Genomic DNA, 72,089 nt, shown 5'->3' on the forward strand with positions numbered 1-72,089 from the left:
ATTGAGGTTGGTTTGGCTATTCAATATTTTTGGGTTACACAGACATTTTAGGGTTGTTTATTTCTGTAAAAAATATTATGGGTATTTTCATATGAACTGCATTAAATCTGTAGATTTCTTTGACCATTGTAACAATATTAATTCTTCCAATCCATGAACAAGTTATATAAGTCAATTAAATATCTCCACATGTCAGCAAATATTCAGCTACAAGTGTGTTCCCTGTAAAGTATCTGGGGAAACCCCAGAAAAATATAAGCATAATGAAGGGACTAAGCTTAAGAAATTATAGCTCATTTATAATATAGAATATAAACTGAAACAAAATTAGAAAATATTGAATAATTTGGAAATATATTATGAAAGACCAATTATAGTGAAATTATCCCATAGTGAAACAATACATATTACATTTTGAAGGTGCTATTTATTTATGTACATGTTTCATGTGGTTCAAAGTTTTTCTTTGTGTCAAGTGGTAGAATTAGGAATGATTTTTACTTTTTCTTATCAATTAAACAAGGCTTCTATTATGTTTTATTTTTTGACTTAGCCAACGATTATTGAGAATCTTTTATGCACTAGGTTCATGAAAAGTTCTGGGAATGCAAGACATGGACACTGTTAAAATCTGTCTGCTTGTTAATCTCTCAGAAAGCAGAGATTTAGTGAGAATCAAATATTAAAATATGATTATTCTCATATATAAATTATTTATAATATAGTATATTTGGGCTTAAACCTCAACCAGTGCATTCATTGAATACCCAATGAGAGAGAGAATTTAAACTGAAGTCACAAAGTTTGCTCCCAGATGACCCAAGTGAATTCTGTTATCAACTTAGAATTATTAATAATTTTGTATTCTCTTTTAAATTTTATTTTTAATTGGAAGATAATTCTTTACAATATTGTGTTAGTTTCTGCTGTACAACAACATGAATCAGTCATAAGTATACATATACCCCCTCCCTCTAGAGCCTTCCTCCCACTCCTCATCCCACCCCTCTATGTTGTCACACAGTACCAAGCTGAGTTCCCTCTATTATACAGCAACTTCCCACATGTCTATTTTACACATGGTAGTGTATATGTCAGTACTACACTCCCAATTCATTGCACCCTCCCCTTACACTCCTGTGTCCACATATGTGTCCCTATTCCTGCCCTGCAAATAGGTTCACCAGTGGCCATTATCAAAAACTCTACAAATAAATGCTGGAGAGGATGTGGAGAAAAGGGAACTCTCTTGCGCTGCTGGTGGGAATGTAAATTGATATAACCACTATGGAGATTCCTTAAAAAAGTAAGAATAAAAATACCACATGAACCAGCAGTGCCACTAATGAGCCATCACTCTAAGAATACTATAATTCAAAAAAACACATGTTCTCTGATATTCATTGCAGCACTATTTATAGTATGCAGGACATGGAAGCAACCTAGATGTCCATCAATAGATGAATGGATAAAGAAGTTGTGGTACATATATACAATGGACTATTACTCAGCCATAAAAAGGAACGAATTTGAGTCCATTTTAGTGAGGTGTATGAAACTAGAGCCTGTTATACAGAGTTAAGTAAGTCAGAAAGAGGAAAACAAATACTGTATATTAACACATACATACAGAATCTAAAAAATGATGCTGTTATCTGTATAAAAATAAATGTTTAAAAAAAAAAAAACTACAGCTACCCTGATAAAATATTGGAAGAGTACAGAAATGATTGTAATAGCAAGTCCAGAAAATTGTCCAGATTTCCAGGCCCCCTCACAATGTTGTACTTGATGAGGGTAAAATGATAACTATATTTGTGAATAGCCACTTAATAATGACCCCCCAAAAAATATTTCAAAACTTGAACACTTCAATTCTTCTCTTGACAATGTTTGTTCAGGAAAAAAAATCTAAAATGTAACCAAGTTTTGTGCACTATGCTCTAAGCAACTTGGATTTGAATAAGAAAACAAAAAACAAAGAAGCCATCCAGATGTTCAGTGATGACGAACTAGTGAAAACAAATATGCCCATATCTATATCTACATATGGATACAGATGTATACACCTATCTGTTCCTTTATCTATCCCATTCCCTGGAATACTAAACAGCCATGGAAACTATTTTAGAAGAATATTTAATGACATGAAAAGAAGTTCAATAATATCTATCTATACATCTATATCTATCTATATATTTATTGTGAAAAAGCAGATAATGAAACAGTATATACATTACAATTCACATATATATCACAGGAAAAATACTGGGCAGGTGTAGATGAATGATTCAGGGAGGTATGGGTGATCATTAAGATTGATTACTTGTGACATTAATTTTCTTCTGTTGACTTGTCTGCTTTGTGATTTTTTCTTCATACAATGAAGCTGGATTATTTTTCTGAGAATGGGGAAAAGGGCAGGAAGTGGGCTCAGGGGAAGGAGGTGATAAACAGTATTTAAATTCAGCAAAACAACTAAGGACAGAAAAATACCATTTGCAGCCCATCAAGCTGGCCAAGACACACGCACACGCATGCAGCGTGCACGCGCACACACAGCCCCCCTCCCCCCCCACACACCAATTACAGTGACCAGGAGACTATGTAGGGGAAATGGGCATACTGTTTTTACTAGTTGAGGTGGCTGGCATGAATGTAAATTGGTACAATGCTTATGAAGGGGCCATTGGGCAACACAAAGGAACAGTCTTTAAAATGTCCACATGTGGATCCTGCAAGTCCACAATTAAGAACATCCTGTACGCTAGCAAAGATTTGGCTTGACAAGGAAGAATTCACTCATCAGAGTATACACAGTGCTGGGTTTAAACACAGGGAAAGAACTAGGCACCACCTGAATGTCCAACAATGTGGCAATGATTACAGAAATGTTAGGGTCCATAGATACACTCTGCAGGCACAGAAGATGACCTTTCTCAAGCCTGTTGAATATCATGGAAAGAAGTTCAATGGGTTGACGTTTGTTTGGTTTTAGTTTTTGAAAAAGCAGGTTAAGAAACACCACATACATGAACCATTCTATAACACTGTGTTAAAAGGGAAGGTGGGGTGGAGGAGAGGAAGGGTGAGCGAGAGAGAGAGAGAGAGAGAGAGAGAGAGAGAGAGAGAGAGAGAGAGAGAGAGAAAGGAAATGAGAGCCTTGAAAACAGCACACCAAAATGGTAAAAGTGGTTGTCTCCGGGTAGTAGGGTCATGGGGAGCAATTACTCTCTTGTTTTCCCTCATGTGATTTCCTTTTCCTTCCTGATGTTTCTACCATGATATTGCATCACCTGTGCAATAAACAAAGAGAGAAAGTGCTTTTTAAACCAAACCACAAGGAGAAGAGGCAGCCTTAACTATCAAGTGGCACAGATTAGCAAGATTATTCACAACACCCAACGTGGGTGTGGCAGGAGGGGAGGAAAGGGAAGGGGGAAGTAGAGAGAGAGAGAGAGGGAAGGGGTGAAAGAGAGACCTGCACTCCCAATACAATACACTGCTGGTGGGTTGGGGGGAATGGGATGGGTGGGGGGTTTGTAAACCGGGTGGGAGCCAAGGTTTGGCTCTGCTGGCTGGCTCGCTCCTGGGATGTTTTCATCGCAAGGTGGCCTCCTCATCGGTGTCTTCCTCAAAATCCTTGACGTCAGCACTGGTGGACTGCCTGGCCCAGGCTCCCCTTTCGGCCTCTCGTTCTTTATGCGACTTGAATCTCCCAACGAAAATTTTGCGGTAGTTCAGGAACATGCCATTCATCGCATCTATGGCCCGCTCGGCGGACTCCTGCTTCTGGAAGTGCACGAACCCATAGCCCTTGGGCCCCTTTTCGTCGCAGGCCACTTTGCAGGACAGGATGTTACCGAACGCAGAGAAGATGTTGTACAGAGCCTTGTTGTCGATGGTCTTGCCCAGGTTCTTGATGAAGACGTTGCCCACTCCGCTCTTGCGGAGCGAGGGGTCCCGCTGGGACCACATGATGCGCACCGGCCTGCCCTTGATGACATCAAAGTTCAGGGTCTCCAGGGCCCGCTTGGCGTCCACCGGTTGCTGGTAGTTGACATACGCATAGCCCAGCGAGCGGCGGGTGATCTTGTCCCTGCAAAGGCGGATGGAGAGGATGGGCCCGGCCGGGCTGAACTTCTCGTACAGCATTGCCTCCGTCACCTCAGGGTGCAGGTCGCCCACGTACAGCGAGGCCATAGGAAAGTCCGGGTTCCCCTCGGAGCCCCCGCCGCTTTCCGCATCTGCATCCGCGGCGGCAGCAGCCGCCGCCGCCGCGGCCGCTACCGCTGCCTCCACCTCCGCAGCGGCATCCGCATCCGCCTCCCCCAGGGCGGGCGCCGCAGCCTCCGCTACGGCGGCGGCGGCTTCGGCCTCGCTGGCCTCCACCACCGCCACGGCCGCCGCCGCCAGTGCAGCCTCCGCCTCCTCCTCCGCCAGGGCTGCCACCGCCTCCCCCAGGGTGGCCTCCGCCACTGCCTCCTCTACTGAGGCCTCGGCCTCCACCTCTGCTTCCGCCTCCGCCACGGAGGCCTCTGCCACCGCCTCTGCCACGGTCGCCGCCGCAGCCTCCGCCGCCGCCGCAGCCGCAGCCGCCGCCGCCACTGTCGCCGCTGTCGCCACGGTCGCCGGTGCCGCCGGGCCGCTGCCGCGACCTTCCTTCCCGCGAGCCTGGAGGGTGGAGGGGGAGGAAGGTGAGAGGGTGGAGAGGGCAAGAAGGCAGGTGGGCGCCGGAACCCGGGCTGGGGGCGCAAGCTGGGGCGGAGGACCCCGGGCCAGCCGATCCAGCGAGTCCCAGTCACCTGGGATGGCTAGCGCTGCCAGGAGCGCGCCGGTGCGAGTCACCGCAGCCCGCAGCCCGCAGCCCGCTGCTGCCGCCGCCGCTCGGTCGTGGGTTAGCGTGCGGGGCGCCGGCGGGCGGCGTGTGGTGGGGGGCGGGGGGTGTTGGCGTCTGTGGTCCGGGCAGCTGGGAAGGCTTCTGTCTCTTTGGTTCCCCCTGTGGCTGCTGCGGGGCTTCGGGGCAGCGGGCGGTGGGAGGGGGCGGGAGCTTGGTGTTGGCGGGAAGAAGTGTGGGTTCTCAGCCTCTCGATCAACTGGATGTGTAAGAAGAGGAAGATGGGGAAAGGGTTCCATGTGGACCAAGGAAATCTGACATAGATTTAGGGAGTTTTGTTTTATCCTTCCTCTCCCATAGAACATTTAAATGATTAAATCAAGCACCTTGCAAGAGAAGGTGGGCGGCATTGAGAAAACATTTGCCTGGCCTAAACAAAGCGAAGCAAAAATGGTTTTCTCGCGTTTAGGGGTTGGGTCTTCCCCACCTCAACGCACACACACTCCCAAACATTACCACCACCAAGGCAACAACTCCTACTCTGAATTGGAGCTGGGGCTAATGGGACACTCTCCCCCTCCAGCCCTGCAGCCCGCTGACCCATTTTTTTTATCAGAGATTCTTCCCCCTTTTCCAGCTCATTCCTTCCTCTACAACACTTGCGGAAGAAATAAAGAACACAAGAACACGTACTCATTTATTCATAATGCCATGCCACAAATATGTATGGAGCCTAGAGATATACAGGAGTCTGAAGCCAGAGGAGATGGACCGGTTTTGAGATCGACCTTGGGAGCAGACAGTGTGGGCTGGAAACCCTGTCCCTGCTCCAGATTATGGGAGACCTAAGGACCTGGGGGTTCCTCAGCCCCCAACTCCTCCCACCCACTCAGCCTCAATTCATGCAGCCTGGAAGCAGGGGAGAAATCAAGAGTAATCTGTTCTTAGTGCCATCCTCCATGATAAGTGAGGAAAGTCAAATCAAGAGCCGGAAACAGGACCTGGTCCAGAGCCAGGCAATTGTTCCTTCTTGTCTCTGCCCTTGACTTGCTGACATTCCCAGTGTGAACCACAAAGGGCACATCCATGTTCAAAATAAAAACAAAACCGGAAATCTCTCTAGGATGGGGTGTCTCTTTCCAGTTCACCAGTTAATATTTAGGGGAGCCTTACCCACCACTTGGCACTGGGGACTTAGAGACAGGCAGTGTGATACTTGAGTAGTGAATGTTGATGTGTTGGAGGTGTGGGGCAAGGTGAGGAAAGGTGAGCAGTGTGTATTGGAGCAGAGAGGAAACACAAGGCCAAATGCTGAGAGGATAGGCAAGCAAGCAACCATTAGAGTAGAGTGCAACAGAGGCTAGAGTCCTACTTCTTCCAGTAGGAGGACCCACCCAATAACCTTTTCTGGTGGGAATCAAGCAAAACTGCACAGAAGACTAAACCTCCAAGGTGACCTCTGAAAGATGAGTAGCAGTCCAGCATGTTGAGGCAGAATGGAAGGCATTCCATTCCCACAGACAGAGGGATTAGCCTGTGTCCAAGGCCCTGTAGCATGCTAGCACATGCATAGTCACTTCTCGTCATGCCTAATCATCTGATGTGGACAGAGCTCATGATCTCCAAGAGTATATGGTAGAAGATGGGGTTGGAAGGTGTGGGGGCCCTGAAAAGAAAGCTAAGATGCTTGAACTCTATACCCAAGCTCATGGGGCCCACTCAGCACATTCACAGAGGGACTTGGTATGATCAGATCTTTAATACAAACTAAATATCAACACAGAAAGTAGCTAAGAGTAGATGTTAAAAGTTCTCATTAAAAGGGGAAAACAAAGTGTAACTGAGGTGATGGATGTTTAGTAAACTTCTTGTGGTAATCATTTTAGTGATATGTACATGTTTCAAGTCATTTTGTTGTACACTTTACACATATAGTGTTATATGTCAATTATATCTCAATAAAACTTGGAGGGGATCGCGTCAATATACATATAAATGTACGTGCACACGAACACACTCACAGTCAGCACTGAGACAGAGCTGATAGAATTTTTAAAAAGATAGTCAGATGTGACCAGTTCCAAGAACAACTCTTCCCTCCTTTCCCCCTTCCCCTCCATAAATAGGGGTTTCACAGTTACCATGAGCCAGGCGTTGAACTGTGGACTTCGGGGTCAAATATGAAAACTGATCAAACCATAGAGCCTTTCCTCAGCATGTCTCACTCCACTAAAGCTTGGGCTGCCCGTACAAATAAGAGAAATGCCAGCAGAGGGCTAGATGCGCTATGTGATTGGACTGTGGTGGCCATGGAGTTTCATCTGCCCAGCATATATTCTCTCCTCCCCCTCACTCCAGTCCATCCACCTTCCATGGGTATATAAAGCTGTTTTCTGTGGTGGCAGCATAGCCTTGACCTGAACAACCCTGCACCTTCAGAACTGACTGGGTCACCATGGGATGTGAAGCAGTGAGAACTTTCTCATCGCTGCCTGGAAAGCATCCCAAGAAGACTGAGCAGACATGTACCTCGCCAGCATGCAAAGTCTAGCCCTCTACCCCTAGACAGGGCTAGTGCCAGCAAAGGGCAGGGACATAGAGTTAGGAAGAGCCTGCTGTGCAGCTGGTGCCTTGACCAAGGTGGTCACTGTCACCACTCTTAGGAGCCACCTCCTGAGAATCTTAGATTGCTTGTAGGCAGGAAGCAGATGAGCTGTGCCTCGCCATTCCAGGTGGCCGCCAAGAGGGACCCAAGGAGGCAGAGGCCAAGGAGGAAGCCACGATTGCTGGTGGGTAGGGGGTCAGGAGATGACAAGAACTTCTCAGCCCATTGTTTGGAGGCAGAAGAGACAAGGGGGACCAATTCAAGGACCAGAACTCAACAAGTTCTCTTTCTCTGACTTTGACTTCCAGCCCACAGAGCCAACAGAAATCGAAACAATAGGAGAAAGAGGTGAAGTAAAGTCACGCTTGGTCACTGAATCCACAAACTTGTCAGAAGACAATTGCTAGGCCCTTGACCCTCCAGCAGCAGGAACTGGGCTACTCCAGTGACGAGGAGAGCAGCTGGGGAATACTCTCCAAATCCTTTCTCACAGAGACTTCTATGACATCCCCTTCTCCTCCTTTTCAGTTCCTGGTCACATCTGCAATCAAAAGTGTTCTGACTACTGGCTGCTGTAACTGAGGCAAAAGTGAAGGGCCCTGTGGAGTGTCGGTAGAGGGAGGGAGAGGTCCCTTCAGTAAGTATTTATGGAGGGCTACTCTGTACCAGCAATTCTTCTAGACAGAGAGCCCCTGCATCCAAGGAACTTATTTTCTAGTGGGAAATATAAACATGGCAGAATATATAAAAGCACTTACGACCCAGATAATCATGATGATGTGATCACTCATCTAGAGCCAGACATCTGGAATGTGAAGTCAAGTGGGCCTTAGAAAGCATCACTACAAACAAAGCTAGTGGAGGTGATGGAATTCCAGTTGAGCTATTTCAAATCCTGAAAGATGATGCTGTGAAAGTGCTGCACTCAATATGCCAGCAGATTTGGAAAACTCAGCAGTGGCCACAGGACTTGAAAAGGTCAGTTTTCATTCCAATTCCAAAGAAAGGCAATGCCAAAGAATGCTCAAACTACTGCACAATTGCACTCATCTCACACGCTAGTAAAGTAACGCTCAAAATTCTCCAAGCCAGACTTTAGCAATACGTGAACCGTGAACTCCCTGATGTTCAAGCTAGTTTTAGAAAAGGCAGAGGAACCAGAGATCAAATTGGCAACATCTGCTGGATCATGGAAAAAGCAAGAGAGTTCCAGAAAAACATCTATTTCTGCTTTATTAACTATGCCAAAGCCTTTGACTGTGTGGATCACAATAAACTGTGGAAAATTCTGAAAGAGATGAAAATACCAGACCACCTAACCTGCCTCTTGAGAAATCTGTATGCAGGTCAGGAAGCAACAGTTAGAACTGGACATGGAACAACAGACTGGTTCCAAATAGGAAGAGGAGTACATCAAGGCTGTATATTGTCACCCTGCTTACTTAACTTCTATGCAGAGTACATCATGAGAAACGCTGGGCTGGAAGAAACACAAGCTGGAATCAAGATGCCAAGAGAAATATCAATCACCTCAGATATGCAGATGACACCACCCTTATGGCAGAAAGTGAAGAGGAACTCAAAAGCCTCTTGATGAAAGTGAAAGAGGAGAGTGAAAAAGTTGGCTTAAAGCTCAACATTCAGAAAACGAAGATCATGGCATCGGGTCCCATCTCTTCATGGGAAATAGATGGGGAAACAGTGGAAACAGTGTCAGACTTTATTTTGGGGGGCTCCAAAATCACTGCAGATGGTGACTGCAGCCATGAAATTAAAAGACACTTACTCCTTGGAAGAAAAGTTATGACCAACCTAGATAGTATATTCAAAAACAGAGACATTACTTTGCCGACTAAGGTCCATCTAGTCAAGGCTATGGTTTTTCCTGTGGTCATGTATGGATGTGAGAGTTGGACTGTGAAGAAGGCTGAGCACCGAAGAATCGATGCTTTTGAACTGTGGTGTTGGAGAAGACTCTTGAGAGTCCCTTGGACTGCAAGGAGATCCAACCAGTCCATTCTGAAGGAGATCAACGCTGGGATTTCCTTGGAAGGAATGATGCTAAAGCTGAAGCTCCAGTACCTCGGACACCTCATGCGAAGAGTTGACTCATTGGAAAAGACTCTGATGCTGGGAGGGATTGGGGGCAGGAGGAGAAGGGGACGACCGAGGATGAGATGGCTGGCTGGCATCACGGACTCGATGGACGTGAGTCTGAGTGAACTCCGGGAGATGGTGATGGGCAGGGAGGCCTGGCGTGCTGCGATTCATGGGGTCGCAAAGAGTCGGACACGACTTAGCGACTGAACTGAACTAAAATGAAAGGTTGCTACAAACGCCCTCAGGGAAATAATGAAATGATTTGGTACATATCACCTAAAACCCAAGAGAAGTGGCAGAGGTCAGGGATGGCCTTTCTGAGGACAGTGACATGTGGTCAGTTCTGCTGGGAAACAGGGGGAAAGCCTGCCCAGCAAGGGGAACTGCAATTCCTCTGGCCTTGTAGCAGAAAAGAGGGGCACTGGAGGGGCAGAAAGGATGCCAGTGTGGCTGGAGCCCAGTGAGAGAGGGGATGGGGGGACCAGAGGACACTGCAGTGGTGGGAAGGAGCCATGATGGAGTTTCGTTTTCACTCAAAGAGCCCTGGGGAGCCTGAGCAAGAACTGAATCAAGGGAGTGCCATGATCTAATTCAGTAATTTCTCTCTGACTGCTCTCTGTGGAAAATACCATAAGTGGGCAGGGCACAAAGCAAAGCAGGGAGACTGATTTGAACCTTCTTGCAGTAGCCCACTTGGGAGATGGCGGTGGCTTGGCCCAGAAAGGCAGCATGAATTTAGAGAATAGTGCATGGGTTCTCATGATACTTTGGAAGGAGAACAGACATCACTTGCTGGTGGATTGAAGGCAGTTGGTGAACAAACTTAAGACATGAATGATTACTATGAGAGTATTTTCTTGCAAGTCTTGGTAATGAAGGTGTTATGTATAGTCGCAGAGAATACAGGGAGTGGATGTGATATGTTTGGAGAAGGAAGAAAGGCAGCTGGGCATGTGTGTCAAGAGTTCCTATTTGCACTTGTTAAGTGTCTGAGGTTTGGAAAAGTACACTCTCCATGTAGACTGCAAAAGCAGAATTATCAAGACAACAGGACATAAATAGTGTTTAAAGCCACAAGACTGGGAAGAATCACCTCGAGAGGGTACTGTTAGGAGAGGAATGTGCATGGCTATTCACTGAGACACGCCAATATGTGGAAGTTGGGTTGAGGATGACAAGCCCTCAGAATAGACTGAGAAGAACTGGACAGTAAATGGGCTGGGCCTAAACCTGATTTCTCTCCAAGGCCGTGCATGATCCAGCCTCAATGTCCTTAGTCAGGTCCTGCTTTCAGTGTTCCAGGCTGTATATGAATGGGAGTTGGTTTAAAGCGGGACAATAAGAACTTTGGTTGCTAAGGTTTGGACTTCTCTTCCTGTTCACTGCAAGTTGGGGCAAACTAGGATACAGAGTAAGCACTCATCAATTGGGGAATGACTGAAAACATTGCAGTATAGCCATTCTATGGATTCTTATGCAATCATTAACAAGCATGAGCTATGTCTATAGGATCTAATTTAGGGGCACCTTCAAAATATGGAAGAAAGCAAACTGCAGAGAGGGGACAGTATATGGTCTCATTTGTGTGTTGGGGGTAGGGGCATGGGAGGGAAGATAAGAGGTAGTGATCTCACACTTATTTGTATGCTCATTTGAATCTCCACCTGGATATTCCGTAGGCATTTCATCCTTCAGTTCAGTTCAGTTGCTCAGTCGTGTCTGAATCTTTGCAACCCCGTGAATCGCAGCACGCCAGGCCTCCCTGTCCATCACCAACTCCCGGAGTTCACCCCAACTCATGTCCATCGTGTCGGTGATGCCATCCAGCCATCTCATCCTCTGTCGTCCCCTTCTTGTCCTGCCCCCAATCCCTCCCAGCATCAGAGTCTTTTCCAATGAGTCAACTCTTCACATGAGGTGGCCAAAGTATTGGAGTTTCAGCTTTAGCATAAGTCCTTCCAAAGAACACCCAGGACTGATCTCCTTTAGAATGGACTGGTTGGATATCCTTGCAGTCCAAGGGACTCTCAAGAGTATTCTCCAACACCACAGTTCAAAAGCATCAGCTCTTCGGCACTCAGCTTTTTTCACAGTCCAACTCTCACATCCATACATGACCACTGGAAAAACCATAGCCTTGACTAGACGGACAAAGTAATGTCTCTGCTTTTGAATATGCTATCTAGGTTGGTCATAACTTTCCTTCCAAGAGTAAGCATCTTTTAATTTCATGGCTGCAATCACCATCTGCAGTGATTTTGGAGCCCCCCCAAATAAAGTCTGACACTGTTTCCACTGTTTCCCCATCATTTTCCCATGAAGTGATGGGACCAGATGCCATGATCTTAGTTCTGAATGTTGAGCTTTAAGGCAACTTTTTCACTCTCCTCTTTCATTTTCATCAAGAGGCTTTTTAGTTCTTCTTCACTTTCTGCCACAAGGGTAGTTTCATCTGCATAGAAGTGAAGTCGCTCAGTCATGTCTGACTCTTTGCAACCCTGTGGACTGTAGCCCACCAGCTCCTCTGTCCATGAGATTCTCCAGGAAAGAATACTGGAGTGGGTTGCCATTTCCTTCTCCAGGGGATCTTCCGGACCCAGGGATCAAACCGGGTCTCCTGCATTGGAGTCAGACACTTTAACCTCTGAGCCACCAGGGAAGCCATTCTGCATATCTGAGGCTATTGATATTTCTCCCAGAAATCTTGATTCCAGCTTGAGTTTCTTCCAGCACAACGTTTCTCATGGTGTACTCTGCATATAAGTTAAATAAGCAGGGTGACAATATGCAGCCTTGACGTACTCCTTTTCCTATTTGGAACCAGTCTCTTGTTCCATGTCCAGTTCTAACTGTTGCTTCCTGGCCTGCATATAGGTTTCTCAAGAGGGAGCCTTAAATGGAAAAAATGGAACACCTGAGTTTCTTTTATCTCCTGTCCCCAACTCTCCCTAACTTGGCTTCTCCCACAGAAGCCTTCCCCTTCTTGATGAATAACACCACCATCCACTCAGGTATTGAAGTGAAATAAAAATGGAGAGCACCCTTATTTCTTCTCTCTCCCACACCCACATCTTCCTCTGGTCATTATCTCATCCTTCAGCCATTCTTAACACCTCTCCCACCCAAACACCACTTGAACCTCTCCAACTTCACTGGGAGTCCACAATTGTGCCTCTCATGGGGTCCTGCCAAGCCTCCTAACTGGTCCCCCACTTCCACCAAACTTCCTTCTCCATCCAGTAGCCAGACTGATCTTTCTGAAAAAGAAATGGTGCTTTTCCCCTCCCCTATCAAAACCCCAGGGCTGCGCGGCACTGGAGCAGTGAAGAGATACCTGATGTCCCAGGTCAGTGGCAGTGGCTGTGAGGACATACCCCACGTTCAAGGTAAGGAGCAGTGGCTGCCCTTTGCTGGAGCAGCTGTGAAGAGATACTCCACGTCCAAGGTAAGAGAAACCCCAGTAAGATGGTAGGCGTGGAGAGAGGACATCAGAAGGCAGACAGACTGAAACCACAATCACAGAAAACTAACCAATCTAATCACATGGACCACAGCCTTGTCTAACTCAGTGAAACTAAGCCATGCTGTGTAGGGCAGCCCCAGAGGGACAGGTATGGTGGAGAGTTCTGACAAAATGTGGTCCACTGGAGAAGGGAATGGCAAACCACTTCATTGTTCTTGCCTTGAGAACCCCATGAACAGTATGAAAAGGCAAAAAGATAGAACACTGAAAGATGAACTCCCCAGGTTGGTAGGTGCCCAATATGCTACTGGAGATCAGTGGAGAAACAACTCCAGAAAGAATGCAGAGATGGAGCCAAAGCAAAAGCAACACCCAGTTGTGGATGGGACTGGTGATAGAAGCACGATCCAATGCTGTGAAGAGCAATATTGCATAGGAACCTGGAATGTTAGGTCCATGAATCAAGGCAAACTGGAAGTGGTCAAAGAGGAGATGGCAAGAGGGAATGTCAGCATTTTAGGAATCAGCGAACTAAAATGGACTGGAATGGGTGAATTTAACTCAGACGACCGTTATATCTACTACTGTGGGCAAGAATCCCTTAGAAGGAATGGAGTAGCCATCATAGTCAACAAAGGAGTCCGAAATGCAGTACTTGGATGCAATCTCAAAAATGACAGAATGATCTCTGTTCATTTCCAAGGCAAGCCATTCAATGTCACGGTAACCCAAGTCTATCCCCTGGCCAGTAAAGCTGAAGAAGCTGAAGTTGAAAGGGTCTATGAAGACCTACAAGAGCTTTTAGAACTAACAACCCAAAAGGATGTCCTTTACATTGTAGGGGACTGGAATGCAAAAGTAGGAAGTCAAGAAACACCTGGAGTAACATGCAAATTTGGCCTTGAAGTACAGAATGAAGCAGGGCAAAGGCTAATAGAATTTGCCAAGAGAATGTACCAGTCATAGCAAACAGTCTCTTCCAACAACACAAGAGAAGACTCTACACATGGACATCACCAGATGGCCAACACCACAATCAAATTGATTCTATTCTTTGCAGCCAAAGATGGAGAAGCTCTATACAGTCAGCAAAAACAAGAACGGGAGCTGACTGTGGCACAGGTCATGAACTCCTTATTGCCAAATTCAGAGTTAAAGAAAGTAGGGAAAACCACTAGACCATTCAGGTATGACCTAAATCAAATCCCTTACAATTATACAGTGGAAGGGAGAGATAGATTTAAGGGACTAAATCTGATAGACAGAGTGCCTGATGGACTACGGACAGAGGTTCGTGACATCGTGCAGGAGACAGGGATCAAGACCATCCCTAAGAAAAAGAAATGCAAAAAAAAAAAAAAAAACCCAAAATGCCTGTCTGAGGAGGCCTTACAAATAGCTGTGAAAAGAAGAGAAGCAAAAAGCAAAGGAGAAAAGGAAAGATATAAGCATCAGGATGCAGAGTTCCAAAGAATAGCAAGGAGAGATAAGAAAGCCTTCCTCAGTGATCAGTGCAAAGAAATAGAGGAAATAATAGATTGGGAAAAACTAGAAATATTTTCAAGAAAATTAGAGATACCAAGGGAACATTTCATGCAAAGATGGGCTCAATAAAGGACAGAAATGGTATGGACCTAACAGAAACAGAAGAAGAGGTGGCAAGAATCCACAGAGTTCAGTTCAGTTCAGTCACGCAGTCGTGTCTGACTCTTTGCAACCCCATGAACCACAGCACACCAGGCCTCCCTGTCCATCACCAACTCCTGGAGTTTACCCAAACTCATGCCCATTGAGTTGGTGATGCCATCCAACCTTCTCATCCTCTGTCGTCCCCTTCTCCTCCCACCTTCAATCTTTCCCAACATCAGGGTCTTTTCCAATGAGTCAGCTCCTTGCATCAGGTGGCCAAAATATTGGAGTTTCAGCTTCAACATCAGTCCTTCCAATGAACACTGATTTCCTTTAGTATGGACGGGTTGGATCTCCTTGCAGTTCAAGGGACTCTCAAGAGTCTTCTCAAACACCACAATTCAAAAGCATCAATTCTTCGGCTTTCAACTTCCTTTATAGTCCAACTCTCACATCCATACATGACTACTGGAAAAATCATACCCTGAACTAAACAGACCTTTGTTGACAAAGTAATGTCTCTGCTTTTTAATATGCTGTCTAAGTTGGTCATAACTTTCCTTTCAAGGAGTAAGCATCTTTTAATTTCATGACTGCAATCACCATCTGCAGTGATTTTGGAGACCCCCAAAATAAAGTCAGCCACTGTTTCCACAGTTTCCCCATCTATTTGCCATGAAGTGATGGGACGGGATGCCATGATCTTCGTTTTCTGAATGTTGAGCTTTAAGCCAACTTTTTCACTCTCCTCTTTCACTTTAATCAAGAGGTTCTTTAGTTCTTCTTCACTTTCTGCACACTGAAAAACTGTACAAAAAAGATCTTCATGACCCAGATAATCATGATTGTGTGATCACTCTCCTAGAGCCAGACATCCTCAAATGTGAATTCAAGTGGGCCTTAGGAAGCATCACTATGAACAAAGCTAGTGGAGGTGATGGAATTCCAGTTGAGCTATAACAAATGCTAAAAGATGATGCTGTGAAAGTGCTGCATTCGATTTGCCAGCAGATTTGGAAAACTCAGCAGTGGCCACAGGACTGGAAAAGGTCAGTTTTCATTCCAATCCCAAAGAAAGGCAATGCCAAACAATGCTCAAACTACTGCACAATTGCACTCATCTCACAAGCTAGTAAGGTAATGCTCAAAACGCTCCAAGCCAGACTTCAGCAATATGTGACCTGTGACCTTTCAGATGTTCAAGCTGGTTTTAAAAAAGGCATAGGAACCAGAAATGAAATTGCCAACATCCACTGGATCATGGAAAAAGCAAGAGAGTTCCAGAAAAACATCTATTTCTGCTTTATTGACTATGCCAAAGCCTTTGACTGTGTGGATCACAATAAACTGTGGAAAATTCTGGAAGATATAGGTATATCAGACCACCTGACCTGCCTCTTGAGAAATCTATATGCAGGTCAGGAAGCAACAGTTAGAACTGGACATGGAACAACAGACTGGTTCCAAATAGGAAAAGATAGTATGTCAAGCCTGTATATTGTCGCCATGCTTATTTACCTTATATGCAAAGTACATCAGGAGAAATGCTGGGTTGGAAGAAGCACAAGCTGGGCTTGAGATTTCCGGGAGAAATATCGGTAACCTCAGATATGCAGATGACACCACGCTTATGCCAGAAAATGAAGAAGAGCTAAAAGGCCTAAAGATGAAAGTGAAAGAGGAGAGTGAAAAAGTTGGCTTAAAGCTCAACATTCAGAAAATGAAGATCATGGCATCTGGTGCCATCATTTCATGGCAAATAGATGGGGAAACAGGGGAAACAGTGGCTGACTTTATGTTTTTGGGCTCCAACATCAGTGCAGATGGTGACTGCAGCCATGAAATTAAAAGATGCTTTCTCCTTGGAAGAAAAGTTCTGACCAACCTAGACAGCATATTAAAAAGCAGAGACATTACTTTGTCAACAGAGTTCCATCTAGTCAAGGCTATGGCTTTTCCAGCAGTCATGTATGGATGTCAGAGTTCGACTATAAAGAAAGCTGAGTGCAGAAGAATTGATGCTTTTGAACTGTGGTGTTGGAGAAGACCCTTGAGAGTCTTCGACTGCAAGGAGATACAACCTGTCCATCCTAAAGGTGATCAGTCCTGAGTGTTCATTGGAAGGACTGATGTTGAAGCTGAAACTCCAATACTTTGGCCACCTGATGGGGAGAGCTGACTCATTGGAAAAGACCCTGGTGCTGGGAAAGATTGACTGCAGGAGGAGAAGTTGATGACTGATGATGAGATGGTTGGATGGCATCACCGACTCAATGCACATGAGTTTGAGTAGACTCTGGAAGTTGGTGATGGACAGGGAGGCCCGGCATGCTGTGCTCCATGGGATTGCAAAGAGTCAGACACGACTGAGTGACTGAACTGAACTGAACTGAACAAAACCCCAGAAGTGTTTCCTGTGTCACTGGGACTAAAATCAAACTCCTCAACATGACTCAAACATAACGAGCTGCATGACCTGGTCCTTGCCAACCTCCCCATTCTCACTCACCTTTCTCTATCCTGGTCATTGTGGGCCTTCTTAGAATACTGACTACTCCACTATTCTAAGCCCCCATCCTTCATGAGGGCTTCCACCTACCCCAAGCTGTCTTTCTCCAGCCTTTTAAAATCACTAACAGGTTTTCAAGCAAATACAAAAGAGAAGACATTTGTCCTATTTTTTCTTTTGGATGTTTAGATTTTAAGGGTAATCAAAATACAAAATATGACTTTGGAGCCCCTCTTCCCCCACCAAACCCCATTCTCCTTGCCACCCCTCATAGGGCACATACCTATGTCACTTCTGGGTGTGAATGAAGGCAGGAAATAGGCAAATCCTCAGTTTCTCCTCTAACTTCTTTTTCTCTCTCTGTCTCTTTCCCCTTATTCCTTTCATGAGGTTGAGAATTTCTCTGACCCTTTGTGATTTGTGTCTCAGAAACAGACAGGGTCCACAAAAGGGAACATGATTGGTGATATTTGGGCTCAGGATGGTCATGAGAAATGAAGAATCCTATACTCCTAGCAGTCCTTGTATGTTCCTGAATTCCTGGTCCTAAATTCTTCAAAGAACGTGGTCCTTGGAGTCAAATGGACTCTCTTGTAGACAGAGTTCCAGAGCAAAACACATGACCACTCTCAGCCTCAGTGTGTGCTTTGAGTTTGAATTTCAGAAACCCTAATTAAGGTTCTTGGGAATGTTTTTTAATAACAAGCTGTTTTGCCCAAGTTTACTTAGGAACGAACAATGAAGAGCTGACTGATGGTTTTTACATAGAATTTCAGATACTTTTCTCTCTGGGAACCAATTCTCCTTCCAGTGTATGCTTAAAACTTTCATGCCCTTCTTTGTCATGATCTTAGGCAGTTTGCAGGCATGATCCTATAAACAGTATACCTGTAGGTACACTCCCAGTCCATGCCTTACGAGCTGTGCTTACCTTGGCCAACTTGCTTTCCCTTTTTTGTTTGTTTCTTTAGCTTTGGAGTCCTCATCTGTACAAAAGGATGGATATTTGTAAGGGAGAAAAGACATGATAATGTTTGGAAAATGTTTTTCAGGGTGCTTGGCATGCATTCAATGCCCAACACAAGGGACTCCTTATTAATGTCAGTTCCCTGTGTCCTGAGGAGATCCTTGTTCGGCTGGTTTTTGAAGGCCCAGTGTCTCTCCTTTCTGGTGCCCAAAGAAGCTTGGCACTTTCTCCCTAGCCAGGAACCTGATCCTCTGGGTTACATCCCAGGTTGTGGCTGGACTTTACTCCAGGCAATTGCCTGATTCTCTGGCCTGAACTCACCTAACTTACACTCTCATTCAGGTTTTCCTTCATTCCCTGAACTTAGGACCTTTTTATGATCCATGTATTTATTTTCCTTGAGGTCCAAGGACTTTGCAAGTCAACACATGAAAGAATGCCATTTTCTGTACTCAAGAAAACCACCCAGTAGATTTGATAATGCTATCTCATAGAATGGGGTGTTGAGTCAGGAGCTGAATTTTCTTTCAACTGCTACTGAGCCCTTTGAGCACCCTTTTGGGGACCATTTCATAGATAAATTACTATAAGGCAATATGTTCCTTCAGCTTCCTTCCTGTAGGGTGCTGAATGCATTTTGATGTCTTCAGGATGTGTCTCTTGAACCTTACTACCAACATTGTGCTAAGACACAGTCATGGGTTATTGGCATGTGAATGGCCGATCTTCATTACCATGAGTTGCTGAGCAAGTTAAGTTTTCACTGTGCATAATATATGCAAGATAAAGTCTCCTTTCGTATGGTAAAGCCTTGATAAAGTCATGCCAATTAGCTTTGGAATCTCCTCCCAGACACATCGTCTTTTAGAAACCATGCTTAAGAATAAAAATTGCTCTTACTGAAAGGAAGTCATGCACATGGGTAAATAAAGTACCCATGTGATGATCAGAAAGTACAAAGGAGCTTGTGATAAAAAGCAAAGGTCTGCAACTCCATCACTTCCCACTCCCCAGTTGTGCTTCTCCCGGTAGCTCACTTTAACAGTCCCTGCTTGCACTGCTTTGGCAGTTGCTGTGTTATATGCAAATAAAGTGCTCAGTCTGCGATTTCAATAATTCATCAGCTACAGACATCACCAAGTGACCACGTTCTTCTTACAGAAGAGAATTTAACTCGTTCACAAGTGTCTTCAATGTGCCCTCGCTTTCTTTCTTTCGGATTTTATACTTTCTTTAGATTTTTAGTTCCTCGACTGGAGACTCTAGTAGCTTCAAATAATGTACTTAACCCTCAGTTTCTTCTCAGCCACTTTGGCTTTTCTTTTTCTTATTACCACGTCTATCCTTCCCTTCCTTCAACCTCTCTTCCTCATTTCTACATCCCACTCTAGCCAGATTTATAATTATTTACATCAACTTTTGGAAACCTAAAAAAACATGTTCTGCTTTGAAAAGCAATACAAGTCTTTTACCTTTTAATGAATCTCTAATAATTTTGATCATAGGTCCACAGTTCTTCACTGAGCGTAGGCTAGACCAGAGAAGGAGATTAATCCTGGTGTCAAGTCCAAATGCTCTTTTTGTCTTTATATCACTAATTTCTGAAAGTTCTGTCACATTTGAATTTGACTTGTGTTTGATCTATGCATCAAACTCTCTCTCTCTCTCTCTCTCTGTCTCTCTCTGTCTCTCTCTGTCTCTCTCTCTGTCTCTCTCTGTCTCTCTCTCTCTCTCTCTCTCACACACACACACACACACACACACACACACTGAAATGGTTGCCGGGCAATTGATCATTAAGCCATTTAATCTTGTGATAGTTTATAAAATGGCTGTTTTTATAACCTCTGTTTTACACCTAGGAAAAGTTTCGTAACAAGGACTTAAATATCAGGCAAGGTTTCATATAGTGTAAGTGGCAGAGCCTGGAATTGATTCAAAGAAAGGCAGTCTTATTCCAGGATTGGTCCCGGTGACTAATATGTTATTCTACAACATGTGTCTCTCTTTCAGTTTACCAGAATCTATAACTATTGCCAAATTAATCCGTGCTGTTAAGACAGGTGCAACAGCTCACAAATGTATGAATAATGGTTTACAATCACCTTACTTTCAAAACCTCCATCAATCCCTGACATCACAGGTTACAGAGAACAAAATTATCTCTTTGATTTTATTTACGCTTTCCTCAAGTTCATACAAATCTATAAAAACAGACTGACATTTCCCATTCTTTTATTTTGTAAAAAAGGTTACAATTTTCTGTGACTTTCTACATTCACAGAACAGGTTAACACATGTAGATTAAATTAATTCTGTTTTATTAAAATCTGCTCTAGGGAACAAACTGGAATTTATGCAACAATGCCCTGATTGTTTCAGATGTTTTGTTTTTAATTTTTGCAGAAAAGTCATTCTTAACTTTGCTCTCCTTTCTGTAACGTGTCTTTTTATTCTCAGCCTGCTTCTAAGTATTTCAGCTTATTTTTGTTTTCAAAATGAATTAAGTAATGGTGAGCCTTCAGTTCAGTCGAGTCGCTCAGTCATGTCCGACTCTTTGCGACCCCATGAATCGCAGCACGCCAGGCCTCCCTGTCCATCACCATCTCCCGGAGTTCACTCAGACTCACGTCCATCGAGTCCGTAATACCATCCAGCCATCTCATTCTCGGTCATCCCCTTCTGCCCCTGCCCCCAATCCCTCTCAGCATCAGAGTCTTTTCCAATGAGTCAACTCTTCACATGAGGTGGCCAAAGTACTGGAGCTTTAGCATCATTCCTTCCAAGGAAATCCCAGGGTTGATCTCCTTCAGAATGGACTGGTTGGATCTCCTTGCAGTCCAAGGGACTCTCAAGAGTCTTCTCCAACACCACAGTTCAAAAGCATCAATTCTTCAGTGCTCAGCCTTCTTCACAGACCAACTCTCACATCCATACATGACCACAGGAAAAACCATAGCCTTGACTAGATGGACCTTAGTTGTCAAAGTAGTGTCTCTGCTTTTGAATACACTATCTAGGTTGGTCATAACTTTTCTTCCAAGGAGTAAGTGTCTTTTAATTTCATGGCTGCAGTCACCATCTGCAGTGATTTTGGAGCCCAAAAAGATAAAGTCTGACACTGTTTCCACTGTTTTTCCCCATCTATTTCCCATGGTGAGCCTTAGTGAGCCTTTTATTGTTTTCTGCTTGGAATTCATAGACCTTCTTGGAGCTGTGAGTTAATAGTTTTGCCTCATATTTGGAGCATTTTCTACTATTAAATGCTCAGATATTTTTCTGTCCCTTCCTCACTTCCTCCTTTTTCTTCAGTGACGACAATCCCATGTAGGTTTGGTGACTTGATATTGTCCCACAGGTCAATGAGGCACTTTTGGTTCGTCTCATTTTTAAAAAGCTTTATTGAGGTATAACTCACATACAACAAAATGCACATTTAAAATGTACAACTTGATATGTTCTGACACATGACCCATGAAATCATCTCCACAGTTAAGAAACATTTCTTCATGCCCCTTGCAACTCCTTCCCCCAGTTCTCCCTGACACTTCCCTCCCCATCACTAGGAACAAACACTATTAGATTGCTTTGCATTTTCTAGAATTGTACATGATTTATTATTGTCACACACACACACGCATGCATGCACATGCATGATGATATGATCTTTTCTTGATCTGAATTCTTTCAGTCAGAGTAATTATTTTGAGGTTCATCCATGCATCAGTAGTTCATTACAATTTATTGCAAACCAGTATTCCATTCTCTGATGTACAGTCATTTCTTTGTGCCTTCACCTACCACCAGACATTTGGGATGTTTCTAATTTTTAATTATTGCAAATAAAGCTGCCATGAACATTCATGTACAAGTTTTGTGTGGCTTGGGTAAATACCTAGGAGTGGAAAGGCTGAACAGTATGGTAGGTGTGTATTCAATTTTACGATGAACTACAAAAATAGTTTTTCAATGTGGTTGTGCATTTTACATTTACATCAGTGGTATGTGATGGTTCCAGTTCCTTCAAATCCTAGCTCACACTGGCTATGGAGAGTCGTTTTAAATTTTAGCTATTCTAATAGTTGTGTGGGCTTCCCTGATGGCTCAGAGAGCAAAGAATCTGCCTGCAATGAGGGAGACCTAGGTTCAACCCCTGGGTTGGGACGATCCCCTGGAGGAAGGCATGACAACCCACTAAAGTATTCTTGCCTGGAGAATCCCCATGGACAGAAGAGCCTGGAGGGCTACAGTCCATGGGGTTGCAGAGTCTGACACAACTGAGTGACTGAGCACATTCTAACAGTTGCGTAGTGCTATCAAATTGTGGTTGTTAGTTGTATTTCTCTAATGATCAGGGATGTTGAACATGTCTTCATGTGCTTATTTCCCATCCACGTATGAACAGTGAGTATCTGCTCTAGTCTTTTGTCCACTTTTAACTCAGTTGTTTGTGTTCTTAATATTGAGGTTTGAAAGCTCTCTCTATATATTCTGGATAACTGCCCTTGATCAGATTTATTTATGTTGTTTCTGAGAAAACTTGGCCAAACACAAGGTCAGAACAGATTTTCTTCTAGATTTTTCTTAGGCTTACTTTTAGGCCTGTCATCTATTTTGAGTCAATTTTTGCTGATATGTAGTGAGAGGTACTAAGGCCCACATTCAATGGATAGGAATGTCCCATTGTGCTAGCACCACCTTTGAAAAGACTGTCCTTTCTATCTATGAATTGCCTCTCTATATCGAAAATTAGTTGTACTTATGAGGTTGGGTTTATTTGTGGGTTATCTATTCTGTTCCAATGGTCCACTTGTCTATCCTGATGTCAGTATCACAGTGTCTTGATGCCTGCTGCTTTACAGTAAGTCTTGAGGTAGTGTTGACGCTCCAAATTTGTTCATCTTTCTTAAGGTTACCTTTGCTGGTCCTGGTCCTTTGCAATCCCGTGTGGGGTTTAAAATATTCTTGTCGACGTCTACCCCCAAAAATCCCTTCTGGAATTTTCAGTGAGCTTGTGTTGATTCTACAGGTTGATTTGGGAAGAACTGACATGGTAACTTTATTGTACCTTCTGACCAATGAGCGTGGAATATCTCTCTGTTTATTTAAGTCTTTGATTTCTCTCAACAGTAGTTTTGGGATATGTAGCTTGAAAGTATTATCCCTAAGTACTTCATATTTTCTGATGTGGGTTTAAATTTATTTTAATTTCTTACTGCCTGGTACGAGTATATATACAATTGAGTTTCCTCTACTGATACTGTATTATATCCTGCCACCTGGCAAAACTGACTTGTGAGTCCAGTACCTTTTTCTGTGCATTTCTTAAGATTTTCTGTATATAAGACCATGACATCTTCAAAGAGAGATTGTCTTACCTATTTGTTTCCTACCTGGGTGCCTTTTATTCCTCTTTTCATCTTTTTGCCCTAGATAAACCCTCCATAAATGTGGTGAGTGTGGACATCAGTGCCTTGATCTCAGCACATTGGGGAGGAGGAAATCATTCAGTGTTTCACCATTTATATGGTCTTGTGTGAACAGTGAAACCTTTAGCCTCTTAGTCGAGTCCAACTCTTTGAGGCCCATGGACTCTAGCCTGCCAAGGCTCCTCTGTCATGGAATTCTCCAGGCAAGAATACCGAAGTGGGTAGCCATTCCCTCCTTGAGGGGATCTTCCTGACCCAGGGATTGAACCAGGGTCTCCTGCATCACAGATTTATTCTTTACCATCTGAGCCACTAGGGAAGTCCCAAGTATGGTCTTCAGTTCAGTTCAGTTGAGTCTTTCAGTCATGTCCGACTCTTTGAAATCCCATGGACTGCAGCACACCAGGCTTCCCTGTCCATCACCAACTCCCAGAGCTTGTTCAAACTCATGTCTGTCAAGTTGGTGATGCTATCCAACCATCTCATCCTCTGTCATCCCTTTCTCCTCTCGCCTTCCATCTTTCCCAGCATCAGGATGTTTTCCAAAGTGTCAGTTCACATCTGGTGGCCAAAGTACTGGAGTTTCAGCTTCAGCATCAGTCCTTTCAATGAATATTCAGGAGTCATTTCATTTAGGATGAACTGGTTGGACCTCTTTGCAGTCCAAAGGACTCTCAAGAGTCTTCTCCAACACCACAGTTCAAAAACACTCAGCTTTCCTTATAGTCCAACTTCTTCAGTGCTCAGCTTTCTTTATGATTCAAATCTCACATCCATACATGACTGATGGAAAAAACATAGCTTTGACTAGATGGACCATTGTTGACAAAGTAATGTCTCTGCTTTTTACTATGATGTCTAGATTTGTCGTTGGTTTTCTTTCAAGGAGCAAGTGTCTTAATTTCATGGGTGCAGTCACCATCCACAGAGATTTTTGAGCTGAAGGAAATAAATTCTGTCACTGTTTCCATTGTTTCCCCATTTATTTGCCATGAAATGATGGAACCAGATACCATGATCTTGGTTTTTTGAATGTTGAGTTTTAAGCCAGGTTTTTCACTCTCCTCTTCATCAAGAGGTTCTTCAGGTCTTCTTCGCTTTCTGCCGGTAGGGTGGTGTCATGTGCATATCTGAGGTTACTGATATTTCTTCTGGTAATCTTGATTCCAGCTTGTGCTTCATCAAGACCAGCCTTTTGCATGATATACTCTGCCTAGAAGTTAAATAAGCAAAGTGACAATATACAGCCTTAACATAGTCTTTTCCTAATTTGGAAGCAGTCTGTTGTTCCATGTCCAATTCTAACTGTTGCTTCTCCTGTATACAGATTTCTCAGAAAACAGGTAAGGTGATCTGGTATTTCCATCTCTTTAACAATTTTCCACAATTTGTTGTGATCTAGAAAGTAAAAGGCTTTAGCATAGTCAATGAAGCAGAAATTGATGCTTTTTTGGGAATTCCCTTGCTTTTTCTATCATCCAAGAGATGTTGGCAATTTCATCTCTGGTTTCTCTGTCTTTTCTAAATCCAGCTTGTACATGTGAAAGTTCTCAGTACAATATGGATATACCACACTTATTTACTGTGCCATTTACCTACCATAGGACATTTTGGTTGTTCCCAACTTGGGCTATTACAAATAAAGTTACTATAAAAAAAGTGTTCTGATTTTTGCATGAACATAAACTTCCATTTATCGAGGATAAATGCCCAGGAGTGCATTTGCTGGGCCGTATGTTATCAACATCTTTTTTAAAGAAGCTGCTGAAATATTTCCAAGAATAACTGCTACACTTTACATTCCCACCATCAATGTATGACTAATTCAGCTTCTCTGAATCTTTGTTAGCATTTGTTTTCATCACTATTTTTTTTTTAATTTTAGCCATTCAGAAAACTGCATAGTAATATTGTGGTTTTAATTTTCATTTCCCTAATAGCTAATGAAGTTGAACAGCTTGTCATTTGTTTGTCATTCCTGTATCTTCTTCAGTGAAATGTCTGTTCATGTCCTTTGTCTATTGTAAAAAATATTTATTTAGCTATGCAGTGTCTTAGTTGAGGCATGCAGGATCTTTAGTTGCAGCATGTGGGATCAAGTTCCCTGACTGGGATCTAGCCTAAGGCCCCTGCATTGGGAGCATGGAGTCTTAGCCACTGGACTACGAGGAAATTCCCTGACCATTTTCTAATTGGAGGGTTTTCTTTTCCTGTTGATTTTGTGACTTAAAAAATATGTATTCTAGATACATATTTTGTATCATACATATGCATGTCAGATATATGCTTTGCAAATCTTTTCTCTTAGCATGTAGCTTTCTATTATCTTCATAACAGAGTGCTTATAAGAGTTAGTTTTCAATTTTGATTTTCAGTGTTAAACCAGTCTTCTATTCTGAGCTAACCTTCATTTGCTCATGATGGATTATCCTCTTTTATGTAACAGTAGATTAAAATCAATAGTATTTTATTAAGGCATTTGGATTTATGCTAATGAATAATATTGATCTGTAGTTTTCTTTTTAATGTCTTTGTGAATTTTAGTAGCAAGGTAATGCTGGCCTCATTAAATGAGTTAAGATGTGTTCCCTCCTTCTACTCAATGATAAGTGGCATCCTGGATGGGTGGGGCGTTTGGGGAGAATGGATACATGTATACTTATGACTGAGTAGCTTTGCTGTCTGCCTGAAACTACAATAACATTGTTAATCAGCTATACTCCAATATAAGATAAAAAGTTATTAAAAAAAAAGATGTGTTCCCTCCTTTATTTTCTTATAAAGTTTGTGTATGTTTTGTATTTTGGCTATGTATTGGTTGAATTCATCAGTGAAATTGTGCAAAATATTGAGGACTGCCTAAGAATTTTTAATGATGAGAGTTCATCATTTACATCAGATCTTCCAATGGGTTTCTTCTGTGTTCTCCAAATTATAAAGAACTACCACTCATTTACAGATTTATAAGTGAATGATTGTGGCATGTGTTTTTGGATTGTTAATTTTATCTAGTAAGTAATATATGTGTTCACTCTGAAATATGTATTTTGAAAATTCCTAAGACAAATTCTCTGGAGGTCCCCTCAAGGTGTGTGGGAGTTAAGTTCAGTCATTCTCTGTTTTCTTTACTCTTTCTTGAAAAACACTATGTTTCAATTTTTGTCAAGGGCAGCTGAAGAAGGGGAAAATCATTCTAATGTGAGAAAGAACACCCTGAGGTTGGGGGTGGTGTGCTATGTTGGTGAGGTTATCTTTAAGCTATGTACTTAGTCACTCAGTCATGTCCAACTATTTGCAACCCCGTGGACTGTAGCCAGCCCGGTCTCCTGCATTGAAGGTGGATTCTTTACTGTCTGTGCCATCAGGGAAGCCCAAAAATACTGGAGAGGGTAGACTATCCCTTCTATAGGGGAACATCCTGACCCAGGGATTGAACCTGGATCTCCTGCATTGCAGGCAGACTATTTACCAGTTGAACTACAGGGAAGCCCAACCTAGCATATACTTGTATCTAAAACAATTGGTAATAGAAAGAAAATTTTCATAGGCTGTGATGAAATACATAGGACCATAGGATGGTTAATTTAATGTGTCAACTTGGTTAGGCCATGGTATCTAAATATTTGTTTGAACAGTATTCTAGAGGTTTCTCTGAAGGTATATTTTAGAGAGATTAACGTTTAAATCAGTAGACTTTGAGTAAAGTAGATTACCTTCCACAGTGTGTGCCTCATCCAATCAGCTGAAGGCTTTAATACAAAAAAGATTGACCTTCCTAGGGAAGATAGAATTCTGCCAGAAGACTGCCTTTGAACTCAAATTGCAACTCTTCCTCAGGTCTCCAACCTGCCAGCCTACCCTGCAAATTTTGGACTTGCCTGGTCTCATAATTGCATAAGTCAGTTCCTTAAAATCAATGTCAATGTAAATATAGAAAGATACTGATATTGATTATATATAGAATATCAAATATATTATTTATATATAACCAGTATCAATATATATGATATATAAATAGTATATTTTATATATAATAGCTATATATATCATGTATATATAATTAATACCAATATACAATATACATCAATATATATTATATATAATACAATATATTATATATAATCAATATCAATATACAATATATATCATGTATTATATATCAATGTATATTTTATATATAATCAATATGAATAGGTATTACATATAAATATATTATATATTGATATATATCAATATATTATATTATGATATATAATATCAATATATATATTACATATTTTGATTTCAAGACACTGATGTATGTGATTATCAGGCCAGCAAGTCCAAAATTTGTAGGGTAGGCTGGCACGTTGGAGCCCTAGGGAAGAGTTGCAGTTTGAGTTCAAAGACAGTCAGTCTCCTGGCAGAATTCCATCTTCCCCAGGAAGGTCAGTCTTTTTCATATTAAAGCCTTCAGCTGATTGGATGAGGCACACACTACAGAAGGTACTCTACTTTACTCAAAGTCTACTGATTTAAACATTAATCTCTCTAAAGAATACCTTCACAGAATCTTGTAGCTCAATCAGTAAAGAATCTGCCTGCAATGCAGGAGACCTGGGTTCGATTCATGGCTTGGGATGGTACCCTGGAGAAGGAAATGGCAACCCATTCCAGTATTCTCACCTGGAGAATCCCATGGACAGAGGAGCCTGGCAGGCTAGAGTCCAAGGGTCATAAAGGTTGGATATGACTTAATAACTAAACCACTATATATATATATATGTATATAAATATATATATGTATGTGTATATATATATCAGGGCTTCTTAGCTATTAAAGAATCTGCCTGGAATACAGGAGACTCAGGTTTGATCCCTGGAGAGGGAAGATCCCCTGGAGAGGGAAGTGCCAACCCTCCAGTATTCTTGCCTGGGAAATCCCATGGACAGATGAGCCTGGTAGACTATAGTCCATGGGGTCGTAAAGAGTTAGACACGACAAACCACCACCATGTATATGTCAATCAATTAAATCAATCTATATAGATAGCTACATATTTAAACCTGCCTATTTATTTTGGGGGGCTCCAAAATTAATGCAGATGGTGATTGCAGCCATGAAATTAAAAGACACTTACTCCTTGGAAGGAAAGTCTGACCAACCTAGACAGCATATTAAAAAGCAGAGACATTACTTTGTCCGTCTAGTCAAGGCTATGGTTTTTCCAGTGGTCATGTATGGATGTGAGAGTTGGACTATAAAGAAAGCTGAGAGCAGAAGAATTGATGCTTTTGAACTGTGGTGTTGGAGAAGACTCTAGAGAGTCCCTTGGACTGCAAGGAGGTCCAACCAGTCCATCCTAAAGGAGATCAGTCCTGGATGTTCATTGGAAGGACTGATGTTGACGCTGAACTCCGGTACTTTGGCCACCTGATGGGAAGAGCTGACTCATTGGAAAAGACCCTGATGCTGGGAAAGGTTGAGGGCAGGAGGAGAAGGGGACGACAGAGGATGAGATGGTTGGATGGTTGGATGGTTGGATACGACTTAATAACTAAACCACTGTGTGTGTGTGTGTATATATATATATGTGTGTGTGTGTGTGTGTGTATATATATATGTGTGTGTGTGTGTGTGTGTATATATATATATATGTGTGTGTGTGTGTGTGTGTATATATATATGTGTGTGTGTGTGTGTGTGTGTATATATATATATATATATATCTCAGGCCTTCTCAGCTATTAAAGAATCTGCCTGGAATGCAGGAGACTCAGGTTTGATCCCTGGAGAAGGAAGATCCCCTGGAGAGGGAAGTGGCAACACTCCAGTATTCTTGCCTGGGAAATCCCATGGACAGATGAGCCTGGTAGACTATAGTCGGATGGCATCACCAACTCAATGGAAATGGGTTTGGGTAAACTCCGGGAGTTGGTGATGGACAGGGAACCCTGGCATGCTGCAGTTCATGGGGTCACAAAGAGTTGGACATGACTGAGTGACTGAACTGAACTGATACCTATATCTATCTATGTCTAATATCTATCTATATCTGTATATCTATATCTATATCTATATATATATATATATATATAAAGAGAGAGAGAGAAATTATTGGTTTTATTTCTCTGGAGATCCCTAATACAGACCTCAATTCCTGGTTATCACAAATGAACTGTTAAATACACTTCTTGGTATTTCATTCATACTAATTGTCCCTCAGCAGCTTTCCCAATGGAAGTAAATCCCATGATAATATGAATTTTTAATGATCGGCTCTCTACACAGGTGATAGGTTCTTGGAGCTAGTATCACACACATACACACACACACACACACACACACACACACACACACACACACATATATATAAAATATCTTCTGTTTGGTTTAACATGTGTATTCTCATTCTGTTGTGACTGTAACAATCAAGTGTTCCTAGACTCAACAGCCATTGATCATTCCAGAGCAGATGAGTCTGAATTAGGAATATCTATAGTTTCTCTCCAAAAAAATCATAGACATGCACAGGAACTCATATATTCCCATTCTTTAAAAAAAATTCAAAACTATACCAATGGTCAACAAATACAGAGTGACAATTCCCCCTATAATTGACCTGTTGGTTATTGCAATCTCTGTTTCTTTTCAAAGTATTGCTGTCTAAAATGTATGGCACATAGCAACCCTTCAGGAAATGGCATTGCTTCCAGCCCTGTCTTGCACCTCCCACAAAAGACATAGCTGTTGTCTGAACTAAATATCAGAGTTAGCAAGGCAGGAACTTGAAAATATAAGCACAAGAAATCCAATAAACATATGCTAACATTATACCTGTCCCTCTGGCAGGCACTAAGGTGAAGCCCTAAATATACCTGTTTTAGATAAATCCACAACTTGATCAGTTTTCTGAATTCCTGCATTATGTCCCAGCTCTCCTCTCAAGACAGTTACCTGACAGTCACAATGACTATGTAGAACATAACTTCGTTTTTCCCAGATAAAAGGCAGCCAGACCCAGACAGCCTGCCCCAACTCTCTTGTAAAATCAGGACTCATCTGTAGATGTAAGTATGCACCCAAACTATTTACAGGTTAAGTCAGCAGCAGGTCCCCAAACTTTGGTTATATATTGCATAAATTTGAAAAGAAAGAGTAAAGCACATTACATGGTATTTTGTGGAGGAAATAGATTCCATCTACTCTGACATTATTTCAAACCACCAATTCTATATTGGGTACCTACAATGTTTCAGGCACTGTGTGATCTCTTTTTCCTGCATGACCTCAATTACTCCTCACAACAACCCAGTCTACTGGGTTTTACTATCCTTATTCTCCTAATGAGGAAGCTGAGGTTTGTGATGATGAAGCAGTTTGCCTAAATTTATCCAGAGCTAGGCAATGCCCGAGCCAAGAATTATCTAAGGTATTTTCTGCATGCATGTTTGATGCACTTTTCTCTAAGATGTTCTTTCTGAAGGGCATATGGGTCCTATAGTAACCAAATGAGATCTCTCAGTCCACAGAGACATATGGGGCCTCCATTATCACCATCGGCAAGAAGTGGTGTTGGGTGGAAGTCACACATGTATGCACGGCACACCATGGTCAAAGGAAAGATAATGCAACTGGGGACCGGCAATAGACTCTGAGGCTATCTATTCAAGGAAAGAGCTAGTGTTTTGTTTTGTTTTGTTTTTTTCTTTCTTTCTTGATTTTTGATGTTGTCAAGATGCCTTGAACAAAGAGTATTCTTCTCACTTGAAATTTTTTAACAGAAATGGATTCAGTATTTTGTCATTTGAAAGGCAGTTAACTCATGGATTCTGATATTTCCATCCAGGTAACCTATCTGACCACTTGAAGATTTCTTTAGGATTGTTGTGTTTTAGCCGCTGAGTTGTGTCTGGCTCTTTTGCGACTCCACGGACTGTAGCCTGCCAGGCTCCTCTGCCCATTGTCTCCTGCCTTGGCAGCTGGATTCTTTACCACTGAGCCACCAAGGAAGGTCTCCTTTAGGATTAGCCATTGGTATATTTCCAGAGAGGCAGCACAGTGTAGTGTTTAGGTAGGTAGGTTTAGTCGCTCAGTTGTGTCTGACTCTTTGTGACCCCATGGACTGTAGCCTGCCACGCTCCTCTGCTCATGGGACCATCCAGGCAAGAATACTGAAGTGGGTTGCCATTCCCTTCTCCAGGGGATCTTCCCAACCCAGGGTTCAAGCCCAGATCTCCTGCATTGCAGGCAGACTCCTTACCGACTGAGCCACCAGGGAAGCTGCAGTGTAGTGTTAAGATGCACAAACGCTAGAGCTGAGGGGCCCGTGCTGAAATATCAGGGTCTGCCACTTACTAGCTGTGTAGATCGGCTACTTATTCCTCCGCCACGCTTCTGTTTCCACATCTCCAAAATAGGGCTAACAATACTACCAACACCATAGGATTTCTGTGGGGATGAAGTTAATAAATACACATAGCAAAGTTGGCACTGTTGAACGTTGGCCTTTTGGAGCATCCAGGAGAAGGGATCAGTGGCGAGTCTTTAATTGAGGATAGCCTCAGGTGTCAGCATATATCAGTCCAGCTCAATACAGCAGATGCCTTTTGAGGTCTTCTGTGTTTTAGGCATTCTTCTAACCATTTGAGTAGAGCACAAAACAAAACAGACACAAATCACTTGAGCTTACATCCTAGTGGAGTGAGAGGGAAGCCATAAACCAAATAAATCACTAAGATGAAAAGATCGCTTTCTCACAACATTTTTGCCACCAGGACACAGGTGTTGTGAAAACCACCGCTAAACCTAAGCAAAAATGGGAAAGGAGAAGACCCACATCAACATCGTTGTCATCGGGCTCGTGGAAAGTCTACCACTACTGGCCATTCGATCTGCAAATGTGGTGGGGTCGACAAGAGAACCATTGAAAAGTTTGAGAAGGAGGCTGCCGAGATGGGAAAGGGCTCCTTCAAGCATGCCTGGGTCTTGGGCAAACTGAAAGCTGAACATGAGTGTGGTATCACCATTGATATCTCCCTGTGGGAATTCAAGACCAGTAAGGGCTATGTGACCATCATTGATGCCCCAGGACACAGAGACTTCATCTGTGTCATTACAGGCGTGTCCCAGGCTGACTGTGCTGTTCTGAGGACTGCTGCTGCTGGTGGTGAATTTGAAGCGGGAGTCTCCAAGAATGGGCAGATCCACGAGCATGCCCTTCTGGCTTACACTCTGGGTGTGAAACAACTAATTGTTGGAACTAACAAAATAGATTCCACTGAGCCACCCTATAGCCGGAAGAGAAATGAGGAAATTGTTGAGGAAGTCAGCACCTACAGTAAGAAAACTGGCTACAACCCTGACACAGTAGCATTTGTGCCAATTTCTGACTGGAATGGTGACAAGATGCTAGAGCCAAGAGCTAAGATGCCTTGATTCAAGGGGTGGAAAGTCACCAGTAAAGATGACAATGCCAAAGGAACCACATTGCTTGAAGCTCTGGATTGCATCCAGCCAACTCACCTGACAAACTTGTGTTCGATCCCCCAGGACATCTACAAAATTGGTGGTACTGATACTGTCACCGTGGATCAAGTGGAGACTGGTGTTCTCAAACCTGGCATGGTGGTCACCTTTGCTCCAGTCAGCGTAACAACTGAAGTCTACTGAAATGCACCATGAAGCACTGAGTAAAGGCCTTCCTGGGGACAACGTGGGCTTCAGTGTCAAGAACGTGGCTGTCAAAGACGTTTGTCATAGCAATGTGGCTGGTGACAGCAAAAATTATCTTGAACCATCCATCCCAAATCAGTGCTGGATATGCACCTGTGCTGGACTGTCAAACAAATCACATTGCTTGCAATTTTGCTGAGCTGAACGAGAAGACTGATCGTCATTCTGAAGATGGCCCCCAAATTCTTGATGCCACCAATCATGGACATGGGTCCTGGCAAGCCCATCTGTTGAGAGCTTCTCAGACTATCCTCCTCTGGGCCATTGTGTTGTTCGTGACATGAGACAGGTGATTGCTGTGGGTGTCATCAAAGCAGTGAACAAGAAGGCAGCTAGAGCTTGCAAGGTCACCAAGTCTGCCAGACAAGCTCAGAAGCCTAGATGAATATTATCACGAACACCTGCCAACCCAGTCTTAGTGGGGGAAGAATGGTCTCAGAACTGTTTGCCTCAACTGGCCACGTGAGGTTAATGTAAAAAACTGGTTAATTATAACCATGCATCACAAAACCTTCAGAAGGTGAGGTGAATGTTTTGTGGACCATGTGTTTTGTGTGTGGCAGTTTTAAGTAATTAGTTTTTAAAATCAGTGCTTTTCCATAGAAACAATTTGACCAAAAATCTGTCACAGACTTTGAGACCTATTAAAAACAATGGTTGAAAAACTTGTGTCTCCTTTTGGTCAACACTGTAACTTCCTATAGTACTACTTAGGTAAGATTTGCCCATAATCTATCTCTGGTGAAACAAAAGAATTTTATATTTCTCGGTTGGAGCTTCAGGTTTCTTAACCTTGTATAAGGAGAACTCATCTGTTTAAGTACATCTTAAAAAGTGTTGGTGTGACAATTCATAGGTTAGGATAGATGAGCAAAGAGTTACTATGTTTCATATGAAAGCAAGTTTGTAAGAAGGTAAAATTTTATAATGCGAAAGCTCATGTTGCATATAAAATCTTTTATGGTTACATAAATATTGAGTAAATCAGTTACGTCAAATTTTAGTTTCCCGGTTTTGAGAATGTGCATTCCGTTTATGATATTTAAGTAATTAATCTCAAATGTGAGGCTTAAACAGAATTGAGCACTGCCCTGCTAGAATTAATTGTATCTAGAGTCCAGTAAAAATAAAAGATGCTAGGAGCTAAAAAATAAAACAGATATTAGATGAAAGTGCTATAGAGAAAAGAAAATGTCTAGCTCTCTGGACATAAAAAATGGTACCTTCATAAAGCCCTTCAGGATCCATGCCAGGTTGGTCAGAGAGTGTTATGCTTCTTATAATGAGACAATGAAGAGAACCATAAATGTGAGAAGTGTGCATCTGCTGAGACCTATGCTTTGCATTATGTAAAGAAAATAACATTTGGATGACTTCTGAACTATTTGTTGCTCCATCAGAAAAGATCACTCTATCATTTCCAAGAAGTCAGTATAAACCTCATGACACAGCTCATCTCTTATTCAAAACTACTTGCAGTGAAAAAGCAAATGGATTTAACTAGGGCTCTTGAAATGAGATGTTCCTGAAAGAAGGATGTCAACAAGAGGGCAGGACTAGGAAAATCTAGGCCATCGCTTCCATATAGAAATATAAAGTAAACAACAATATACAGACCAAAGTATCTTGGAAAGTACTCCAAAAACAAAGAGTTACAACAACAAGGTGAACCTCCTCAGAAAAGACTCCACTAAAGATGATAGGAAAGTCCGTGGCATTTTGTCTTATACTTGCGTAACCACCTTCCCAACAGAGCGGACCATGATCAGGGGGTAGCCTCCTAAATTCTCACTAAAAGATAACAAGGCATATGAAGATACAGGGATACCTGGCCCTTTCAAGGGAATAACAAAAATATCTGGTAACTCACCATGAAAACTATAGGCCTAAGTCTTACTTGACAAAGAATTCAAAGCTATCATCTTAAATGCTGGATGAGCTAAAGCGGGAACACATATAGTAGGTTAAAATAAACCGGGGCACTAGAATTCCTAGTGCTGCTTGCCAAGTTATGCCCTTGTCTGTCCACTGGATCAGTTGGCAAAGACAGCATCACAGCCATGGGGTCCCCTTTCAAAAACTCTCCTGAAGTGAAAGAGGGAGAGAGGAAGCCTCAGCACCTTGGCCCTTGGGCCTGGGATCTGTCATCTGTGGTGGCATTGACACCCATCTCTGTATCCCTTGTGGCCTCACACCACTTGCCCTACCTATATTTGGCCAGACCAGTTTCATATCAGGAAAGCCGTTGGCACCGCCAGGAAGATTTTTCTCACCCCAGACTTGGAAAACATGCAACTCCTGTTGGGCGGGAGGCTTTGGACTCCCTGCTTGAAGAAATAAAAGGATACTGCTCACCATTGTCCTAGATCAGAGGTACGTGCGTGTCTGCTCAGTTGCTAAGTTGTGTCTGACTCTTTGTGACCCAATGGACTGTAGCCTGGGCGTTCCAGAACCAATAAAGCACACTTCCTGCCCCAGAGGTGAGAGTCTGGGTGGGACAGTCATGCAAATTAACTTACCAGAGGTGACAGTTCAGTTATGCAAAATGCTGTGATGCAGAAAAGTCCCTGGCATGTTTCTGTGCACAGCAGAGAGGGGACAGGTGACCAAGGGCTGGGGTGATCCTGGAGCAAGAAAGGGCTCCTTACAGAGGTAGGAATATCAAAGACTAGAAGGACAAGCGCAAGGTGAAAATGGGAAATAGTGGTTTCAGAGGAGAGCTGTAAGTGCAAAGGCCTTGAGACAGGGCAAGACTGAAAGTGTGTGTGTGTGTGTGTGTGTGTGTGTGTGTGTGTGTGTGTGTGTGTGTGAGTGAATGGGGAGGGTGACTGAAGGCAAATTTGAGACATACTGTAGAGAGAGATGAGGCTGTAGGAGAAAAACAGAGTTCAGATGTTCAGGTGGAAGGTCTGGGCGATGAGAGACAAAATCCTGGCTGAAAAGGGGCTCTTACCAAATCATCTCATTGGGGTATGAGGGATCCAGAACGAAGTCTCCACTCCACTGGTCTGGAATGTGTCTTGAGCTGCTGTCCTGTACAGATGTCTATCCTGTGTAAATGGGGCCCTCTAAATGCACCATCTCTAGGGAATAATGAGAATGTCAAGCTGATTCCCACCTCAGCTGTTTCACAGAAGCCAGTGACCAGGGACTTTCCTCTGTGGCCTGAGGGAGCCAGAGACCAGTGCATAGTGAGAGTGTTGATGTGAGTTTCTCCAGACTACAACAAGGAAAGCAGAAGAAAGTTTTGCATGTTTAGAAGGCATGACATCAGGGGAAAGAGGCAGAATTGCAAAGACAGGACCTTGAAAACGGGCAACTGAGAAAAAGGAATGGAATGAGGGAGGGAGGGAGAAATGAGAGTGTTTGTGCCTTTGTATCCCTTGATATTGCTTCAGAATTGCATCTAACTGGGCCTGCCTCCCTCACATCAGAAGTTCTATAAAAGTATCTGTTCAGATAAGCCTCCCTTCCTGAAGAACAAATGCTTTTGTACTACTTGATAGGGAACTACTTTTCCCTGGATTGGTTTTTTGAGTACTGGACCCTCCAGGATGACTGGGAAGCTTCTGCGAGGTGGGTGCAGAGTCTCAAATCAACTATGTTAATACTCCTGGCTGCCATTCACTGAGGGCCTAGTATGTATCAGACATCCTGTCATGTGAGTTACAAATAAACTGGCAGTTATCTTTCCAACAGTCTTGTAAGTTGAGTATCAGTTAAGTGTTACAGAAGAGCAAAACTGAGCCAGGGACTTCCAGTGATTTGCCCAAGGTGACACAGATGATTAGTGCCAAAGCGGGAAAAGTGCCCAAGGTGTGGGCACATCCTTCACCACCCTGGCCCCTGAGAAGCTCTCCCAGGCTGGGTCAGGCCTCTGTCTCCTCTCCCCAGCCCCTAGAGGTTCCTGCTCTCTTCATTATTACTTACTACTGCATAACAAGTTACCCCCAAACGTGGTAGCCTAAAAGGATACCGTTATTTTCTCCAGCCTTTGTGCAGCAGGGACCCAAGTATGATTTAACCAGGTCCTCCTCTTTCTATCTCTCACAAGGCCATGATTAAGGTGTTAGTTCAACTATGGTCTCGTCTGAGGGTGTGACTGGGAGAGGGTCGACTTCCAAGCTCACTCATGTGACTATCGGTAGGATCCAGGTCCTTGTGCGTTATTGGACCGGGGGCCTCAGCTCCTCTCTGGTCTGTCGTTGGCCAGAGACTATCATCAGATCCTTGCTACATGGCCCTCTCCATCAGAGCAAGAATGCAAAATGCAAACTGAACCAGAGAGAGGGAGAGGGAGAGGGGGAGGGAGAGGGGGAATGAGTGCCAGCAAGACAGAAGTCGCCGTCTTGGTATAATCTAACCTCAGAAATGACATGTCATCACTTTTGCCAAATTCTGTTGATTAGAAGCAAGTTACTAAGTCCAGTCCACACTCAAAGGGAAGGATTATACAGGGACAGGCGTGCCGGGATGCAAGGGTCTGCAAAGCCATTTTCGAAGGCTCTCTACCACGCTTGCTCTCTGTATCCACCTCAGTATAGTGAGCCCCTGCAGGTATCAGCAGCTTTGATGTGGAAAATGGTTGATGGGTCACCTTGGAGAGTGCTGTGTGGTCTGGTGATCCTAGCCGGCTCCCAGTAGACCCATTGGATGAGTCTCATCAGGAGTCAGTTCTGCATCATCTTGCCTTCCTCCCCATCCCCATCAGTCATACCTGGTCACTGAGCCCAGGGGGTGTGATAGCAGCTGACAAGGGACCAGCCCTCTGTGTGAATGGAACACTCCTATCCCTTAAGCAAGGCTGGGACTCAGGGTGGTGCTCTTGGCCTCTCTTGGTAAAACAAAAGAAGAGCTCAGCTCTACCACTGAGACAGGGCCCACTTCAAGAGAAGAAATTTATAGATGGGAGAGGGCTGAGTGCTGAGTTATCTGGAAAAGCTGCTGAGATGTTCTTGTTTCTGCCCTCTGAGTTTGGATTCAGGGTTGTAGAATCCTCCAAGTTCACCAGGAGGCATCAGGGGACCCTTTCCAAGGCGATATGGAGTCACCCATAGAGGAGGCAGAACGGCTGTGAAGCTGCATAAAGACAGGGTTATTCAAACACCCGGGAGGGGGACCTACTTCAGGGAGGACGTGAGTGAGTATGAGTCAGGGATGTGTGTTCACGATATTTAATTCAAAACTAGAGAGAGTTGTAAAGCACTTATGGCAAAGTGTTATTAAATAGGGGTGGTAGCTGTTATACTAGTCTCTCTGTTTTTCTGCAGATTTGAAATATTATAATAGAAAATACTCCAAAAGGTGGAAAACAGCTGAGGAGAAACTCTCAGAGCCCCTGCATGCCACATTTCCTTGATGTGGCTCAGAGCCAAGCACAGCAAGTGGAAGGGGCCTGGAGGACTTGGGAGTTTCCAAGGAAGCAAATGGTTCTCTTAGGCCATGGGAGTATGGAAGCCTTAGGGCTGGACTTCCCTAGCAGAGACTAAGCCAGGAGCAGAACAGTCCCCGAAGAGCCCAGGCTCTTCTCAGTCCTGGGAAGCACTCACCAAACACAGCTCTTCCCCTACGGCTGTTTTCCTGCAATACATACCAAGAGCAGCTTACAAAAGGACAAGGCATCATAGTATGGGATCAACAACCCGAGGTTATAGATGAGATTGTGTGCTGGAGGGATTCCTCCTAAGGGTAGGGTGAGGGTCTTTGGGATCAGTGGCTCTAGTGTCTCTAAAAGCTTTGAGTTCTGTGACATCTTCTATCCTTTGGTCCCAGCCACCCTGCCCGTTTACTCATGATCCTTGCGGTCCCACCACACCCCCACCCCCACCCCAATGGCTATCACTCAGTCACACCCAAGAGCCGCCCTTTTTGAATGCTTGAAACTAGTAGAACGATTACTGTCCATCAAACACATTCCTATCCCAACAGTGACTGAGAACCAAGCAGTTCTGCTCTGGTACAGGAGTACTGACTCTTATGGCTAAGGAATGGGCTAGCTCCCTCCTCCAACATGTCGCCCCCTCCCCCCACCAACAGAGGCAAGCCATATAACCACAGGAGGTGGATATCGATGTGGAAAGGGACAGTAAATATCATGGAGCCAAAAAATCAAGAGTGCTGCATTCATTTTAAGCCCAGGGACAGAGAAACTGGGAAGATGGGGCAAGTGGTAGCTTGATCACCACGCATGGGTCTGTGTCTCTGTGTCCTGAGGTCTCAGCTTCCCAGTGTCTGACGGCCTCCCCTACAAAGGAAAGCAGAGTGACAGCTGAAGCCGTGGGAACCCTGGGGGAAGTCAGGCCAGGCCTGGGGGTTCTCTGGGCCAGGCAGGAAGGGGCAGCATGTTGTCTTGGCTGTGAGCAGCGAGAGAGGCAGAGGCTGGCTCTGAGCCTCTCACCTGAAGGACTTGGTGAAACAGGCCAGGGCTGTCTGGAACTGGCTCCTCTAGCAGGCTCCCTAGGTAAACTTGTGCCCAGGTTTGGATGGATTCTCCATGGTGCTGACAAAACACATGAAGGGCTCAGTGCCTTTAGCTCAGCCAGTCCTGTCCTAGAAAAGAGAGAAAAAACATCCTGGCCAGCGCTAACATTCATTCCTTCTTTCAGCAAGCATTTGTTGAGGGCCTACTGCGTGCACACCAGGGTCACTTCTAGGCACTGGGGATACAACAGTGAACTCTAGAGACCTAGATCCCAGTCTTCCTGGAGCTGACGATCCGGGGTGCTGGAGAAAACTCACAGTCACCAGGTCGGATGCCAGTGAAGTTCACATTTTCTGTGACGTGCAATAGGCATGTCATGTCTGAAAGGGCTTATTGTCAGAGGCCAACAGAGCTCTTCATCATTTTGCTGGGTGGAAAGAGGCTAAGGGTCTGTCCCCTCCTTGAAATCCCATCCCTGCCTCCCTGGCCTGGATTCCCACTACCCCACCCTGGAGAGAAGTACACTGTGTTCAAGCAGTTGAAACATTCTCCGGCACTCCTCCCGAGTACTGAGATGCCTCATTGACTAAGATCATTGTTTCCCTTCCTGCTCCCTCCCTCTCCCTTTGCCCTGCTGCTGCTAAGTCGCTTCAGTCGTGTCCGACTCTGTGCGACCCCATAGATGGCAGCCCACCAGGCTCCCCCATCCCTGGGATTCTCCAGGCAAGAACACTGGAGCGGGTTGCCATCTCCTTCTCCAATGTGTGAAAGTGAAAAGTGAAACTGAAGTTGCTCAGTCGTGTCCGAGTCTTTGTGGCCCCATGGACTGCAGCCTACCAGGCTCCTCTGCCCATGGGATTTTCCAGGCAAGAGTAGTGGAGTGGGGTGCGTCCTCTTAAACCCACTCTAAACAGGCTTCCAGCCCCACCATTCCACTTTAACACAGATGCTTACATGCCTAATTGAGAGTGATGGCCCCCATTTTTTTCGTTACTCTATACATGAATATATAAGCCTGAAGACTTATAGAAAGACTAACTTGCACATTGTTTATTTTCATTCAAACCCAGGTAATTGTCGATCGTACTTCCCTTCACCAGCCCCATCCTCCTATCGAGAAACTCAGTTTGTCAATGAGAAGGCACTGCCAAATCCCTGAAACTGCCCTTGAATTTGCAGAGAGTAGAGCCACAGCTTTGCTGGGGATGCACAATCAAACTCCAGATTTCTCTTCCCCGAGGTAGTGGAAGCCAAGGCGGGGCAGTTGAGGGAAGCACGGATCTAGAAACCGGTGTTGCTCAGGCTGCTTGCTCGGGTAAGGCTCAGGATCAGCCCTTGGGACCCTCGCAAGGTCCAGACCTTGAGGATGCCCAAGGGTGTGTCCAGGGCTTGAAAGAGGTTTTGTAGAACACTGTGATGGGTCTTATGGCGGTGGCACCTGAGCCCCTAGGGCTCTAGTCTAGGAAGCATCAGTTGTCCCAGTCTCTTTCTATTTCTCGTCTGTGGCAGGAGGAACAAGGAAAATGTGGAGATGCATAGTAGGGCCAAGAGATTGTGGTTGATCAGTCCCTGCTAAAGGGCGCTTCAAACAACCTGCACCAATTCACACACCCAACATCAGTGTATGTTACACTTTTGATATCATTAACTTTTCTCAATTTGCAGTTTGAATAGTAGAACCCCATTGTTATTTTGTTTCCATTATTTCTTCTGGTGTTGAGCCCCTATTTCTTTTGTATTGACATTTGTATTTCTGTAAACAACTTGTTCAGGTTCTCTGCAAACTTTCCTATTGTTATTTGTTTGTGGGTATGTGTTTCTTGAGTTGTTTCGTCAGAGTTCTCTGTATAATGTAACTCTGATTCTTTAGTGTGTTATACCTGAAGAGTGTGTTTACTCCCAGCCTCTCACTTCTCTTTTCATTTTGTTTCCTGTGTCTTCTCACATGGCTTTTCATTTGGGGTATACATACTGGCTGCTTTATTTAGTCCTCACGACAGCCATGCAAGGTTGGTAAGACTCACCCCAACTGTCAATAACTGAAAACAAGTCCTTGAGAAGGTGCAGTGATGTGCTCCCTGATGCCAACCTGAGATCCTCACCTACGTGTGTGCAAGAATCAAAAGCTGTGTAATGAGTTGGGCCCATGACAGGTTGTCAGCCAACACTAAAGCCCCTTCACCTCTGCCTCCTCCCAGGCACAGAAGGAACAAAGCACAGAGCAAAACTAGAGCCTTTGACCCGTAGAGGAGCATGCCTACTTTTTAACCTCTGAGACAAGGTATCTCAGAAGAATGGGACATGATAACAGGCCCGCTGAACAGAAGGAGATATGGGGGCCAGGACCAGACCCATCCCTGACTGTGACTTTGGCTAAGTAACTGATTCTCTCCTGGTCACTTCCCTAAAACCAAAATGATAGTTCTGGCCCTCATTTCACAGAGTTGGGTTGGGGGGAGATCTTTGACCTTAGCTGGGTTAAAAGGGAAGGAGACGTGTTATATCTGCAGCAGTCGTTTCGGCAGCCCATAGCTTTCCTCATTGCAAGCTCTCGGCTGTTGCGTGTAGTCGTGATTTTCACGTAGATGGCTTCTGGGACAGGTTGGGGGCGGGGAATGGGGGTACAAATGAGATCCAAAGCCTGCCCAAAGTGCCTGACCCCAAAGAAACTGCTCTGTGGGCTCCGGGCCTGGTTCAACACCTGCTGCTCTGTGGAAAGGGCATCCCACTGAATCCTCACAGCCTCTCTGTGAGACAGAAGCTGTTGTTCCAGTAAGTCCCTGGACTCATCCTGCCCCCCCCCAACCAAAGTCCCTCTCAACCCTCCAGGAATGTTGTGGATACTGACGAGGTAAATCCAACAGCACTGGGAGATATTAGAAAGCACCGAGAGTGGTACAAGTCCACCCCAGTTCAGTCAGTGGCAGAAGAAATGGAGCAGCTTTTAGTCCGTTGCAATGGATGGTAACTGCTGCAACTCTTCATTATTAAATGCCCACTGGTGATCCTATGCCTGGTAGTGTCACCGCTGAGTTTGAACCCCACCTTCACACCATACACCAAAACATAACACACTTATTATGTGCATTATCATGTATGTAGAAAAATAAAGGAGTGAAGCAGCATATGTATCCACTCCCAAGTGGCATGGAATTTAGTTGATCTCCTCTGTCATTGCAAGCGTATTTAAGGTAGCTTTCCACCATCCCATCAGCTCTGTGAATTTTAGTAAGAGTCTAAGTCTAGACCTGATGTCTTCAGCCTCTCACTTGAGATCCCTCGCTTTGGTGAATGGCAACCCCAGGCCACAGGTCACTCAAGCTGGAGACCTGGGTGTCAGCCTTGGCCCCTCTTTGTCCCTCCACTCTGGTCCACCTAAGACTATCTGTCCTGTGTAAAACATATCTCAAATCATGTCACTTCCCTCCACTCCCTTGTCCACTACTTTCAGCACACGCTTAAAAACCAACAAGTGAGTAGGGGCAATTTCTCTGTCTGCCTGTCTTTTGTCTGTAGTTGAGACCAGGAGTGTCTGAGGATGGGCAGTGAAGAACAAAATCGACTGGCAGGGTTGTGGATATAAGTAAATCCCACCTTGGCCCCCACTGGCAGGATGTCAGTACGTTTCCTCACACCGGAGTCACGGAAAAAGAGAGTCCCTCTTTATGCTTGGCGCAGGGAGGATGGGCCAGCCTTTTGTGGTTGTGGTCCTCAAGAGTGTGCTCTCAGGGAGGTGGGAGGGGGCTTCAGGATGGAGGGGAGACATGTACACCTGTGGCCAGTTCATGTTGATGTATGGCAAAAAACCATCACAATATTCTGAAGTAAGTATCCTCCAATTAAAGTAAATTAATTAATTTAAAAACAGAAAAAGAGTGTGCTCTCCGTTGAATGATTGAACTCCCTGCCTTGGGAAACTGAGGACCGCACACTGGGGGGTCTCAGTGAGATGCAGCTTTCCCCATACTGTAAGAAAATGGAAGATTAATATGATTTGATGGGGACCTCAAAGAGGTGCACCCTCTTATTATTCTGTGCTTGAAAGGCCCACCATTAGACTCCAAATTTTGCATGAGATCTGTGGTTTTCAGAGCACTCTGAGGTGTGCCTCAGAGGTCTGTGGAACTGCCTCAGGGAGCAACAGGTAAAGGGTACAGCAGATGTTGTTTCTTTTTCCATTGGATTACCACCATCATTCTATTAACATAAATAATCCCCCAGTGTGGTGTGATGTGGTGTGGTATGGTATGACATTGGACCTTGAGTAGTGGCAACTGTCTCCAGGTGATCCAGTCACCTAGGAGTGCTGACCCTCTGGTGTTTTAGCTCTGTTGCGTGTAGGACTGCAAGTGCAGAATCGCTGTCCTCCTTTGCATTCATCCCTCTGAGCCCCAAATGCATCATGGCGCAATCCCTGAACCCTAGGGATAGCTCAGGTAGGTGAAGAAAGTGGGCGGCTCCTCAAGAGACAGTGTGGGCTCAGCGGGACCTCCTGGCTCTTATGGTGAACAGATGACCATTGGAGCGGATGAACCGTGATACAGAGCAGACTGGCAACCCAGGGCTCCTAGCTGGGGACAGTGGCACCTAGACTGCATTGCTGTAACGGAAGGGCCTTTGCCCCAGATCAGCCAGGGACAGAATTCTGACTCTGCCCCTTGCTGGTGATGTGACCTCAGAATGCAGTTCACACAACTCCCCTTGTTTTGGAAGACAGGAGAATAAACTGAATACCTAGGAAGCCCCTGTAACGCAGCAGGCTGTGTAATGCTTGGCAGAACTGAAGAAGAATGTTGCCCCCTTCCTAAGGTTGACCAGGATTCACTGGGGTATAGCACCAGAGGGAAAGAGGGTGGATGGGTAGAAAAAGGAGGAAAAAGAAAAAACTCAAATAAACCATGCTTAATCTCGTGCTCACTCATAGGCTCCAATGGTCATCTGTTCACCATAAGAGCCAGGAGGTCCCGCTGAGCCCACACTGTCTCTTGAGGAGCCGCCCACTTTCTTCACCTACCTGAGCTATCCCTAGGGTTCAGGGATTGCGCCATGATGCATTCGGGGCTCAGAGGGATGAATGCAAAGGAGGAGAGCTCAGAACTTGATCTCCGTCATGGTTCAGAAACAAAGATGGAAAACTGATGACCCACACCTCTCCCTAATGCTGACCTGTCTGTCCACTTCCTCCACGCAGTTGTCCTGTGTGTTCTGATGGTTCATCTGACTGTTCAAGGGGTAACAGGGCCCCTCTTGAGATGCACAAGTTCACTCATTCCTAGTCATGGCTGACAGGAGGAAGAGTTGTATTTGATGCTTTCCAGTTGATTCTGAGCCCTCCACAAACAGAGAAGGACCGACCAGAAGCCTTAAGGATGCACACAGCTAGGAGAACACGACTTAGTGAAAACCCAGGCAAACATTTCTTTAAGTGCCAAGCGCAAACGAGAGGAAGGACTTGCCCAAGGACTTGCAAGAGAGATTATGGTCCTCCCAGGTAGGGAGAACAGGGATGCTAATGGGGAGGCATATGGGGCAACAGCCTGTGAGTCTGGGGCCAGCAGAGGAAACGATCTCCTGCTGTGAGGCTGCAGAATCCAAAGGCCTGGACAAAGTGGGAGGCAGGTAGGGCCACATGGTGCATCAAAGCCAAGAGGGGCTGAGAGGGGTGACGGCAGCCTGAGGTAAAATCAACAGCAGAGGTGTTCCTTTCAGGAGATGATGTATATAGTGTTGCATATGGGTGTCAGTCGGTGTCTGGCCAGGAGTCGGCAGATGGCTCTGGGCCTAGAGGGCTTGGAAAATGTTCGGGTCAGATTTGAGAAACCCAGCCAGGGTGGGGTTGTGCCAAGGGTGAGGAAGAGAGGTGAGGACTCCTTGGTGCCACGTCCTGCTATATAAAATCTCATCTCTGTTGCTTGGGTTTCAAGTGGGGCTTCCAAGCCCTGCCCCATGTTTATCCACCAGATTTCACCATATAATTCCTTGTTTCCACAAATATTCACAGCTTAAACACACACACACACACACACACACACACACACACACACACACACACACACGGACACGGACACGGACACACACTGTAAGCCTCAGTGGTGTCCAGTGACTGACGTGAGAAGTAACAGCAGCTACAAAGGAGCAAAAGCCCAGCAGGCTCCCCAGACCCTGGGAGTTGAGCTTCTCACTTCTTTTGGACAGGATAGAGCCTCAGGATATGAGATCGCAGCTCCTTTGGGAGAAGCAGTGATATGGAACTGAGCACCCCCATGAGTTAGGGCCCAGCCCAGGAGAACAGAGCCAGGTGGGGAAAGGGGTGGATCCTAGGCCACCAGGAATAGCTGCTGAGCTACCAGACCTAAAGCCAACCAATCACACTATGCTTCTGTACCTGTGGGTTCCATCTTTGCTGCCCCCCAGGGATGTAGGAAAAGGGCTGTACAGCAGCTATCTATCAGACTCCCAAATGTTGTTTCCTACCAGAGCCTTATACCACCTGGGATTCATTAGTGCTCAAAGGCATTGGGCCTCTAAATAACTAAAGGACAATTACTTCACATAGCAGGTGCTGTTCAAGCACTTTTTTCCCCACTCCTGGCCTTGAATAGGGGACTACGTGAGTTAAGAGAAAAGAATATTTGGCGTGTGCCAGTTATCCTCTTTGATACTGAAGAGCTCGTCCTATATGTTTATCTGCTGCCTGGTGATTTTTGGTGTTGCAACACCTAACAGGGCCTTCATATGTTGTTGGGTTGCTGCTGCTGCTGCTGAGTCGCTTCAGTCGTGTCCGACTCTGTGCGACCCCATAGACGGCAGCCCACCAGACTTCCCCGCCCCTGGGATTCTCCAGGCAAGAACACTGGAGTGGGTTGCCATTTCCTTCTCCAAAGCATGAAAGTGAAAAGTGAAAGTGAAGTCACTCAGTCGTGCCCGACTCTTCGCGACCCCATGGACTGCAGCCTACCAGGCTCCTCTGTCCATGGATTTTCCAGGCAAGAGTACTGGAGTGGGTGCCATTGCTTCTCTGTGTTGTTGGGTTAAAAGGGACAAATATGTCCCTGGGACAGACTTGCCTTACTGATATTATGTTGCAATACATATCAAGGTCACCTTAGGGAGGAAAAAAAAAAACCCTCATCATATGAAAATGAATAATCTGCAGATAGGGACGAAGTTGCCTGTTGAAGGGGCTGTCTTGTGGTGGAGTGTGTGTGCTTGGGAGTTGACTCTATGTATGTGGGGCTAAGAGTTTTTCTTTGGATCTAGAGATTTTTCTCACCAGTACCTCCCCCATCCCCTTCCATATAACCACTGCACAGTTGTTCTCAGACATGAAGACTCCCTGTGGTGTCAAGAGAAGAGAGATGTTATTCCTTTCTTATTCCTGGCTTAGTCCTTCCCCATGAGGGTCAGAGCTCTCTGCTGTGGAAAATTCACTCTTTATTGGCTGAAGTCTATTGCAACCATGACCGAGGAATCAGTGGCACTGCCCCAAGAAGGAGCTAGTACAGCCTTAAAGGGCTAAGTGAAATGCCATCTCCCACCCTTCACCACCCCACCACCACCACTGACAACCCCCAATCCACCTGAGGCTGGAGCCAGCATTGAAAGCTTCATAGTCGTAAAGGTGAAGTGAAAACAGCCCAGTGTGCCAGTATTAATGTCAGGCCCAGTGACCGAGAAACTGGGGAAAGTAGGGATAGGTGGCAGCAGAGGGAGCTTGGTCACCGTTCATGGGTCTGTGTCTGTGGGTCCTGAGGTCTCAGCTTCCCAGTGTCTGACATCGTCTGCTACAAAGGAAAGCAGAGTGACAGTTGAACCCCTGGGAACCCTGGGGGAAGGCAGGCCTGGCCTGGGGGCTCTCTGGGCCAGGCAGGAAGGGGCAGCATGTTGGCTTGGCTGTGAGCAGCGAGAGAGGCAGAGGCTGGCTCTGAGCCTCTCACCTGAAGGACTTGGTGAAACAGGCCAGGGCTCTCTGGAACTGGCTCCTCCAACACCCTTGGGGACCAGCAGGCTCCCTGAGCAAGCTTGTGCCACTGGATGGGTTCTACATGGTGTCAGACAAAACCACAAATTCCTCAGTGTCTTTAAGCTGGCTCTTCGTGTTCTGTAGGAGAAGTGACAGAGAGACAGAGAGGGCGAGAGGGAACGGCCTCATCCTAATCTCCCTGCCTTCCCTGATATTCATTACCTCATTCAACAAGTAGCATGTACACTGCAACACTGTTCCAGATGCTGGGGATACAACAGTGACCTCTACAGACCACATCCCAGCCCCAGGGGCTGACATTCCATGACACCAGAGGGAAAGCAGACTTGCCAGACCAGGAGGTGGAAGGAAGGGAATGAAGAGCCTGCTTCTAGGAAGGTGTGATGTGTGTGTGGTGACCAACGGGACTTCTTTGAAGAGACCAGCTAAGCTCTTGACTCTGCTGTGTGCTAAGAGGCTGAGGAGCTGGCTCCTCCACATCCTTCCAGCCCCTCTGGCCCCGCCCTGTCTTTCCTCCCTCCTGCAACCCAGTGCAATGTGCTCAAGAAGCAGTGGATACATTTCTGGTATGTGACATCCCTTCTGTCGTTGTGTGTCTTACTCCCACCCTTCCCTTCTCTCTGTCTCTCTTTTTCTTCTTTCCACTGAACCTCCCAGCAAGCTCAAGCCAGGTTTCTGATTGCTGAAGAAAAAAAGCAGATGGTGAGTTGTCATTTGGTGGGGATGTGATAGACAGGGGTGTGTATGTGGACCCTGCCCACATTTAGATTCATAGGGTCGTGTACCTGGAAGCTCCAGGGAGCTATATGGGTCCAAATGGGTTATCAAAGAAAGGAAGGCAAACTTGTTGATGGCATCCACAGCCCAAATCAAGAGCAGAGTTTTTCCTCTCGGGTGGCGGGGGTGGGGGCGGGTTATATGAGATGCCATGTCTGTGAGACAGTCAGCTTCTGGTGGGTGGTGGACAGGTGATTTGGGGCCTGGTGGGTGGGGGCAGGTCTTAGAAAATGTGAGGGACAGAGGGGAAGGGGAAGGGCCTGGCCTGGACTAAGCTGAAAGCAGAACAACTGAGGTGAGAGCTCCTTGTTACCTAGTCCTATGTTATATGAGATTCTATCGTTGACACTTGGATTTTATGTGAAGCTGCCTAGTTGTGGCCCCTGTTTATCACCTAGAACTATGAGGCTCTGCTCCACCGACTTCAAGGGAGCCCCCTACACACAGTAACTAGAAGGAAAAGAGGATATAGGTGGCCTAAGAGTCTTTATCTGGTTTTTGAAACAATGGTGTTGCTTAGGAAGACATCTTTTATATACATGTGAGGATACAGGACTGATTGATTGTCTCCAGGAGCCTACCACAGGTCATGGTCTGAGGTGACAGAAATGGATGAGGTTCTGTTACTGCTTCAAGTCATTCAGTGGGAGAGAAGCCAAAAAAAAAAAAAAAAAAAAAAAGGCAAAAAGGCAGAAAACCCAGGATGATAACAATAGAGGGAGATGGCTATGAGAAGATGGAGGAGGGGCAGCCACCAGCCTTGAGAGCTGGAATGGAGTCTTAGAGATTGCCCAGAGAAGGCATGCCTGAAATGAGTGAAGAAAGAAGTTGGCCAGGAAATAGAGAAAGGGGAGAGCTTTGCAAGCAGTCGCCCGAGACAATAAACTGCAGATTTTGCAACTGAACATAAGCAGACTCAGGTTGCTCTTCTAGAGTTTCAGTAGAAGGTCAGTCATGTGGCTTAAGAATAGGGGTAAAAAGTGGTGCCACACAGAGATACAGAGCCCTGGCTTTTGAGAAGCAAAAGATTTTGAGTATTGTTAACTTTCATGATGATCCGTTGATTATTTATCCTTTACGATTCAGTTTTGGAATGAATGTTCTACCTAAGATATCTTTGCCTAACCTCATGGCACAAAGGTTTTCTCCCATTATTGTCTTGTAGCTTTACAACTTACACTTAGCTCTATTATTTATTTTGAGGGTTTTGTGCATGCAGTGTGAGGTATTGACGTTTATTGGCGGTTTCCATACGGAGATTCCCTTTCTCCAGCTCTATTGGTTAATAGAGTTATTATCAGTTAATTTAATTATCTTAGCACCTTTTGTCACAAATCAACTGACCATAGTTTTGTGTACATCTGTTTCTGCACTTTCTATTTTATCCACTGATCCATACATCTAGTTTTACGGTAATACCACACTGTCACGACTACTACAGGTTCACATTAAGTCAGGGAATTTGGTACCGTAAGTCCTCCATCTTTGTCCTTTTCCAAATGGCTTTGGCAATTCTATCTCCTCTGCATTTCCATATAAGTTTTAGAAATAACTTTTCATTCTAATTATGATTATGGCAAATCGATAAATGAATTACTAAAGACTTGACATCTTAAACCTTCTGGAGTCTTCTGATCCACAAACATAGCATATTTCCATTTAATTTGCATCTTCTTTCATTTTTCTCAGCAATATTTAATAGGTACCTGTATACGAGTCTTGCACATACTACATTAAGCTTCTTAATAGGCATTTCATTTATTTTAGTGCTATTGTAAGGGATATTTAATTTTCTTCCATCTCCAATCATTTGTTCCTGGTATGCTGAAATAGTGAGCCGGCTCTCGCAGCCGCCCGAACTCCCTGACGTTCAAGCTGGTTTTAGAAAAGGCAGAGGAACCAGAGATCAAATTGCCAGCATCCGCTGGATCATGGAAAAAGCAAGAGAGTTCCAGAAAAACATCTATTTCTGCTTTATTGACTATGCCAAAGCCTTTGACTGTGTGGACCCCAATAAACTGTGGAAAATTCTGAGAGAGATGGGAATACCAGACCACCTGACCCGCCTCTTGAGAAATCTGTATGCAGGTCAGGAAGCAACAGTTAGAACTGGACATGGAACAACAGACTGGTGCCAAATAGGAAGAGGAGTACATCAAGGCTGTATATTGTCACCCTGCTTATTGAACTTCTATGCAGAGTACATCATGAGAAACGCTGGACTGGAAGAAACACAAGCTGGAATCAAGATTGCCGGGAGAAATATCAATCACCTCAGATATGCAGATGACACCACCCTTATGGCAGAAAGTGAAGAGGAGCTAAAAAGCCTCTTGATGAAAGTGAAAGAGGAGAGCAAAAATGTTGGCCTAAAGCTCAACATTCAGAAAACGAAGATCATGGCATCCGGTCCCATCACTTCATGGGAAATAGATGGGGAAACAGTGGAAACAGTGTCAGACACTATTTTGGGGGGCTCCAAAATCACCGCAGATGGTGACCGCAGCCATGAAATTAAAAGACGCTTACTCCTTGGAAGAAAAGTTATGACCAATCTAGATAGCATATTCAAAAGCAGAGACATGACTTTGCCGACTAAGGTCCGTCTAGTCAAGGCTATGGTTTCTCCTGTGGTCATGTATGGATGTGAGAGTTGGACTGTGAAGAAGGCTGAGCACCGAAGAATTGATGCTTTTGAACTGTGGTGTTGGAGAAGACTCTTGAGAGTCCTTTGGACTGCAAGGAGATCCAACCAGTCCATTCTGAAGGAGATCAACCCTGGGATTTCTTTGGAAGGACTGATGCTAAAGCTGAAGCTCCAGTACTTTGGCCACCTCATGTGAAGAGTTGACTCATTGGAAAAGACTCTGATGCTGGGAGGGATTGGGGGCAGGAGGAGAAGGGGACGACCGAGGATGAGATGGCTGGATGGCATCACGGACTCGATGGACGTGAGTCTGAGTGAACTCCGGGAGATGGTGATGAACAGGGAGGCCTGGCGTGCTGCGATTCATGGGGTCGCAAAGAGTCGGACACGACTGAGCGACTGAACTGAACTGATGCTGAAACTGAGAGGACTTTTTCCCATTGAGCTTCTGTCCTATAACCAGGTTAAATTGCATATCAGATCTGAGAGATGATTTTGTTTTCTGTAGACTACTAAGTATTTTCTAAGTATTACTAAGTATGATCCCTTTAATATATTGTTGGATTCGGTTTGTGCCTCTAGGTCTTCTTGACAAATGCCATGAGGGGAAAAGGATTTCAAACTGGGTAAGCTCTGAGTCGGAGAAAGCCACCCAAGTGGGGGCTTCTAGGGAACTACCAGACAGGACAAATAATGACCTGGGAACGTTATCTGGGAACAAGTCTCCGCAGGAGGCCTGTCCCATTTCTGCTCCCTCTGGTGGCTGTCAGGCTGCTGGTTTTCACCATGATTGCAGGCTGTTAGCATTCCAAGCTGAGCTTCCCTTGTGGCTCAGCTGGTAAAGAATCCGCCTGCAATGCAGGAGATCTGGGTTCGATCCCTGGGTCGGGAAGATTCCCTGGAGAAGGGAAAGGCTACCCACTCCAGTATTCTGGCCTGGAGAATTCCATGGGCTATAGAGTCCACAGGGTCGCAAAGAGTCGGACATGACTGGGCGACTTTCACTTTCAGCATTCAAAGCTACCTCAGGGTTGGATAGAGTGGCATGAGAACAGGACTACTTCAAATGCCACCTATGCCACCTAGCTCACTCTTCCTACTGAGCTTAGGCTGTTTGTCTAGAATAAACATACCTGAGGTTGTTGCATACTTTTGGTGAATTTTTAGAGTTCTGCCAACATTGATTCTGAACCTCTTTTCCAGTTTTCTCATGGCTTTAAGAGAGGAGAGAATCGTCAGCAGTCCTTCTGACATTTTGGTTGACTTCCTGTACGATCTTTCACTGTGCTTGCCTATCAGCATGTTTGCTGCTGTGCAGTACACTGCTTGTACTTACATGTCTCTCAAGAAATAACTTTTCGGGTCACCAACCATGTGAGAGGCTCCACAACAGAAGGTCAAAGCAAAGATGTATAAGACACCATCTTTGATTTCAAAGCTGTCACTCTCAAATAGATTCCATTTAAATGGAACATTTGAAGCATAATGATTGCCAAGCCTATGTCTGAGCACCAAATTATATCCTAGTTCAGTTGAACGGGGATTATTTTTGGCCAACATGCCTTAACTATAACCAGGCTTTCACCTAGATATTTGACAGCAAGCCTGACTAATATCTCTGGTCACTGTTAATTTCACCTCTAGTCACTACAGGAAGCTGAGAGCTTCAAGGGAATAAGAGTGCAGATGGGGAGGGGAGTGGCTGCCGCTATTACCCATGTGAAGAGTTAGAAACAGAGATTCATTTGAAAAACCAGTCTAGGTTTTCATAATTCCATAGCATCAAGTTAGTATTTTCCACTGAAATGGCTTGTTTTTATATTGATGCAGCCCACTGCCCTTTTGGTTATCGATAAGAGTTTTGGGTGAAAATTAGGAAGGACCCAAGAGACCACTCTCTTCACACCATGGTATGAAAATATAGCTCCATCCTTCCCCTTTTGAATCAGTCTCTGCATATCTGACGTGGTCATCGATCAAAGATCCTCAATGGCAGTCTAAAACCCCAGTTTACATGCAACATGTGTGTCTGTAAAACCCTTTGAACCATGGGAGGTGCCTGCTAATTTATTCACAGCCAGTTTGTTCAGGGCTTAATTTCTGAAGATATCCTGGTGCCTTTGATAAATATGTCTGGAAAGAGCACCTCCCCCACCCCCCGCCCGCCACAATGAAAATATAATATTTAAGAGAGACAATTTTTAATTGAAAACTTGGCCCTGCCACTTCTTAGCTTTGGGCAAAGTACTTAGTCTCTCTCAGCCTCAGAGTCCCAACTGGCCAAACTGAGAATAATAACAGGGGGGTTGCAGGGATTAAACGTGGCAAAGTTTGTAAAGCATTTAGTTTACTATCTACACTAAATAGCAATTAGCTAATGCCCCCTCCTCCCACAAATGTTAGCTTTAATTACCATCGATCAACCTCTGAAATGCCATGAACACACACAATCTGTAAGAGTGACCCACCTTAAGAGGTTCAGAATCCATTTGTCCCGTTTGGCCAACCATGAGCTCCTCCCGCCATGTGTTTTCACAGATGAACAGTGGCCTGGAGAGAGAGAGAGAGAGAGAGAGAGAGAGAGAGAGAGAGAGAGAGAGAGAGAGAATCCCTTTGTTTAGGACTTTCCCTGTTATGCTTTGTGATGGTGGTGACCACAAAATTTGCATCTCTCCTAAAATTAGTGGAGAGGGGGCTTCTCCACTAAAGCCCCTAGTATAGCGCAGTTGGTAAAGTATCCGCCTGCAGTGCGGGAGACCCTGGTTTGAGTCCTGGGTCGGGAAGATCCTTGAGAGAAGGGCTAGCTACCCACTCCAATATTCTTGCGCTTCCCTTGTGGCTCAGCTGGTAAAGAATCTGCCCACAATGCGGAAGACCTGGGTTCGATCCCTGGGCTGGGAAGATCCCCTGGAGAAGGGAAAGGCTACTCACTCCAGTATTCGGGCCTAGAGAATTCCATAGTCTGAATTCTCAAGGGACTGAAAACTTTCCCCATAGTCCGTGGGGTCGCAAAGAGTCGGACACGACCTAGAGACTTTCACTAAAATTACTGAGTTTACCGAGTGACCAATTTGCCACATTTACTGGATTTCTTGATTGTCACGTTAGCAACCTTTAGGGGAATAGCTGGGCTTCCCAGGTGGTGTCAGTGGTAAAGAACCTGCCTGCCAATGCAGGACACATAAGAGACATGGGTTCAATCCCCAGGTGGAGAAGATCCCCTGTGGGAGGGCGTGGCAACCCACTGCAGTATTCTTGTCTGGAGAATCCCATGGACAAAGGAGCCTGGTGAGCCACAAGTCTATAGGGTCACAAAGAGTCAGACTCGACTGAAGTGACTTAGAAACAATCATTTTTATTTTAAAGATGAATAATATGTTTCTGAATATTAACTCAACAAAGTAGATATACCTTAGACATTTGGAAAAATACCCAAAATTAAGGACTGAAAACTTTCCCCGTGAAAGTATCATTCTAACCCAAAATTTGGGTTTTACCTATGATGAAACTTTTTTAATTATTCCTGATTTATCTGGGAATATTCTGAATGTTATTTTCTATCTTTTCAAGCCGCATGGATTGTGTGTGTGTGTGTGTGTGTGTGTGTGTGTCCGTATTTTCAAATGGGTTATCAGATAGAACTGCTTGTTTCTTGCATTGATAATTTTTAATCAAAGATAGGTATGTTAAACTCAAAAACTATATTTAATTTTAATTTTAAACACTGTTATTTTAAGTTGGACTAAAATTAATTAACTGAAATTGAATTTAAATTGAATTTTAAACTTGAACATGAGCTAAAAGTCAAAATTTATGATTAAGTTCATATGGACAACTCTGCTTCTGGGAAGACAGAGTGGATGAACGTTTCCTCTTCTTCCCACCGAGTACAATGTGGGGAGGAGAAGGTGGATCAACTAAGGATCTCAAAACCAGAGAAAGGACACGGTGGTGAGTTCCCTGGGCTTCCTTTCTGCATCATATATCCCAGGCTTGGAGCTGAAGAAGCCAGCTACTGAGAGAAATGCCGAAAGGTGGATACAAAACAACAGTGACAACTACAGCAGCCGCAGCAATGAAACCCAGCTGAAACTGAAAGAAAAGTCTGCGCTCTCTAATGTAAGGATCAAGAATGACAAGATAGAAAAGGTTTTGTGCATGAATGCTCTACTCCAGCCAAGCAATATGGAAAGGAAAAAAAAAAGGATTGTGGCCTGCCTGCCCCTCGCCGCCCCTCTCCCCCGCCCCTCCCCCACGCCAAGCCAAGAAGATCTAGCGGGGAAGCTAGAATTCCACGTTTTACTGGCGGAAACAGGAGCCACCTTCCCCTCTTCACCACATCCGTGGAAATCAAACGCATGGAGATTCTGGAATTATGCCTCCACTAGGTAGTAAGATAGCAGTCCTCCCCATCCCTGCTGGGATGATTTCAGTACTTTCACCACCACTCAGTAGTAAGGAGGCCGCTCAATCTGTGGGCTAAAGTTTTCCAGCACCTTAAGAAATGGCTTGAACTGAATGGAGATGACTACAAACCATACCCAAATTTGTGGGATGAAGCTAAAGCATTGCTGGAAGGGAAATTTACATCAGTAAAGGCTTACACTATGGAAAGGGAAATGCACCAAGTTAATAATCTAAGTTCTCACCTCAGGAAACTAGAAGAAGCAGCAAAATAAATCCAAAGCAAACAGAAGGAAGGGGATACAGAAGATGACCCCAGTAATCAATGAAACTGAAAACAGTAAAACAACAGAGAAAATCAATGAAACAAAAATCTCGTTCTTTGAAAAGATCAATAAAACTTACCAACCTCCAGCGAGTCTGACAAAATAAACCCACAGTGATTCACTGCATTTACTGAATGACTTCAGTGACTATGTTCGTGAAATACTCTACTTTAGAAACCATGTGTAAAATAGATAAACCAGTGCAAGTTTGATGCATGAAGCAGGGCACCCAAAGCCACTGTTCTGTGACAACCTAGAGGGATGAGGTGGCGGGGGCGGGGGGAGATTGTGGCGGGGGACAGAGGTGGGAAGGGTGTTCAGGATGGAGGGGACACGCTTATGGCTGATTCATATTGATGTATGACAAAACCCGTCACAATACTGTAAAGTAAATTTCCAACATAACACCTCGATTGATGTCCTTCATACAGAAACTATTTGGGGGTAACATTTTTTTGCAATTAGCTCAAATTCTTTCCTAAGTGATAGAAATGATTCCCTGATATCTACTCCACAAGTTCAAAAAATTTTAGGCTATAATCATATCTTTGCAGATTGCAAAGTCCTTGGAGAAAAAATAATGTACCTAAAATATTAATCAGCCAAGATTTCATGCAGCATGACTCATGAGGAGAAGGTATTTGAAAAGTAAGGTGTTTGAAATTTTTCCTTCTCCACGGGGTCTTCCCAACCCAGGGATCGAACTCGTGTCTCCAGGGTCTCCTGCATTGCAGGTGGATTGTTTACCTGCTGAGCCATTGGGGAAGCCCTATTTCCTTATTTATTTATTTATTTATTTTCCTATATCTCCATTTAAAATGTCTGTGTGTGTGAGAGAGAGTGAGTGCATATGTGTGAGCGTGTGCCGAAGATCCAAGCTACTTTATAACTGGCCAAATTTATAACCCAGGTTCTCTTAATAATTGTTTAAAACTGTTTCTAGTTAATGCTGAACAGTTACTTCTGATTTCAGGCAACAGATTTTGTCATTCTCTTTGGACTGTTAGAGGAAATGCTTTTTGAATTCGTCTTATATTTGCTTACATTTCTCTTCATACTGTTCACTTTGTTTTCTTCATATTTCTTTGAACACAGGAAATAAGTAGCTTCTCCTCTTTACTTGTTGTTGCAAACACAGCAGCCGCAGCAACAACAACAATGGAAGGGGTTGGGAGGCTGAGGTGCTCAACTTTACAGCAAAATGCCCGCTAATTAAAAATAGAAAGGAATTTCTAGACAACAGAAATAGAGAATCGCCATGTTTCCGACCACCAAAGCGATAATCAAACCAGACCCAGAGCCCTGAATAAAAGCTAAGGCCGAGAGGTGAGAACGTTTTTGGAGAACAGACTACCCACATGGGATCAGAATATCATGCCACAGACTGCTTATAAAATCAAAAAGGTACCTTTACCATGAAACGATCTCTACAACAACACCTTAAATAAGTGATCAGACTCAGTAATGCCAACTGTAGCAATGACAGCTAGACAAACTGAACTTGGGGGCCTACAGATGTGAGGCTCACGGCCTATTTAATATCCTTGCCAAGAATATTAAATCTGAAGACATAAATCTAAACAAGAGGAAAATATCAGGCAAACGCATACTGTGGACACTTGACAAGCAAACGAGCCCAGGCTCCATGATGTGAAACTGTCATTGCCGTGGAAGATTTAAGTTGAGGGACTGCTTGGGACTGCAGGATACTAAAGAGATATGACAACTGAACGCAGCGTGTGATACTTGATTGAACTGTGGATCCTCAAAAGGATATTATTGGGACAACTGGGGAAATTTGACTATGGACTCTATATGGACTTAGATAACACTATCACCTCATTGTTAAATTCCTTCGACATGATAACAGTACTGTGGTCAGACGGGAGAGTATCCTAGTTCTTAGGAGACAGATTCTGAAGTAATTGGATGAAGTGTTTGGAACCGTTACGTGGTGAAGCAAAAAAGAAGAAGAAAAAGAGAGCGAGAAGGCAATGGGATAGTAGGAATCTAGGTAAAAGAATGCTTACTCTTTATGCATTTTCAAAATAAAAAGCTGAGGAAAACGGATCGCTCGTGTTTTAGAGTTATGCATTGAAATATTTTCCAATAAAATAAGAAAATTTCTGATGTTTTCTTGAAAATAGTCTGGGAGAGGGGTAGGGGAGAAGATATGTGCGAATCGAGTTTGGCTATAAGTTGTTGCTGGTTGCAGTTGGGTGATGGGATAATCGGAGGTTCCTTCACTCTTCTCTCGTGTACAATGGTTCTCAGAGTGTGGTTCCCTTCCAACAGCATCTGCATCACCAGGGAACTTGTCAGAAAAGGACACTCTGGGTCTCACTCCAGAACTTTTAATCTGAAACTATAGATGTGGAGCTCAGCAATCTGTGCTTTAACAAGCTCTCTGTGTGATTCTGCCGCACGCTCACATTTCAGGACCACAGCCCTACTGTCATGAACTTGGAGACTGAAAATTTGTATACAAGCTCTATTTGCAAGGATTTGAAATAATCCACAGTATAATTTTTTAAATTAACTTATTTTTTATTGAGGGATATTTGCTTTACAGAATTTTGCTGTTTTCTGTCAAACCTCAACATGAATCAGCCATAGGTATACATATATCCCTTCCCTTTTGAAACTCCCTCCCATCTCCCTCCCCACCCCACCCCACCCCTCTAGGTTGATACAGAGCCCCTGTTTGACTGTCCTGAGCCATACAGCAAATTCTCGCTGGCTATCTATTTTATATATGGTAATGTAAGTTTCATGTTACTCTTTCCATACATCTACCCTTTCCTCCCCTCTCCCCATCACAGTAAAAATTTTTTTAAAGTAAATAAAACAGGCCTCCGAGCTTAGTGGTCAACCTAGTTTAGTGGTCAAGTTTTAATGAAAAGTTTCAAGACAGATAATACTAATCTTACATGAACACTGCCAGAGGATAGCAAAGAGGGCAACTAAGTTGCTCCACTTAGTAGTCTATGAGACTAGAAAACCTTGACCCTGGAACCAGCAATTACACTCTGAGGAGAGAAACATCAAGTCAATCTTGCTCATGAACAGAAGACAGGCAAATTCCAGGCAAAACTTTAGCAAAGGGAGCCCACCAGTGTACGCAAAAGATGATACACTGTGATGTATAGCTACCTCTATCCTAGGAGAGCAAATCTGGTGGAAGGGGGCACGAGAGAGGCTTGGGTGTTGCTAATATATTCTGCTGCTTGCTCCAGGTGCTAACTGAATGCATATGTTTAATTTTTGAAAACTCGCTAAGACGCACACACATGACTTTGGTTCTTTTTTGATTATAAGATATACTTCACTAAAAAATTTGAAAGAAATCTTATAAATAACCCTCATTATATTAACAGATCCAAATGAATGGAGTCCTGATCTTTTCAATAGAGGCCCCCCAATTAAAATCCAATTGTCTATTCATGATTTTTAAGACAAACTTATTAAACTAGAAATATAAGGGATGCTCCTTAATCTGATAAAGGGAAAGAAGGAAAGAAAAAGAGAGAGGAGGGAGAGAGAGAGAGGAAGAAAAAAGAAACAAAAGTGAGAAGGGAAAAATTAAAGAGGAAGGGAGGAAAGACAGTAAAAGGAGAAAGAGAATGAAAGAAAGAAAGCAAACAATGAAACAAACACAGAAAGCCCGTTTTAATATGGACATGTTGGCAACATTCTGTTTAATATTAGGAACAACCCAAAGATGCCCAGTTTTGCCATCTCCATTTGACCTTGTAGTGGATGTCCTAGCCAGCCAGTAAGGAACTTGTAAACTGATTATCTTACTTCTGTTACTCACAGATTCACAGAAAACTGCAGACCACCTATAGACACATGATAAACTGTCACAGAGTTTAGCATGGTGGCTGACTTTGAGATCAATATATATATTTTTTAAGTCAAATGGATTTCTATAAATTAGATGGAGATAGAAAATGTCATTTTGAACAGATATCAAGCACCAGAGCAACAAGATTCCAGAGAATCTTGAAAGTGCAAGTCGCTCAGATCATGTCTGACTCTTTGCGACCCCATGGACTATAGCCCATCAGGCTTCTCTGTCCTTGGGATTCTCCAGGCAAGAATACAGGAGTGGTTTGCCATTTCCTTCTCCAGGAGATCTTCCCGACCCAGGGGCTGAACCCAGGTCTCCTGCGTTGCAGGCAGATTCTTTACTGTCTGAGCCACCAGGGAATATCTTGGGATAAATACAAAAAGGATGTACAAAATCTGAAGGTAAAAAAGATAAAACACTAAGCTGAAGGATTCCAACGTTAAAGAAGACCCACAAAAATAGAGCCATTCCATGTTGGTGACTAGGAAGGCTGAATATCATAAAGATAGTCAATTCTCCCTTGACTGATCCACAGATTCAATGAAAATGTAATCCAAATCTACCGCAGATGAGTTTTCAGGGAACATGACATGCTGATCCTGACATTTACATTTTTGAGTTTAGGAAGGACAAAAGGCAAAGAATAGCAAAGATATGCCTGGAAATGATGAATAAGGTGTGAGGACTTGTCCCACCAGAGATCAAGATGTCCTACTAACAGACAAAAAGGAAGAGAGCATAGTACTGGCCCAGGAATAGATCGACTTATCTGTGGAACAGAACAGGGAACTCAGAGACACGAATGAAGACCAGAATGACTCCACACACTGCCAATTGTTCCCTGGGGCTGCGATATCGGATTTCGAATTGAGAATCCCCGACATAGGAATACGGGGGGGATCTTAAAAACACAGGCTGAATTTTGTACAAGTAATTTACAGAATACCAAGGATGCCTGTTTAAAATGCTTGCATATACAGTATTTCACGGGGCTTCCCAGGTGGCGCTAGTGGCAAAGAATCCTCCTGTCAACGCAGGAGACTTAAGAGACATAGGTTGGATCCCTGGATCGGGAAGATCCCATGGAGAAGGAAATGGCAACCCACTCCAGTATTCTCGCCTGGAGAACGTCATGGACAGAGGAGCCTGGCGGGCTGTAGTCCATAGGCTCGCAAAAGAGGCGGACACGACTGAAGCAACTTAGCACACAGTATTTCACATTCAAAAAGCAAAGAGTCTGGGAAACAAGGTTTGGGGAGCACAAAGCTCCACTTCATTTCTGGAGTCGAATGGCAGGCCGGGTAAAGCCACCCAGCAGGCGGAGGAGTGTGAGGGAGGTGAAGAGAGCGGGCGGGGCTTTAGTCGTGACCTTCAGACGAACCTGAAGCTCATTGGTCACTGACCACAGCGGTGGGAGGTGAAAAGCAGAGCTGGAAGCTCATTTGTCTTTTGAAGGAAGGGCGGGAAAGGGACTGAGAGCTGGGTCTTCCGTCGGGCCTCCTGTCCCAGTAGATTGATCCCGACCTGCTGGAGGCTGAGGTAACCATAGAGTGGCATCAGGAATAGGACCCTCATTCTCCGCACCTCTTCCTTCCTCCCTCCCTCCCGCTCTGGATCCCCAGTCCCTCTTCTCTCCTCCACCTCCACAGGGTACCTGTGTCCCACCCCGCCCCACCCCTCCCCCCACTCCACACCCCACGCCCCCACCCTTCCTTGGCTGAAGTCCTGTGAGATGATCGCTTGCTCCAGACGCCTGACCCCTGGCCTCTGGCCACTGGGGCAGGGCTTATGTCCCCCCACCCCCACCGCCGCCCACCTCATGATTCTGAGGTGGGGGTGACAGGGAACAGTTGGGTAACCCGAGAGGAGGGAGGCGGCGAACTCTGGGTTTGGGAGGAGGGGATGCTGTGCTCAAGCATGATTGTTGACGTTGCTGGAGAGGAGCAGGGAAGATTGTTGGGAGGCTGTGGAGGGAATGCATGGGTTTGCATGAAAGCAGAGAGGGTGTGCTGCTGCAAGAGAACAATTAGTGCAGGGAGGAGTTGGCTGTTGACTAGATCAGGGTCTGGCGTTCAACAGGGGACTCAGCAAACACCTACCTGGTACGTCGATGAGGGGATGAATGAAAGTAATCATTGACAGAAGGGCTTGAGATGCAGCAGAAGTATAAGATTTCATGATATGATATGATTTCAGGGTGTCACTTTAGAGAGGGAGCAAGAAAGTAATTAAGATTTTGATAGAGTACAAGAAAAAATTGGAATGGAAGATGAGAGGAAAATTGAATGTAGGGCATACATGAGACCAATAAAATAGAACTGAGTGCAGGACGTAAGAATCATGAGTAGGGAGTGGATGAATGCAGGAGGTGAGGAAGACAATTGTGGAAAGGGATGCCAGGGATAGTAGTTGGGCATAGCAGAGTGCAGGATGATAAACATGAGACAGGGAAGTAGTATTTGTTGAAGGAGGCACGAGAGTGCATGTGTATGCCTGACGGGGTCAGGGGTCCGTGTGAAGTGAAGGTGAGCAGGGGGAGTAATAATTGGATTGGAAGTATACAGGACCCACGCCCAGAGTTTCTTGGAACTGGCCTATATGTGAGTGGGGCTTCCTGGGAAGGAGGCTACATGAGCAAGAAGGGAGGGTGCAATCTCATTTCAGCAGTGAGCTGGATGGAGAAGAATCCAGCCACCTCAGATGGGGTTTTCCAGGGGCAGAGGAAGTACGTAGAGGGTAGGGGATCATGTGGCCACCCTGACCCCCACTCCTTGCCCTAGAACCATGGATCCCAATGAAATGCCTGCTATGCCCTGCTACCTCCCCGACTCCACCACTGGACTTGAGACCAGAGCCCCACGTGGGATTGAACTTGGCCCCAGAAGATCTATAGGTCGCTGTGCCCGCTGCCACAACCACGGCATCACTGACCAAGTCAAGGACGAGGAGCACCTCTGCCTCTTCCAGGCCTGCGAGTGTGACAAGTGTGTTCCCTTCTCGTGAGTATGGCATCTGACAAGGGGAGGGGAGTAGGCCTCCTCTAAAGGTGACTGACCTTAGACCCGCAATCCTCCCACTTTAGGGAACACTACAGCATCTTGCCTGCTGAACGTGACTTGAAGATGGAGCAGGGGCCATACGTAAGGAGGCGCCCGACTCGAGGACGGATACGGAGCAGGACTACCTCTCCCAGAGCTCACAGCCGTGCCAAGAAGTTGGGCACTCGAGCAAGAGTCCCCAGTGAGTGTCTCTGGCCAGGGAGGCAGTTGGAGTTTCGGGTGTAGGGAGCATGCGTAGTTCTGTCACCAGGTGTATCACCCGGTTTCTGTGTGGCTTTACTCCTTGGGAAAGTTACTCTTCAGGCCTTAGCTTCCCCAACTATAAAAATGCCATCAGTATTATCTACCAAGTGTTGGTGGGAAGGAGAGATCTGGGAAATCCAAAAGGGCCTAGAGTGGGACAGGTTGGGGGTGAGGTAGAGTGGGATGGGATCAGAGGGTAAGGCTCACCTAAGCCGTCCCCAGCGTCTCTCAGTTGGGAAGGAGAACATCACGCCTCAGCTCGAGGCTCACCCCTGTGCAATCCCCGAGGAGGAGTCCGGGGCCAGTGTGGGAAGCTCTGACCTCAGCCACTGCTCAGAGCCCTTCCTGTGTCCTGAAGACCTGGGTACCATCTCTAACCCTACTACAACTTGCCATATGACCCTGAGGGAACACTACTTCTCTATGGGTCTCATAGTCCTCAGTCCCAAAACGAAGACGAGGACTAGGTGGTCTTGTTGGTCTTCTCAGCTCTGGCATTCTGGGCTCCTATCCTTGTCCCAAAATATGCCCACATCTCCTCTCCATGGCCGGCTTGGTTCCTGACTCCAACCTGTGCTCTCTGTTCCCGCAGACAGTCTTCCAAGGCGCTCTGCTGCTCGGTCAAGTCTTGGACTCTTTGTCTCTGTCCTGGACTCCAGCACCCTTGAAGAAGCAACTAACAATTTCTCTTTTGAGGAAGTCACACAGATCCCCTGCCCTGCCCAGCAGGTGAGTAGAGTGAGAAAGACCACGGGGCTACTTGTATATTGTGTTACTGAGGGTCCAAACCTTCTGCTTAAGGCTCTGGAGCTAGAAGGAGGAGATGGAGGCAGTACAGGGCAACTGGGGGCGGGGGGCGAGGTGGAGGAAGGGGAGGAGGAGCAGGCATCTCAGACTTAGGGGCAACGACAGGGCTCTCCCAGCTTTGCCTTTCCCAATTTGCGAGACTTTGGACAAGAGACTTTACATATCCGAGCCTCTATTTCCTACCAGTGTGCTGAGAGGGGACAGTGTTCTACACCTATAGAGAACTGCCGACTCATTGGGAAAGACCCTGATGCTGGGAAAGATTGAGGGCAGGAGAAGGGGGTGACAGAGGATGAGATGGTTGGATGGCATCACCGACTCAGTGGACATAAGCTTGAGCAAACTCAGCGAGATAGTGAAGGACAGGGAAGCCTGCCATGCTGCAGTCCGTGGGGTCACAAAGAGTCAGACATGATTTAGCAACTGAACAACAGCAACAACATAGCATTGAAAAGAGGACCAGCACGAGGCCTGCCACATCGCAGGCCTTTGACAACTGGAGGCTGTTATTCCACATGAAACACATAGATGGAATAGAAGCTTCCGCTGAGAAGGGGAGCCGTAATGGTGAGGGACACCATCTTGCCCAGGCCAGAGTCTAATAACCATCAGAGAAAGTGTCCTGAAGAGGAGTCAAGCTGGCCCTTCAAGCCCCTTGGGGATTGGGGAATAGAAGGGCAAGAACCCGTCCCCGGACAGGAACAGTAATCACGTCTCTCCAGGTGCCTTGCAGATTAAAATGCAGACACCTCTGATTTCCCATAAACTTTACTGTTGCTCCAGGAGTTTTAAAAAAGCTGAGAGGAATTAGCGTCTCTGGAAAGATACAGGAAAAAGAAAAAATGGAAAAGAAGACAGGCCAGGCAGGGGACGCGACTTGTCTAAGCCACAACACCTAATGGCCATTCAGATTCCCACATGCAGATATTGTAAAATCTTGGCCCCCCTCCCCGCTGGTAGTACGTGCCTGCCAAAGGGATAAATCCCCTGGTCCCTCCTTTCCTTGTCCCTAGACACTCAACTCTGATCCTCCAGCCCCACGCCACCCTTAACCGCCTTCTACTGCAGCCACAGATTCTGGGAAGATTGTGGGCTCCAGAACCCTGGCAGGGGCCAAGCTTAGTAAGGAGAAGAGCAGAAGGCCTCAGGGTAGCTGGGGACTGAAGGGGCATGGAGGGAGTGTGGGTTCCCAGCTCCCATTCTCTGACATCCTTTGTTTTCAGACTCCCGAAGCTTCCAACCAGGCCTCGGTTTCTGCCTCCTCAGAGTGGCAGCGAAAACTGGAAGCAGCCGAGGCTCTGCTGGCTCTGAGAGAATCTTCCTAGGCCCCTTCTGGCTCCATCTCTCTGCTCCAGCCCTGCGTTGCTCCAGGTAGCCTGGTCTTTGAAAGGAGAACAAGGGGTTGGGGACAGTTGGGAAATGGGAGGCTGTTGTGGTAAGCAGGGGCTAACTGGGAAGTCAGAGTTAGAGGGAGGTAGGGGGTTGAACTTCTTTGGACCCAGGCTGCCAAGCTCCTCTGTCGGAGTCTCGAAGTGGCAGTAGGTGGTTGTTCAGAGAATCACTGAGCCTTTATTGAGCACTGTCCTCCAAAGCAAATGTTCACTGCCCTGATGTCAAGAAATAAGGAAACTGAGTCCCTGAGAATGGCAGGGACTTACCAAGGGCATGCAGCATATCAAGTGGAAGAATCAGGTCTCCTGACTCCCAGTCCAGAGTTTTCTACCCAGACTCCTGCAGTCTGCTGTGATCTGGGGAGGACACGTATAGGTGATAAGTGTCTAGTAGAGAAGGAGATCTAGTTCCTGCCTTCAGGGAGCTTCCAGTCTTGATGTGGAGCCTGGATGCCTCCACAAGTCATGTTTTGGGGCTGAATCTCAATGATGAGCCTGGAGAAGAAGGGCAGAGGAGAGCTAGATACCTGGGAAGGCTGAGGGGGAAGGCTGGGCACTACCAGATCAAAATGGACTGTGATATGGAATGTGAGTGAAGCAGGCAACCCTGGAGGAACTGCTAGAACATGATGGAAGAGATGAGCGGGGAGAGGCTACCAGTCACGGAGGTCTGCATGCCAGGCTTAAGAGGTTCGGCCAGCAACTGTGGGTGGTGAGGGACCAAGGACTGTCTGAACGAGAGAGGAGCATGTGTGGAGACCCTAGGCTTGACAAAAAGAGATGTGGTTGCTGTGATGGAGGGATTGGAGGAAGCAAGAATTGAGATGGGCAAATCAAGGAAGAGTTCTGTGCAATATAGTCCAAGGTGACACAGCTTTGACTGGGTGGAACAAAAAGAGGGGAGAGCTGGGAGGACAAATGGATGTGACCTGGCCCTGACCCTTTTTTTTGTGTGTTGACAGCTCCTGATGGAGATAAAGGACTTCAGCCTTCTAGCCCCTCTCTTTGACCCAGGCCGGCCAGCTCCATTTCTCTGCCTCTTGGTCACCTGGGGTGCATCTCCCTCTTGAACTAGAAGCCCAGAAGTGGGGAACTCACTAGAATGCTGTCTATTTATGCATTTGCAAAATGCTTAATGTCCAAAATTCTTACTGCATTTTTATTTTAAAAAGCGTTTAGGCTCTTTTATAAGCTTTTAGATGGTTTTTATTATATGGGACAATTCCTTGACTGAGGGTGGGTATTCCTGTACCTCCATCCTTTACTCTCTTGGATCCCGGGGTCTTATAATGTCTCTTATGAAAACAGGGTTTTGCCATCTAAGCTGATCAGTCTCTAAGTAGGGTTCTGTGTGAGTTCATCTGTTCATCTGCCAGAGGTTATTTTGATTCATGATTGCAAACTTACCAGCATGCTCATGTACTTATCCATGCATGTGAAAATCTGAGGATGTTTTCATTTTGTGTCTAGGTTTGTGTATGTGAGCAAATAATAAACCTTCATTGTAAGGCACTGAAATATAGGTGTTGCCTGTTACCACAGTATAACCTAGAGTACCCTGAGTTTACCATGTTCAAGTCACTTTTCAAAGGGACAGTCACTTTTCTCAATAACTGGGATTTCTTAATATGGCTCGATAAGGAAATGGTAGAGAGAAAAATGGGTAGGAGATTTACTCATTCAGCAAGTAAGTGCCTACACCCTGCCTGGCATTGACTGCTTCCAGTTGTCCAGAAGGCCACAAATGCAGATGTCCACAGGATCAAGCAGGTTATATAAATGAGTAGAGCAAGCCAGATGGGGTCTGGCCAATTGAGAGTGCATGCTCTACCTAAGGGGGCAGCTGTCACTTGGCCCTAGCCAACTGTTGCCATGCAGGAATGCAGACTCATTGTGCCACATCTCTTGATTTTTAAAGATAAGATGAAACTCTAGATTTCTATGCAAAATATCTCAATTTTGAAATGCTGGCTCTGGTTTCCTCTAAACTCTTTAAATGGGCCCAACAAAGACTTCCAAGCAGGCCAACTTTGGCCAATAGAATGCTGGTTTGATTCAAGTCCAATACGTATTTTACAGTGGGGAGAAACTAAAGCCAATCTGGACAAGAAGACTCAAAGAGGGGAAATTAATTAGATCTGGGACCTATTTTGAAGGACCCAAGAGATACAAAGAAGAATCATTATCATTTGGTTAGTCTGTGTTCACTGAACACTAAGCTCATATAACCTCACAGTAGTTCTGTAAGCTCAGCATTATTATTACCCTTTTACACATCAGGAAATGTACTCAAAGAGGAAAAGTAACTTGCACAAGTGCTTGAAGGGAAATTTTAAGGCAAAGGTGGTTGGTGGGGGGGAGACTCCTTTCTCTTTGATTTGCCCTAAATTAGCTAATAAGTTTGGTTTTCTTTCTTTTCTTTCTTTTTTTTTTTTTTTTTTTTTTTACAAAATGTCCAGTGAGAGGTTCGAAACTTGAAGCGGCAGACACCCAGCTAGGAGGGTCTTTCAAAAACCATCCCTTTATTTTGTACTCAAAGTAACATTCTGTGGTAATCAATCAAATCTTACTTTCACCTGTTTCTCAGTCCTCTGCTGATGTTCAGGATCCTGCCCACCCACCCTCACCATACCCCCACACGTGTTGAGCTATACCTTTTTTTTTTTAAGTCTCTGAATGGCATAGTATAGGCATCTTAGAATATTGTGATACATGTTAGACATCAAACATCTTTTGTGAACTATCCTGTGGTCACTACTCCAGTTCACGCGTTTAAAATATCACTTTACATAACAGTGTGAGTTAGCTCTTGACTCTGATATGTTGTATGACAGCATTGATTAGGTCTGAGGATATCCATCGCACCAGAGCATCTGCAGAGTGGATTAGTCTCAACCAGTGCTACGCAGGTAAATGATTAACAACAGGCGCTGGGGGAAGAAGGAGGGTCGCATGAACCGCCCTGTGTTGTAGCATTTGCCAATTTCAAGCTACCAACGAGATGTCCTTTGATGCAGAGTTGGGAAGAGATGGATTTCCATCATCCAATTACAATAAATATACATAATCTCAAGAGCACAGATAATAGTAAAACGTAGGAAAGTAATTAGAAATCGATGACTTTTGATCATGTAGTATGTTCATTTTCAATATAATGCATATGTAATGCATTTGTTACTTTATACATTTTAGAGAAGGCGATGGCACCCCACTCCAGTACTCTTGCCTGGGAAATCCCATGGACGGAGGCGCCTGGTGGGCTGCAGTCCATGGGGTCATGAAGAGTCGGACACAACTGAGTGACTTGACTTTCCCTTTTCACTTTCATGCGTTGGAGAAGGAAATGGCAACCCACTCCAGTGTTCCTGCCTGGAGAATCCCAGGGACGGGGGAGCCTGGTGGGCTGCCGTCTATGGGGTCGCACAGAGTCGGACACGACTGAAGCGACTCAGCAGCTTAGCAGTACATTTAGTTTTAAAAACAGCTGTGTTTAACATGGACAATCCTATGGAAATCCTATGGACAGAGAAGCCTCTCAGGCTACAGTCTAGGAGGCTGCTGAATCAGACAAGACTGTGACTAAGCATGTATGCAATCTTACTATTACAAGTGTATCTACAGTGAATAGACTTGTGACATCATCTCATGCAGTTTTTATCAGTTTGTCTTTGAGTTTGATCCTGAGATATACTATTGAAGTAATAATCTTGCTCATTACTGCCAAATTCTCCTGCAGAAATGCCGTACCTTTTGCCTTTTCTTCATCAGTGTGAGTGCCAATTTCCCCAAGTTTCATCAGTACTCTTGCCAGAGTTTTGAATTTTGCCAATCAGATAGCAGATAAATGATATGTCAATGTATGTTTTAACTTATGGTTCCCTTAATGTGGACAAGTTTGCATGTCTTTTTCATATGGTTAAAACCCACTCCTGTTTTCTTCTTCCTTCTGTACTATTAATTGTCATTTGGGGCCCAATTTCTATAGGGTTTTTGACTTTTTATTCTTTTCAAAAAAGGTTTGCAACCCTATGGACTGTAGCCTGCCAGGTTTTCCTGTCTGTGGGATTCTCTAGGCAAGAGTACTGGAGCGGGTTGCCATGCCCTCCTCCAGGGGATCTTCCTGACCAAGAGATTAAACCCACATCTCTTATGTCTCCTGCATTAGCAGGTGGGTTCTTTACCACTAGCACCTCCTGGAAGCCGTCTTTGTATCTTAGGGATATGCTACAATCTTGCCCTTTTTGTCTCTGATAGAAGTCGAAAACATTTTTCCCAGTTGTTATGCATTTTTTTTTTTGCTGAGTTTATGGCATATTTAGGGAAATTTTGCCATGAAGATGTAGTTAATGTTTAATAGCCAAATTTATCCATATTTTGCCTTATTTCTTCTGTATTTTCATCCATAGGTGGATTTTCCTCATTCTTAATGTATAGAGGATTTTTTTTGGTAGTACTGAAATAACTTTGAATTTTATGTTCTAAACTCTGTTCCATTTGGAGTGTATCCTCATATACAGTGGAAGAAAGAGATGCAGTTATGCAAACATCACCTGTTAAAAACTGCATCTTGGGAGTGACTTCATGAAGATGGCAGGGTGGGAAACTGCAGGCTCTCCTCCCTCCCACAGAGATATTGAGTTACCAACAATGTATGTATGGAATAGAATAACTCTGTGAGAATGCTAGACACTAGTTCAGAAGCTATAGTACTCAGGACATTGTAAACCATAGAAAGCGGTAGGAATTTTCACTGTGTTTGGTGACCTGCTTGATTTCCTTCCCTTATGCTGCGTGGAGTGGAGTAACCAGAAGGAAATGCCCCATATGGGGGCCTCAGTATGGGGAGGAAACAAAAAAAGTGGACTGTGTGCCCGATGTCTGGCTTGTTCAGGGGCTTCCTGAGAGACTGATTCCTGTCTTGCCTGACTCAGAGCACAGAGGGGACTGGTGCTATTAATAGAATTTGGAAGTTGCTGAAAACAGAGGCCAGTAGCACATTAGAGCTACAACTCCATAGGCAAACTCCAGGGGGAGCAGGAGATGCGAAAAGGTTTGGAAGACCCTAGAACCTCTAGCTGGGCTGATTGGCAATGGCCTTCCCATGTACAAAGTCAGTATGTAAAGGCTGGGAGAGGTGGTTGTTTTTTCCAAAATGCCCGAATTCCAGCAAAACGTTACAAGACATACAAAGGAAGACAAACATGGCCCAATCAAAGGAATAAAATAAAACTCCAGAAACCAACCCTAATGAAACTCAGATCTATAAGCTGTCAAAGAAAGAATTTTAACTGACTGGCATAGAGATACTCAAAGAGCTAAAAGAAAACACACATAAACAACTAAACAATAATCATGTAAAGGATGCCTGAACAAAATGAAAATAGCAATAAAGACAGAAACTACAAAAAGGAACCAACTAGAAATTCTTGGGGGTGAAAAATACAATAATTGAACCGAAAATTTCGTGAGAGCAATTCAACAGCAGACTTGAGTAGAGAGAAGAAAGAATCAATGAAATTGAAGACAATTCATCGGAAATCATTGAGTCAGAGGAAGAAATAGAAAAAAAAAGAATGAAGACAAGTGAAAAAAGTGAGGAAAGCCTATGGGGAGCTATCAAAAAGATTGTTATAAACACGATGGGATTCCAAGAAGAAGAGAGAGACAGGGATATAAACACAAGGACTGGAGACCAATCCCAGGGCAAGGATTGCTGTTGACTGCAGGGAGATGGCCCAAGTGGATGGGGTGGAGGAGTTCATAGTGGGGAATACCTTTGGAGGAACTCTGGGCAGCCATGGAGGCAGGGTGCTACTGTTGAATCATGTGCAGGGGGTGGAGCCATCACTGTGTGGTCCCCACACACTGGAACCAGCAGCTGACCAATAGAGAAAGACCACAGAGAGAGTGGCCCTTTGAGTGCCTGATGCACCAAGCAATAGAGAAGGACCCTAGCCAGGGGGGTCCTTTGAATGCCTGCTGTGCCAAGCAATAGAGAAGGACCAGCCAGGGAGGCACTTTGAGTGTCAGTTGCCAGAAGCTAGAAAAGGATTATAATAGCACCATATCTTCTGTGCCCATGGCCACTGGCTTCACTACACACCTGATTCCACTGGGATCTTCACTATCCAAGCAGCCGTACTGCCTCCATGCTCAGTTCTCATGGGGCAGAGATGCCGGAAGCAAGGAAAAAGGCCTAATAGCACCATATCACCTGAGCCCATGATGGCTGGCTTCCCTGAACACCTAGTGCTGCCAAGGTCCCTGCAGTCCAAGTAGCCATGCCTCCTCCACACCTGGTCCTCACTGGGGCAGACCCAAGTCCTCCAGGGCAGCCTCAGGAGCAAACTCCTGTGGATGACCCACATGTAGAGGTGGGGATAAAACCACAGTTGAGCTCCAGGGGTGGAATAGTTAAGTAAGAGGAATGAACATCTTTTTGCCAGCTATATAATCTGTAGTTTAAATCCATATGATCAACTAGGTAAACTTTGTGTCTATGCAATGTGTAAAAGGAAGCTGCATGTTTCCAAGAAAATGCCCTAATTCTGACAGCTGTGGACACTGGAGTCAAGAATACACAGGAGTAGGGCCAGATTAGAGTCTGAGCTATCCTCACAGCAGGTCCAGAGACCAGCAGCCCCCAGTATTGGAGGGCTTCCTAGGGAGGTGGAGGTGGGCTGTGGCTCACAGCAGGGAAAGGACACTGACAGCTAAGACCTGAGAAAAACATTTGTAATTATTTTTATATTTTTTTAAATATAAATCTATTTATTTTAATTGGAGGTTAATTACTTTACAATATTGTATTGGTTTTGCCATACGTCAACATGAATCTGCCACAGGTATACACGTGTTCCCCATCCTGAACCCCCCTCCCTCCTCCCTCCCCGTACCATCCCTCTGGGTCATCTCAGTGCACC

At 44.8% G+C, this 72,089-nt stretch overlaps 2 protein-coding genes and 1 pseudogene across 2 annotated transcripts; 2 read left to right on the forward strand and 1 right to left on the reverse strand.

Moving 5' to 3' along the window:
* Positions 1–1,660: 1,660 nt before the first annotated feature.
* On the reverse strand, positions 1,661–4,924 carry LOC108633285 (polyadenylate-binding protein 1-like 2). Its single transcript, XM_018044052.1, has one exon. The coding sequence runs from the start codon at positions 4,201–4,203 to the stop codon at positions 3,601–3,603; it is 603 nt and encodes a 200-aa protein (XP_017899541.1). The 5' UTR covers positions 4,204–4,924; the 3' UTR covers positions 1,661–3,600.
* A 27,390-nt stretch (positions 4,925–32,314) lies between these two features.
* LOC108634287 lies at positions 32,315–33,639 on the forward strand (annotated as a pseudogene).
* Positions 33,640–62,450: 28,811 nt separating this feature from the next.
* LOC102180669 (doublesex- and mab-3-related transcription factor C2-like) lies at positions 62,451–65,100 on the forward strand. The gene is made up of 4 exons (XM_013977257.2): positions 62,451–62,665; positions 62,749–62,906; positions 63,561–63,697; positions 64,999–65,100. The coding sequence occupies exons 1-4, from the start codon at positions 62,451–62,453 to the stop codon at positions 65,098–65,100; spliced, it is 612 nt and encodes a 203-aa protein (XP_013832711.2).
* Positions 65,101–72,089: the final 6,989 nt, after the last annotated feature.

Source organism: Capra hircus, assembly GCF_001704415.2.
Source record: "Capra hircus breed San Clemente chromosome X unlocalized genomic scaffold, ASM170441v1, whole genome shotgun sequence".
NCBI lineage: Eukaryota > Metazoa > Chordata > Mammalia > Artiodactyla > Bovidae > Capra > Capra hircus.

What these genes read in the sequence shown, in the direction of transcription:
- LOC102180669 (XM_013977257.2), top strand. Translation starts at nt 62,451, where the DNA reads ATGGATCCCAATGAAATGCCTGCTATGCCCTGCTACCTCCCCGACTCC. An exon ending in CACTCGAGCAAGAGTCCCCA is followed by an intron (nt 62,907 to 63,560) that starts GTGAGTGTCTCT and finishes CTGTTCCCGCAG; the next exon opens with ACAGTCTTCCAAGGCGCTCT. An exon ending in TCCCCTGCCCTGCCCAGCAG is followed by an intron (nt 63,698 to 64,998) that starts GTGAGTAGAGTG and finishes CTTTGTTTTCAG; the next exon opens with ACTCCCGAAGCTTCCAACCA.
- LOC108633285 (XM_018044052.1), bottom strand. Translation starts at nt 4,203, where the DNA reads ATGGCCTCGCTGTACGTGGGCGACCTGCACCCTGAGGTGACGGAGGCA.